Source organism: Theropithecus gelada, chromosome 8 (genome assembly GCF_003255815.1).
Source record: "Theropithecus gelada isolate Dixy chromosome 8, Tgel_1.0, whole genome shotgun sequence".
In the NCBI taxonomy this organism is placed as follows: Eukaryota; Metazoa; Chordata; class Mammalia; order Primates; family Cercopithecidae; genus Theropithecus; species Theropithecus gelada.
This window is the reverse complement of record NC_037676.1, coordinates 146,017,448-146,083,842: the sequence shown is the minus strand read 5'-3', so window position 1 is coordinate 146,083,842 and position 66,395 is coordinate 146,017,448. Positions and strand designations below refer to the sequence as shown.

Sequence of the window (66,395 nt, the reverse complement as noted above, 5' to 3'; positions counted from 1 at the left end):
GGCTTCTTCGACCCCAACACGCATGAGAACCTCACGTACGTGCAGCTGCTGCAGAGGGCCACTCTGGACCCTGAGACGGGGCTCCTGTTTCTTTCTCTCTCTCTGCAGTGACTCCGCTTTCTCTGCAATTTTCTGCAACTCTGGAGAAACTGTGGCGTAATTTTATTTCTGTTTTTTTTTTCTCATTCTTTGGTTTTGTTGTTTTACCCATTCGTTATCTGTGGAAAATATTTTAAGTTATCATGTGACAGTAACTTTTTCTTTGTCCATCAAGGTGTTTCTGGACATCATAATTTTTTTGGTGTGTTTTCTGAGTCCTCTAAGTGTCATATCATTTTCCTTTTCTCTCCTTTTTGATTTTCAGAACATTTTCCTGTCCATTTTGGATTCCCTGCCGGCATTTTACAGAAGGTCACTCTTTAGACTCATTCCATCATGCCATCGGGTGCTCTTTTGTTGCAATGTAATTCTTATTACATGCAGATATTTCCTTTATGATGTGCTCTTCATGTTCATTGTCAAACTCATTTTCCATCCGACGATGTCTACTATTTAGTGCTGTGGCTCAATTTCGGTCCTCCTCCCCGGCTTATCCACCTGCTGCTGTGCCGGCCCAAAGCATGGGCGTTATTCTGCTGGCTGCTCCACCTTAGAGGTCTGACCTCACCAGCACTGACTGAACGAGTCTGTTGTGGAGAAGGACCTTTGGTAGTAATTTATTAGGAAAAATTCTGAACACATAAGACACGAATGAAACTCGTGTTTGATTTCAGGTTTTTGAAGGTTCAGTCCCCAATTTTCATACCCTTAATATAGAGGTAGTAGATTAAACAAGGGAAGTAAGCCGTCCAAAATCCAGGGTTCCTGGAGCCATATCGCAGAATCGTATGCCCATAGGTTGCAGTTAAGCTCAAAGATTCCTGGGAGAACCAAGAAGTTTCGTTGTTCATAGAAGTGTGGCAGGTGAATTCATAGAATTCATAGAATTCTAGCAGGTGACCAAGAACAAGCGCTTGCTAGTCCCCCCTCATTCACTCCACACATGGGTTGCCTGTGGCGTCTGGGCCGCTTGCTCTCCAATGGTAGCAAAACACAGCAAGAATCCATGGGTTCCGCCTGGTGGCTGTGTGTGGCTGGCCTCCTGGGGGCCTGCAGGCTGGGCGTGGACGCCGTGGAGGACACTCCCTGTGCTGGACTGGCTGGAGCGAGGGCAGATAGAGCAGACAGGGCTTGGACATTCGGGATGAAGAGCCAGTGGCCTCAGGGTAGAAATGACACGTGGGTAACTCATCAAAATGTGCCTCCCAAGCTCTAGAGAAAATCCCTGCCAGGGTCTGTGTGGCCTTTGCAGGAGCATCTGGCCCATCTGGAGGTGGGCTTGAGGGGACAGGCGGCCACAAGGAAATAGAAACGGTAGCCGGGCGCGGTGGCTCACGCCTGTAATCCCAGCTCTCGGGGAGGCAGAGGCGGGAGGATAGCTTGAGCCCAGGAGTTCGAGACCTGCCTGGGTAATATAGCGAGACCCCGTTTTCCACAACAAAAAAAAAAAAAAAGAGAGAGAAACAATAGTGAGGTTCACATGTGCTAACATTCACAGATGGCAAAGTAGTCACTCTGCATGATCCACTTAATCGCTCTCATCCAGGTTTTACAGCTGTCTGAGTAAGACCGTGTACAACCGACGATGCAGGCTAGGATGGGCGATGCAGTCAGGGCACTAGCCTTGAAAAGGGGGACAGGGAGAACCTTGAAAAACAAGGCATCGGCAGGGTGCTTTCAACCACATTCTTTCTATTGTTCTTGAGCAAGTCCTGTGTGTGTGCCCGAGGCCTGTGTTGCAGAAGTTCTCACTGTGAACTTTACAGCAATGCTGAAGCAGGAATTAGCATGCCTGATTAGTGGTGATGGGACCCACGTTTTTCTATCCTTTTACCTTCACCTTCTCTGTCATTATATTTGAAGTGAGCCCCTTTAGGCAGCATATTAATGGGTGAGGTTATCTTTATCCAATTTCACAATCTCTATGTTTAAATTGGCATATTTACACCATTACATTTTATGTAATTATGTGTTTGGACTCATTCTTTGTTTTCTTTCCCTCCTCTATTTTTTGTTCATTTCCCCTCCCTTAGCTGCCTTCTTTTGGATATTGGAATACTTTTTAGTATTCCATTTAAATTTATTGGCTTTGGGCTATTCTTTTCTAATTTTTTATTGGTCACCCTGGAGATTACAGTATACTTATGAGTTTTGACACTCTTCTTCGCATCTCTGCTCTGCCACTTCACGGAGGTGTGGTCTCTTTCTCCATTTCCTCCCCCATTCTATCTCTGTCATGTTGTCACATCTACATGCACTGAAAATCTTACCAGGTAATGGGGCAATTTTACTTTCAACAGTATAGATTTTTTTGTTTTTCTTTTTGGAGACAGAGTCTTGCTCTGCCGCCCAGGCTGGAGTGCAGTGGTGCAATCTTGGCTCACTGCAACCTCCGCCTCCCTCCCAGGTTCAAGTGATTTTTGTGCCTCAGCTTGCCAAGCAGCTGGGACTACAGGTGCGCACCACCATGCCCAGCTAATTTTTTGTATTTTGATCTCTACTTAACGGTATTTCATCATGTTTCCCAGGCTGGTCTTAAACTCCTGAGCTCAGGCAATCTGCCCACCTTGGCCTCCCAAAGTGCTGGGATTGTAGTCCACACCCGGCCTTGACAGTAATAGATATTTTTAATGACTTAAAAAGTGAAAACAGCATATTATGCTTGTCTAAATATATACCATTTCCATTGCTCTTTCTGCATTCCTGAAATTCCAGGTTCCCTCTGGTATCATTCCCTTCAGGCTAAATACCTTTCTTTAGCATTTTCTTTTAAAGTTGGCCAGTGAAGCACTTTGGGAGGCCAAGGCGGGCAGATCACTTGAGGTCAGGAGTTCAAGACCAGCATGGCCAACAAGGTAAAACCGTCTCTACTAAAAATACAAAAATTAGCTGGGCGGGCTGTTACCTGTAATCACTTGGGAGGCTGAGGTGGGAGATCACTCAAACCCAAGAGGCGGAGGTTGCAGTGAGCCGAGATCGCACCACTGCACTGCAGCCTGAGCAACAGAGTGAATCTCCATCTCAAAAAAAGTAAATAGAGTCTGCTGGTGAGGAATTTTACACATATAAATACATAAAATATTTGATTTGAGTTTATCCTATCTGGAGTTGACCAAACTTTTTGACTTTCATAAGTTTATATCTTTCACTAAATTGGAGAACTTTTCTGCCATTATTTCTTCAAAATAAATGTTTTATGTACTAATATCTTTCCGTTCTCCTTCTGGAGCTTCAAATACAAAAATTAAAGATGTTTTGATATTGTTCCACAGCTCTCTGAAGCGTTGTTCATTTTTTAAAAAACTTGTTTCTCCTGTTTTCCAGATTAGATAATTTCTATTGATCTCTTTGCAAGTTTACTGACTCCTTCCTCTGTAATCCCCCTTTTGCTGTTGAGACACTCAGTGAGCATTTTTTTTCTTTTTTCTTTTATTTGAGACGGAGTCTCACTCCGTTGCCCAGGCTGGAGTGCAGTGGGGCGTGATCTCAGCTCACTGCAGAGTCCACCTCCTGGGTTCAAGTGATTCTCATGCCTCAGCCTCCTGAGTAGCTGACACTACAGGTGTGCACCACCACGCCTGGCTAATTTTTGTATTTTTAGTAGAGACAAGGTTTCTCCATGTTGCCCAGGCTGGTCTCAAACGCCTAGACTCAAGCGATCTGCCCACCTCGGCCTCCCAAAGTGCTGGGATTACAGGCATGAGCCACTGCACCTGGCCAACTTTTTTACTTCAGATGATTTTTCACTTCAGGTAATATGTTTTTCACTTCTGCCATTTCCACGTGCTGAGAATGTCTGTCTTTTCACTCATTCCTGGGGTGTCCACTCTTGCCTCGGGGAACATCGGGCTGGAATTGCTGCTGTGAAATCTTTTTCTGGTCCCTCCAGCATCTGAGTACTGGGGTCCTGCCAGCAACTGTCTTTTCCCCTGAGACTGGATCCAATTTCCAGTCCTTGGCATGTTGGGTAATTTGGGGTTGTATCTTGGATATTTTAAATAATCAGATGCGAGACTCTGAGCCCTGTGAGAACGCGCTTGAGAACGTTGGTATTTTCACTTTGGCAGGCACTTGCCCTGGCTGGGTCCAGGCCACAAGCCGCGTCCCAGCCTCTGTGTGCAGTGGATCCGCGCTGGCTCCATTCTCAAGGCTTTTGCTGTGCAGCGTGTTCCCCACACATGCTGCTCAGCTCAGGCGAGCACTGAGCTTGTGATGTTTCATGCTCAGCGTGGAGGCCCCTCCTCCAGGTCTCTGCTCCGTGGGGGCCCCACACACTCAGGCTCCTAGGAGTCCTCCATTTAGAAAGCCAGGGTTTCTCTCAGAGTCTTAGTTCCTTGTGCTGTCATCCATTTCAGATGACTTGGGCCCTGCTCAGGGCAGCAAAGCAAGAGAAAAGACAGAGAAAATAAGAGAGGGACCCTGCACACACACGCTCTGGACCACAGAGCCCTGTGCCCAGTTCCTCTGTCAATACAGGTGGAATCTCGTGCAGGATCTCAGGGGCCCAAGATGCCACCAAAGATCAGGCCGGGACAGGATTAGGAGAGAGAGGAGAGGGAAGTGGGGGTTTCTCCTGTGCACTCTGTTTGCAGAGGGAAAGGCGGGTTGGCGTTGGGGTTGTCGGTCTCTGCACCCACGGCACAGTTGTGAGACACCCCCATCCTCAAAACTGCACATACAGCTGGGGAAAAAAAAAGAAACAAAAAACCAAAACAGTAAACCTCTGCGCCAGTTGTTGGTAAGTTCTGAGTTTCCTCCCCAGCCAGCTGCCACTGTTAGCGTTCCACAGTCCTCCAGGAGTCGCTTTTTATATTCTGTCCAAAGGGAGAGAGGAGCTGTAGTGGTTGTGCTCCACCTCTGCCGGCCCAGAAGTGTCCAGAAGTGCTCTTCTGATTTTACAGGTGAAGAACCAGAGTCTTGGGGGTGTAACAAGCCCAGGTTCTCAAGGCAAGGGCAGGAACTCACGAGCGCCCAACTCCAAACTGTCCTCGCCCCACAGGCTTGTGGTGGTCACTGCCGCCCTGTGCACCCTGGATAGAAACACTGCTGGAGGAGAAGGCTTTCTCAGAGCCCTAGGGAAGGGGATGGCCAGGCCACCTACACTCACGGCCCTGTTCCACTGGCTGCACTGGAGTGGCAGATGGATGGACAGCAGCCGGATGGAGGCTGGGAGGCAGCCTGGGGACGGGAGGCTGGGGTGTTGAGCAGCATGCACCATGGGGCAGCAGGACACAGGGCCCTCCCAGCCGGACTCGCATGTGGCACTCTGTGGGGCAGGTGGTGACGGGAGGCAGACACGCTCCAGGGGCATCCCTCAGCCACCATGCTCCAGGTACTTGCACCTCACGTTTAGAACCAGGGTAGATTTGGAGACTCCTGGGATCTTTTGACAAAATTTATCTCCAATCTCTAGGTACAAAGGATGCTCCTATAAAGGGCCAGATGGCAAGCCCTGGGACTGAACCCCTGCCCTCGGTGCCACCACTGCTCTTTCATAACTATGGGCTCTTCTGAAAGTGACTTCATGGCTCAGTGCCTCAGTTTCCCTTTTTGTAAAATCGTCATCATGGCCAGGCGCGGTGGCTCAGGCCTGTAATCCCAGCACTTTGGGAGGCCGAGGTGGGCGGATCACAAGGTCAGGAGTTCGAGACTAACCTGACCAACATGGTGAAACCCTGTCTCTACTAAAAATACAAAAGCTAGCTGGGTGTGGTGGGCACCTGTAATCTTAGCTATTCAGGAGGCTGAGGCAGGAGAATTGCTTGAACCCGGGAGGCGGAGCTTGCAGTGAGCTGAGATCGCGCCACTGCACTCTAGCCTGGGCGACAGAGCAAGACTCCGTCTCAAAATAATAATAATAATAATAATCGTAATAACATTTAACTCACATGGCAGTTGTGAGTACAAATAAAATTCAAACCCTGGAAGTGTTCGAAAAACATCCACAAGAATGACAGAAAGGAGTAGCACGCTATTGCTGCTTTTGTTATTTTTAACTTTCGTGTGGCTTTTTTCTTCCTATCCGAAAAAGATATTTTCTCCCCAGTCAACCCAAGTCATCCTTCTAGTGGCAAGAAAATTAGGTTTGTTAGGCCGGGTGCAGTGGCTCAAGCCTGTAATCCCAGCACTTTGGGAGGCCGAGACGGGCGGATCACGAGGTCAGGAGATCGAGACCATCCTGGCGAACACAGTGAAACTCCGTCTCTACTAAAAAAATACAAAAAATTAGCCGGGCGCGGTGGTGGGCGCCTGTACTCCCAGCTACTCGGGAGGCTGAGGCAGGAGAATGGTGTAAACCCGGGAGGCGGAGCCTGCAGTGAGCTGAGATCTAGCCACTGCACTCCAGCCTGGGCAACAGAGCAAGACTCCGTGTCAAAAAATAAAAATAAAAATAAATAAAAAAAAGAAAAAGAAAATTAGGTTTGTTATGGAAAGAATCCAAAAAGAAAAAAAACTAGTTAATATTCAGATTCAGATTTTTCTTTTTCTTTTTCTTTCTTCTTTTTTTTTTTTTTCCTTTTTTGAGACAGGGTCTTACTCTGTCACGCAGGCTGGAGTGCAGGGGTGCAACAGCTCACTGCAGCCTCGAACTCCTGGGCTCAAGCGATCCTCCCGCTTTAGCCTCCCAAGTAGCTGTGACTACAGGTGTGTGCCACCATGCCCAGCTGATTTTTTTTTAAGGACTAGAAAGTCAAAGACAAATGCCCAGCAGATTTTGTAGAGATGGGGTTTTGCCATGTTGCCTAGGCTGGTCTTGAACTCCTGAGCTCAAGCAATCCACCTGCCTTGGCCTCCCAAAGTGCTGGAATTACAGACATGAGCCGCCACGCCTGGCCTATATTCTGATTTATATTCAAAGTAGACTTTGCAGCAAGACAATAGGCTTGGAAGACAGGCTCGTGATGCAGTTCGTGATGGGGTTCGCAAAGGGGCTGGTGGTGAGGTTCGAGATGGCGTTTGTGATAGGATTGGTGATGGGGTTCATGATGGGGTTAGTGATGTGGTTGGTGATGGCACAATGGGGTTGGCGATGGGGGTTCATGATGGAGTTAGTGATGCGGTTGGTGATGGCACAATGGGGTTGGTGATGGGGTTCACAGTGGAGTTCGCGATGAGGCTGGCCGTGGGGTTGGCGATGGGGTTCGCAACGAGGGTGGTGATGGGTTACCCTGGAGACAGTGAGAAGGCAAGGCAGAGACTGAGGAGGTCAGATGCCTGCCTTGTCTTCCCTTGAGCTCCCTCCAGTGCGGTGGCTCACACCTGCAATCCCAGTACCTTGGGAGGCCAAGGTGGGTAGATCACTTGAGCTCAGGAGACCAGCCTGACCAACATGGTGGAACCCTGTTTCTACTAAAAAAAAAAAAAAATTAGCCAGGCGTAGTGGCAGGCTCCTGTAATCCCAGCTACTCAAGAGACTGAGACAGGAGAATCACTTGAATGCAGGAGGCAGAGGTTGCAGTGAGCCTAGATCACACCACTGCACTCCAGCCTGGGCAACAAGAGCAAAACTCCATCTAAAAAAAAAAAAAAAGACATCCTGACAGGTGGGCAAACACCAAGGGCAGGGCACTCCAGTGCTGACAGGAGGGGCTCCTGTGGTGAGACCTTCATGCTTCCCAGGCAATACAGAGGCTGAGGTTGAGCTTACATCTATGCTGTGGGGCCCACAGTGAGGACAAGTGGTCTCACAGCAGACATGTGGGCAACAACTTGGAGTCAGAATGCACACTAAGCTGTGCCCAGCCCAGGGCACTGACAGGGACTCACATCTGCCCCACCTTCAACCACAGTGGCCTGTGGACACAGCTCTACAATCCAGACAGAGAGGGATGGGACATCAGACCAACCAGGATCCACCAAAGGTGAGAAACTCAAAAGACCCTCCTACTTTACAGAAGCTCCTGAGGGGTCAACCAGTCCTCACACAGACTTCTGCCTACGACGGTGGTCTGAAGATCTTAAAGCCTTGAGTTTGGGATAAGGCAGCTCCAGACAAGCAACACCCAGACCTTGTCACAAGTGGACAAAAGTCTCCGGAAGAGGATGCATCATGCGGTGCCTTCAGCTTATTCCTCCTATAAATACTTCTCAAATGGTCTGCACACAACCGAAGAAACCAGAGCACAGCCGGAATGAAGACGCCATGAGTGAGAACCCACAGAAACGACAGAACACATCCACAAAGACCGTAGAATAGCCCTGGTCAACTGTAAACAGCAATAACTAAAGTTAAGAATTTGGCCGGGCGCGGTGGCTCACACCTGTAATCCCAGCACTTTGGGAGGCCGAGATGGGCGGATCACGAGGTCAGGAGATCGAGACCATCCTGGCGAACACAGTGAAACCCCGTCTCTACTAAAAAATACAAAAAACTAGCCGGGCGAGGTGGCGGACGCCTATAGTCCCAGCTACTCGGGAGGCTGAGGCAGGAGAATGGCGTGAACCCGGGAGGCGGAGCTTGCAGTGAGCTGAGATCCAGCCACTGCACTCCAGCCTGGGTGACAGAGCGAGACTCCGTCTCAAAAAAAAAAAAAGAATTCAATGGGCTGATTTAACCAGCATGTCAGACAAATCACTGAGGGAGGAGGTGAAATGGAAGACAGAGTAGAAGGAATTTTGGAGAACATAGCAAACGGAGATAAAAGCTGGGAAGAGCAGGAGAGAAGCTAAGGTGCAAACAGAACAGTAAGATGGTCCAACAGACATCCAATGGAGTCCTTGAAGGTCAGAAGATAGAGAATGGGGCAGAGGAAACATTGGAAAGGATAAAGATTTTCAAATTTTCCAGATCAAAGACATTAATGTCCAAATTAATGTCCCCAATCCCCCCTCTCTCTCTCTCTCTATATATATATGTGTATATATATATGTGTGTGTGTGTGTATATATATATATGTGTATATATATATTTTTTGAGATGGAGTCTCACTCTGTCACCCAGGCTGGAGTACAGTGGTGCAATCTCGGCTCACTGCAAGCTCCGCCTTCCAGGTTCACGTCATTCTCCTGCCTCAGCCCCCCCAGTAGCTGGGACTACAGGCGCCCGCCACCACGCCCAGCCAATTTTTTGTATTTTTAGTAGGGATGGGGTTTCACTGTGTTAGCCAGGATGGTCTCGATCACCTGACCTTGTGATCTGCCCGCCTCGGCCTCCCAAAGTGCTGGGATTACAGGCATGAGCCACCACACCTGGCCAGCAAGTTTTGTAAGTAACTAGAGATGTCCAAAGGTTAACAAGTCCAAACTTGAGCTCTCCTGTACGACAGCCAATAAGTCAAGACAAGGAGTTAAAGCCAAGAAGGCAACACATTCATTTTGGAGAGCAGCAAGCCCAGCAGATGTGAATGAGCATCCTCGGGAGCCATCTCACGTGGGTATGAGGTTCAGCCCCTTTTCATGTTCAGGGCAGGGGAAAGAGGAGGGCATGTGATCAAGGGGTGATGGATGACAACTGGGTACCAGTGAGGCTCCGAGGAGGTTGGGAACTTCCTCTTCCTTTTCAGGTCACAATGCTCCTGTAAATCTTCAACAAAACATAGCTGTTTACATGCTTCCCCTTCAATCCTCGAATTAGTTTCAAAAACCACATGAAAACTACTGTCCTTGCATTTTATCTCAGTGCTCTACAATTATCCTAACCTATGTGCAAGAGTGGGTAAAGACCCCTTAAACAAAAAAGGAGTGAATGATGTGAGTTGTTTTGTGGTCTCACTGTTACGCAAATAGTCCTTTAAGGCAATTTGGTGCATGTGCTAATCCCGCCAGTGAGAGCCGTTGACACCGAGAAGAGCTCACCATAGGTGTCAATTATCTTCAACTTGGACTTTGCCTTATCTGTATGCTGAATAGATGCCTCTATTCCTCAGGATTGAGTTATTACTAGATATATTGCTATCCTCCTGAAACATTTTTGGAAATAATTATTCCTAATCAGTGCTTCACATACACACACGTGCGCACATACCAGCTTCCAAGCTGGTTGTTGGCCACCACAGGCCTTCGTGGCTGCTCTCTAGAAACGGCTGTTTCTGGCTGTGTGTACACTTCGCAGCCTTGCTCGGAGTGAGCTGGGAAGCCAGCAAGCCACTGTCTCCACCGCCCAATCTGGGAGGCACTAGCCCAGTGCCTCTGCGCCTCTGCTGTGTTCTCGCCCCAGAAGCAAGTCACCCAGTCCAGTCCACACTCCTGGCATGGGACTGCACGTGATGTGGGAGACCAGGAGGCAGGGTGACCAGGACAGACAGTGGGAGGGCTCCTCTGGTGCTCCTCTGACCCCCCAGAGTTGGGACCCCCTGGCTTTCTCCCACCCTAGGATTCCTGGCATCCAGGACAGCAGTCCTGAGCCCCGCAAGCCAAGGGATCGTCCACCTGCCGATGGGAAAGAAATCTGCAGGAATTCTGAGAACAGCTCACCTGCATGCCTCACAGGAGGGAGAGGCTTAGGAAGACTCTAAGGCGACAGACATGGAGCCCCAGTAGATGTGCAAGGCGGAAGAGGAGGAGGCAGTGAGCAGCGAACCTGCAGTTGGCACCACAAGGCATTGCACAGGGGCCAGGCGCAGTGGCTCACACCTGCACTCCCAGCTGCTCAGGAGGCTGAGGCAGGAGGATCCCTGGAGCCTAGCAGTTCAAGACGAGCCTGGGCAATATAGCAAGACTGGCTCTATAAAAAGTTAAAAAAAAAAAAAATAGCTGGGCTCTGTGGCATGTGCCTATAGTCCCAGTTATTCAGGAGGCTGAGGTGGGAGGATCCCTTGAGCCCAGGAATTTGAGGCTGCAGTGAGCTGTGATTGCACCACTGCACTCCAGGGTAACAGAGTGATAATCCATCTCTAAAAAAATAAATTTTAAGAAGCCAATTCACAGATTAGGCTAAGAGGGCGGGTGAATGGCTCAGTGGCCAAGAGCAGCCCTAGAGAACTTCCGATAAATCCAAATGGCCTGGCAGGATCAAGGGGTGGAGAAGCTCATAGGCAGAGCAGAAGGGAGGGTGGGCACCCACCCTGGGGCACAGCCAGATTGAGGCCAGGGAGGGCATGCTGCAGCAGCCACTGCCTCCGTGCGCGGGCGGGCAGCAGTCCGACCCACTCTGTGGAGTCGGAATAAATGCTGGGAAGCATCCCTGCACGCGAACACGTAGCGGTTGTCACGTCACTCTTCTTACCATGCGGGTTGTGCCCGGTGCATGTGCTATTCCCCTCGGGCTGCCAGAGCAGCACCAGAGGTGGAGGAGTGGCTTAAAACAGCACAAACAGATTCGCTCACTGTGCTGGAGGCTGGAAGTGCAAAATTGAGGTATCAGCAGGGCTGATTGCTTCTGGGGCTGGGGCGGGAGAATCCATCCCAGGTCTCTTTCCTCACCACTCATGGCCCTGGCAGTCCCAGACACGCCTTGGCCTGTGGGCACATCCCTCCAATAGTGGCCTCCATGTTCACTTGACGGTCTACCTTATTTCTCTGCACCCCAAGTATCCTTCTTTCTCTGATAAGGACATTTAGGGCGCACTCCAACATCTCAAGATCCTAAACTTATTTACATTTGCAAAAATCTTTTTTTTTTCTTTTTTTTTTTTTTTTTTTTTTGGAGAGGGAGTCTCACTTTGTCTCCCAGGCTGGAGTGCGGTGGCGCGATCTCGGCTCACTGCAAGCTCCGCCTCCCGGGTTCATGCCATTCTCCTGCCTCAGCCTCCCAGTAGCTGGGACTACAGGCACCCGCCACCACGCCCAGCTAATTTTTTGTATTTTTAGTAGAGACGGGGTTTCACCGTGTTAGCCAGGATGGTCTCGATCTCCTGACCTCGTGATCCGCCCGCCTCGGTCTCCCAAAGTGCTGGGATTATAGGCGTGAGCCATTTTTTTTTTCAAATAAGGCTGTGCTCCTAGGTACTGGGGATCAGGATGTAGACTTTTGGGGGATTCTATGTGACCTACCACAGAACATGTGTGTCTGGTTATGGGGGTGGAGAAAGGGGAGGAAATTCATTGAGATTCTTCTGCTCAAGCCTTACCTCTTCAGAGGCTTCTCTGGACCACAGCCCCCAAAACGCACCCCTGCCCACCCAGAGATCCATTCAACAAGTGTTTGCTGAGGGCCTGCTGTGTGCCAGGTACTGTCCTCGCACCAGAGAAAGAGCAGGGACAAAGAGAAGACACTCCTGCCCTGTGGGAGCTCGAATAGCAACAGGGACACAGACAGTGAAGAAGAGAGATGAGAAAAACCCAGATGCAAGTCAGGTGGGGTAAATGCCCCAGGAAAAGTCAAGTCAAGCAGGGGAAAGGGGATGGGGACTGTGATGTCAGGATTCGTGGCCAGGGCAGGCCTCTCAGGAAGTGACCTCAGAGGATGTTTGGGAAGGGCATTCCGGGCAAAGGTATAACCAGGGCAGAGACCCTGAGGGGAAGTGCCTGTCATGTCCAACGGCACAGGGCCATGTACTTGGGGTGGGCTCAGCTGAAGAGGGCAGGGGACATGAGGTAGGGTAATGGGACCAATTACTGGGTCTTCCTGTTTAGGCCCTCGTGCCAAGTGAGAAGGGACCACTGGGGGCTCCCCAAAACCACCCTCAGGTTCAATAGTTCACTGTAAGGACTCACAGAACTCAGAAAGGGTACCATTTATTACAGCAATGGATGCGTTAAAATCAGCAGTGGCAAGGACTCACAGAACAGAACCCAAGAGAGACCAGCACAGGTCTGCAGGTGTCCGCACCCACTGCAGGCATGCGGACAGTGCTCAACCTCCCAGCACGGATGTGGGACAGTGAGCACAGCATGCCACCAGCCAGGGAAGCCCTCTGTACCGCGGTGTCCAGGGTTTTTATTGGGTTGGTCACACAGGTATGGCTGACCTCCCAAGTCACAGACTTTGGCCTCCAGCCCCTGCAGAGGTCAGGCTGATGCCACATGGCCCAAAGTCCCCCTGTAGACCACGTTGTTAGCACAGACCAGGGGTGTCCAATCTTTGGACTTTCCTGGCACACATTGGAAGAATTGTCCTGGGCAATACACTTAAATAAAATACACTTAACACGACAGCTGATGAGCTTTAAAAAAAAATCTCAACAAGAAAGTTTACAAATTTGTGTTGGGCCGAATGCACCCTCTGGGCTGCGGATTGGACAAGCTTAGCATAGACTATGGTGTGGCCTAGGTAAACACAGACATTCAAATCAGGCGGAACATTCCAAGGGCTTAGAGGGTGTCTCTCAGGAGCTGGTCAGGGCCAGTTTCAGGGTGGAGAATTTGAACACCCCAAACCTTTACTGCAGAAGGCCTCAGCAGGATCATCTGGCTTTGGTGGAAGCCACACTCAGGGGACCTGGTGACCAAGGCTGGTCAGGGAAGAGCGACCACAGGGGACGCAGCAGGGCCAGATGCAAATCTGCCAAAGAAAGAAAGAGGCGTCCCAAAGGGACAGCACACGGAGGCGCGCGGAAGGGAGGAGCAGAGTTCCAATTTGGGCTCCAGGGAGAGAAGGTGAAGGATGAGGACCCGCCCTGAGAGAGGGAGAAGGCCACGGGAAGGCTGTGGCAGCTGCGGGCTGAAGGGGGTTTTAGGTGAGAATCGGGGACAGCCCCGGTGGTCAGCGTGGCTGGAGGGTGTGCTCAGAGCGGCCTCCGGAGGGAGCGGCCTTGTGAGCCGGGTGGGCTCCCCCATCATGGTTCCACTGTCCCGAGCCAACCGCGGAAAGGAGGGGCGCGTTTGAGGAGAAAAGAGAAAATCGCCATCCTGGAAGGTGAGAAGATGGGCTTGTGGGAGGGAGGAGGCACCGGCGGGCGGGCCATGGAGAGATTTGTGGCCCCCAGTGAAAGTCAGCCTGGGTCAGCCTGCTGGTGGGCCTTTCCCCCCCCCTCGGTGTCCCACCCACCTGTCCCATGGGGGTCGGCCAGGGAATGAGTGCGTGGCCAAGAGAGCGGGGCCCCGCTTTCGAGCCCGCGGGGACTCCTGCAGCTGGAGGGTGTCGTGGGCTTGGGGGACCCCAGATGCCCCGGGTCTTCCCCCAGATCCTAGGGGAGCAACCGCGAGAGAAGTGGGCTGCTCCAGGCTCCGGGTGGCCGCGGGGCGGGGCCTCCACGGGGGCGGGGATTGGGGGGCGGTTCCCCCGCGCGGGGCGGGACTTCGAGGAGGTGAGGCGGGGCCTGGGGCGGGGCCTCGCGGAGGACCTTGGGAATGGGCGGGGGCGGGGACCAAAACGGGGCGGGGCTTCGCGGAGGTGGGGCGGGGCTTCGCGGAGGAGGCTTGGGGGACGAGGAGGGGACAGGGCCTGGGGCGGGGCTTCGCGGGGCGGGGCCTCCGAAGGGGCGGGGCCTGGGCGCGGCCGGGGTTCGGCAGCTGGCTGGGAAGCGGTGCTCTGGCTCGGGCTGGCACACGCGGCTCGGGAGCGGCGCGCCGGCTCCGCCTCCGGCCCCCATCCGCCCGCCCCTCCCAATTCCCAGAGCCGGGGCTGGGGCTTGCGGCGGCGGCGGCGCATCTAGGCTGGGCTGCTGGGCGCGGGGCCAGGGCGGGCCGGGCGAGGCTGCTCCGGCGGCGGATCGCGCGGAGGGCGGTGGCCTGGGCCGGCTGAACCATGGCGGCCCCGGAACCGGCGCCGAGGCTGGCCCGGGAGCGGGAGCGGGAGGACGAGAGCGAGGACGAGAGCGACATCCTGGAGGAGAGCCCGTGTGGTCGCTGGCAAAAGCGGCGGGAGGAGGTGGGCGCGGGGGTCGGGGGCACGGGGTGACACCGCCCTCCCAGAGCCGGAGGGGCCTGGAGGCTGCGCGGGGCGTGGGGGCGCTGGGAGAGCGCGGCGCGCGGCGCCTGGAAACCTCTCCACGGTCCCTCGCGGCCAGCGAATCAGCCACCCCTGGACCCCTTTGGCCTGGCGCCCGCCCTGGGATTCCCTGAGGGCCAGTCTCCTCCTAGGACCACCTCCCCATGCCTCTGGACTCAGCCGCTTAGGTTCCTGGGGATCCCCCTCGACCCCTTGAAACCTGCTCCAAATCCCCTTAGCCCAGCCCTTGGATAGGAGCCCTTGGCTCCTGGGGGCAGCTACCCTCCAAGCCCCCACCTTCCCGCAGAGTGGCTCAGGTCCTACAGTCCACGCTTGGGCCCACTGGAAAGGTATAGACAGGGACCAAATCCTCACCCGCAACCTGACACACACCAGGGCACACATAACCCCTTATTCACTCCCCAGGTAAACCAGGGGAACATGCCAGGGCTTCAGAGCACCTTCCTAGCCATGGACACGGAGGAGGGGGTAGAGGTGGTGTGGAACGAGCTCCACTTCAGAGACAGGAAGGCCTTCGCGGCGCACGAGGTGAGGCCGCTGCCCCCTCCTCATCCTGCCTGGGTGACCACCTGCTGACCACCTAGAGACCACCCTCCCTCCCCAGGAGAAGATCCAGACTGTGTTTGAGCAGCTGGTGCTGGTGGACCACCCCAACATCGTGAAGTTGCACAAGTATTGGCTGGATACCTCCGAGGCCTGCGCGAGGGTGATTATGGGCGAGGCCCCGGGCAGGCAGAGGCCACAGCCAGGTGGGGTGGGCATGGGGACGAACGCGCAGCTGGTGGAAATCCTGAGCTCGCACCCTGCAGGTCATCTTCATCACAGAGTACGTGTCATCAGGCAGCCTCAAGCAATTCCTCAAAAAAACCAAGAAGAACCACAAGGCCATGAACGCCCGGGTATGGGGAGCGGGCTGGGGCAGCCACGGGGACAGGACGGGGTTGGGGCAGCCTCGGGGACTGGGATGGTGAGGGGGTGCCCAGTGGCCTCGGACAGGGACTGGGCGAGGATGCGGGGCGGGCTCCGCAGGCCCAGCCGCCTCTCCTGCGCCCACCCGACGGAGTCGTGCGTCCGCCGCCAGGCCTGGAAGCGCTGGTGCACGCAGATCCTGTCCGCGCTCAGGTGAGGGCCTGGGCTGGCCCGGGCGCTGCGCTGCTGAGCCCCCGCCTCTCCAGAGCCTCCTGACCGGCTCCTCCTACTCTCCCCTCCCCAACGTCTGCAGCTTCCTGCACGCCTGCAGCCCCCCGATCATTCACGGGAACCTGACCAGCGACACCATCTTCATTCAGCACAACGGCCTCATCAAGATCGGCTCTGGTGCTGGCGGGACAGGGCTGGGCGGGGGACGGGGCAGGGGAAGGTGCCTGCAGCCAAGGGCAGAGGAGTTCTGATGCTCCAGCAGCTAACTCCGCTCTTTCTCCCGCCCCTTGGCAGTGTGGCACCGAATCTTCTCCAATGGTAAGTGCGGACTCTGGGGGATGGGGTCCTGGAGAGGTCCCGCCCGCTCAGCCTTTGCGCCCTCCACAGCGCTGCCGCATGATCTCCGAAGCCCCATCCGTGCTGAGCGAGAGGAACTTCGGAACCTGCACTTCTTCCCCCCAGAGTACGGCGGTGAGTGGCGCTGGGTCTGGGCGCCCCATGCCTGCCCTGTGTGCTTCTCTCCTACCCGTCCTGTGTTCTCTCCTGTTCAGAGGTGGCCGATGGGACCGCTGTGGACATCTTCTCCTTTGGGATGTGTGCGCTGGAGGTACTGCCCCCGCCCTCCACCTTGTGCTCTGCCCTCCTCCTAGCTGTGCCCTGCCTGGCTCACCTGTGTGGTCCCTTCCCCATGCCTGACCTGGCTCTGTGCCCCAGATGGCTGTGCTGGAGATCCAGGCCAACGGGGACACCCGGGTCACAGAGGAGGCCATTGCTCGTGCCAGGCACTCACTGAGTGACCCCAACATGCGGGTAAGCAGCTTGCCCTGCCCCTCCCCAGCTGGCTCACTGTGCTCAGCTAGGCCAGCAAGGTGCTCCAGGCAGGCCTGGGAGAGCATCACAGTTTATGTAGCTGAGGGGTATACCAGCTGGCTGCACCCCCGCAAAGAGGACCTCAGTTGGAGCACATACTGGTTCCAGGCCTGAAGGCCCTAATGGGTCAGCACATTCTAAGGACAAGAAGGCAAGAGAGACCCTCCCTCTGTGGCTGCTATCACCATGCCCGTTTTATAGATAAAGAAACTGAGGGCCGGGCGCGGTGGCTCACGCCTGTAATCCCAGCACTTTGGGAGGCCGAGGCGGACGGATCACAAGGTCAGGAGATCGAGACCACGGTGAAACCCCGTCTCTACTAAAAATACAAAAAATTAGCCGGGCGCGGTTGTGGGCGCCTGTAGTCCCAGCTACTCGGGAGGCTGAGGCAGGAGAATGGTGTGAACCCGGGAGGCGGAGCTTGCAGTGAGCTGAGATCGCGCCACTGCACTCCAGCCTGGGCGACAGAGTGAGACTCCGTCTCAAAAAAAAAAAAAAAAAGAAACTGAGGCTCAGAGGAGATGAGTCCTTTGCCTGAGGCTTTAGAGTAAGTGGTGGAGCCAACATCTGCACCTGGGTCTGCTTCACTCCAAGTCCTTGACTTTAAGCTTCTAGGAGGTGATGAGGCTCCAGCTCATGGACATGGGGCGACAGAGTGAGATTCTGTCTCAAAAAAAAAAAAAAAAAAGACCACAGCTTGCAGGTGTGATTTAAAGATCATGGCTCCTACTCCCCATGATTTTTGGGAGGTTGAGGGAAGCAGAGCATGGTGCTCCAATCCCAGAACCCAGCTGTCCTCAAGCCCAGAGGGCCAGGTCCTGGCCTGGCTGCTGCCAGGACTCCTCCCTACGGGCATCCCTGCATGTCCTGTATGTCCCTGAGGAGGAGGGACGAGGAGACCTCAGGGACCACCTCTCCTCGAACTGTGGGGCCAGAGCAGAGAGCTCTGCACACCACCAGCCTCTCCTCCCCATGCCCCAGGAGTTCATCCTTTGCTGCCTGGCCCGGGACCCTGCCCGCCGGCCCTCTGCCCACAGCCTCCTCTTCCACCGTGTGCTCTTCGAGGTGCACTCGCTGAAGCTCCTAGCAGCCCACTGCTTTATCCAGCACCAGTGTGAGCAGCAGGCCAGCCCAGGGGGTGACCGGGGAGGCTGCGGTTGGGATGTGGAAGGGGCCCTGCAGGACCCACGGCCTTGATGCTCCTGTGGCTGCAGACCTCATGCCTGAGAACGTAGTGGAGGAGAAGACCAAGGCCATGGACCTGCACGCAGTCTTGGCGGAGCTTCCCCGGCCCCGCAGGCCCCCGCTGCAGTGGCGGTGAGCAGTCAGCACCCAGAAACCTCCCCTCCCCGTGCCTCCCCTCCCTGCGCCCCTGACCAGCCCCTCATGTGCCTCCCACCTCCATGCCAGGTACTCGGAAGTCTCCTTCATGGAGCTGGACAAATTCCTGGAGGATGTCAGGTAAGAACTGATGTAAGGTTGGGGGCCAGGCAGCTGTCAGGCCTGAGCCCCCAGCCACCCCGGTGTGTCTCCAGGAATGGGATCTACCCACTGATGAACTTTGCAGCCACTCGGCCCCTGGGGCTGCCCCGGGTGCTAGCCCCACCCCCGGAGGAGGTCCAAAAGGCCAAGACCCCGACACCAGAGCCCTTTGACTCTGAGACCAGAAAGGTGAGTCCCCTCTTGCTGCTCAGTGCCATCCCTCAGACCTTCCAGCAGCCTGATAAGAGATTCCTTCTCCCAGGGCCTGCGTCCCCACAGCCCAGCTCTCCTCCTGGCTGCCAGAGACCAGATCCAGGCTGACCTCCTTGTGGGGATTATGGGGGTTGTAGGACAGGCTGGACACTCTCCTTTTCCGGGAGGCTCCCCGTCCCCTCAGATCCTCCCCTGCATCCTGCTGCCTGCCCTGAACCTACTCCAAGCATCCTTCCTCCAGAACTCGCCCAGGCTCTTCCACCCTGCTAGTACTCTTCCCCCCACCCTCCCATCCCCCACCTTGTGCTGATTCCCGGATATCTATGTCCTGGTGTCTCCCCAGACTTTTCCTGCGGCGCTGCCTCCTGGCCAGTGGCCTCTCTTGGTGCAGTGCAGCCAGAATTTATGTCCTAACAGGCAAACTGCCTGCTCCTGGCTGCCCGCAGAGATCATGGGAGTCCTCAGCTGATGCCCAGGCGCTGGGAGGCCTGGTCCTGCAGGCACCCTGCACTTCGGTGCAGTCGCGTCCCACTCAACCTCCCTTTCCCCATGCTCAAGTTCCCTCTTTGTTTAAGTTGTTCTCTCAGCAGTGAAAGCTCCTATTCAGCCTTCGGTACCCAGCACCTAATGTCGACTCTTCTCGAAGCTTTCCTTAGCTCACTAGGCCACTAGCAGTGAGATGGGCTCCTCTTAGAGATTCCCCCCTTTCCAATCTCTGCTGTCCCTTCCTGGCCCCTCTGGGGCCGCGGCATGTGGTCTCGCTGCTGGGTCTGTGAGTCTCAGCCTTCTGCCACTGCAGGTCATCCAGATGCAGTGCAACCTGGAGAGAAGCGAGGACAAGGCGCACTGGCATGTGAGCGGGGCCTGGGAGGGCAGCGCTGCTGTGGGGAAGGCGGGAGCGTGGCAGACCCCCAAACCTCCAGCCAACCACGCCCCGCCGCCTCCCCAGCTCACTTTGCTTCTGGTGCTGGAGGACCGGCTGCACCGGCAGCTGACCTACGACCTGCTCCCAAGTAGGCTGGGCAAGGGACCTGGGCGGTGGGCGGTGACCCCGGGCAGCGGGTGGCGCAGCGGCCTCATGCCTCGCCTTACACCGTTGCCGCAGCGGACAGCCCTCAGGACCTCGCCTCGGAGCTTGTGCACTACGGCTTCCTCCACGAGGTGCGCTGGGCGGTACAGCGTGGCCTGGCGGAGGGGGCAAGCGGGGCAGGCTGTGCCCCTCCGTCCCCCATGCCTCCCTCCTTCCGCAGGCCGACCGGATGAAGCTGGCCGCCTTCCTGGAGAGCACCTTCCTGAAGTACCGTGGGGCCCAGGCCTGACCCAGTACCCCAGCCCCTGGGGACCATGCGGGGGTGCTGCCCAGGCAGGCCATGTTGGGGAGACCCCAGCACCGCGGGGCTGCTCTCCTCCGTGTGCCTGGGAGCACAAAGGCCCTGGTAGTGAAGAAACCCCCGCCTCCTGAGAGTGGGGCTGACCCTGCCTCGGGCGCCGCGGGGGTGGGGGGTGGGTGTGGGGGAGCCGTTAGGCCTCCCAGGTCCTTAGGTTCAGGGTTGCCCCCAGGACCCCTTCCCATATCCTCCATTCTCCACCCTGAGTTCCTACCCAGGCTGCCTGGCCAGGGCCACTGCCTGCTCAGCAGCCCTGCAGGGAGCCCCAGCTCTGGGGCTTGGGGGTGAGGGTCAGCCCTGGACAGACCTCTGCCCAGGGAACTGCTCCATGGGGTCTGGGAGAGCAGCCATCCCCGGCTGGCACCATAGACCCACACAAGGAGCCTGCACAGCAAGCCAGCAGTGACACACCTGCAGGTGTCAGGCATGGCACTGGGCACAACAGGGACCTGGCAGGAGAAACAGACCACCACAGAGAGGTCTGGAGTTGAGGCTGTCATCAGCAAAGCCCCTGGTCCCACGCAGCTCTGCCCTGGAGCCACCTCTTTGACCCTTTACCCACCCCGAGACCAGAACCTGCAGCCCCTCTACAGATCTCCTGTGGCCACTGCAGCCCCTCCAACGGGCTTTTTCTCTCCTGCATTCCCTGGCCTGGAGGGGTCAGGGCACCCACATCCTCTCTACTCCTCAGATTCACACCCCCTCCATGTTACCTCCCGCACCTCCTCCCTGGGGCAGCTGCTCCCTGGGCCTCTGAGGATGTCAGCTCCTGGCTCCCTGCCTCTCTCCCACTGCACTCCTGGCTCAGTCTTAGAGGTTTATATGCCCCCATGGATTCTACCCCTGCCTTCCTGGCCTCTTGATTCTTGGCTTGCCTCTCCTCCAATTCCAAACTTAGTGAAATGGCCTTAAACATTTTAAATTGTATGTATAAATTTAGCACAATCATGCCTTTTTAAAAGCATTTCAAATGTCAAACCAGGAAGGCACACCACTGTATTAGTTCTATACTGCTGCTGTAAAATTTACCACAAACTTAGTGGCTTAGAACAACACAAATGTATTGCAATTCTGTAGGCTGGAAGTCTGACTACAGGTCTCACTGGACTAGAATCAAGGCTGGCAGGCTGCCTTCCTTCCTGGAGGTTGTAGGGGAGACTCTGTCTCCTGCTTCTTCAGGCTGCTGGCAGAATCCACATCCTTTCAGTGGCAGGGCCAAGGTCCCCACTTTCTTGCTGGCTGTAAACTAAGCCCACTTCCAGCTTGTAGAGGCTGCCTACATTCCTTGGCTCTTGGCCTCCTCCTCCATCTTCAAAGCTAGCAGTTTCAGTCTGTATCACGAAACATTTCTCTGGTTCTCTGCAGACAGGAAAGGTTGTCCCTAAGGACTCATGAGATTAGGTTGGGCCCAGCCAGATAATACAGGATAATCTCCCTCCTCAAGGTTTTTAATATTAAACACATCTGCAGGACACATTTTGCCATGTAAACTAACATTCACTGGTTCCAGGGATTAAGGAAGGAAACTCTTTTGTTGGGGAAGGGTGGCATTCTGCTGACCACAGCACCCCAACCAAAAGCCAAAAACCAAAGCAAGACTTACTAACGCATATCAAATAAATTAAATGTGCAAAATAGTGAATCTCAGTTATCTTAAATATTCCAATACTATTTACAAAATTATTCTAATTCTCACACCTTCCAACTCAAAATTAGTAATCTAAAATAATCTCCATATCCTAGATGGAAACCCTCATGTGAAACTGTCTGATTACGCACGGTCCTAAATGGTTTCAGTGGCAAACACATAACATTGTACTACTGATTAAACTGAACTTAAAAGCATCAATACTACCATTGCTGCACTTAATCATGTCTCTGTTGAATTCTTCCTTTTATCTTTTCAGAATTTTATGTGTATTGTTTTTAAAGTAGAATGGGTTTTTTTTTTGTTTTTTTTTTTTTTTTTTTTAGGCCAATGATAATTTTTTTTTTTTTTTTTTTTTTTTTTTTGAGGCCAATGATAAATAATAAAGGCAGGCTCCTACTCTCATCCTCTCCAAATTCAACTCTCTTAACTGTTTCTTCAGGCATTTGAAATCCATGTTTTTCAAAATCATGAGCTTTTAGTTCTGTTTATTAGTTGTTTCACATTAGGTGTCCCCAGCCAGCATCCTCTGGGAGGAGGGTGGTCACCCGCCTCAGTCTCCTGATGCGACATCGTTCTAGTGTGACGGGCATCACAGCTGCAGGGTGTTATTACAGCTTCATTACCACACGTCACAGGAGAACAGGGTGTTCTAGGATGGCATTTCTTGCACAACTTTTTGTTTTCCCTGGAGTTAATAATTGCCTATTTTTTGTTTGCCTGGTTTTCTATATGTGTTTGTCATCAATTCATCTTTAGACTTTCCTGCAAAAGCATGAGCATCCTCTCACAGCTTAGGACTCATCACATAACTGACTGCTCAGTTTCTTCTTTTCCTGGAGCCCCCACTATGCAAGCCCCCTGCCCAGGCTACTTGTTCTTGGACTTATGGTCCAGTTGTCAGCATGGGTTAACTCTTCACCAGTGTCCTGGAATGCTTTCCTTTTCCTTCATTTGCTCTGTTTGAGAAGGACCATCCTCCAAGTTTCCTGAGAGGGTGCATAGGAAGTTGCGGAGTCTTTACCTGTTTGTCTTTATGCTAACCTCACATATGCTTGACGGTGTGACTAGTTACAAAAAGCTTGGCTTGGTTGAAAATCATTTATTCCCAGGATTTTGAGGGTGTCGTGTCATTTTCTTCTAGTTCTGAGAACTCTTGTGCCTTTCTGAATTCTGACTCTTTACCTATGATCTCTTCTGTTTTATTCTTTGCCCCATTACTTTGGCAATTTTCAATGATGTGTCTTGATATACAACTTGCCTTTCACCCATTGTTCAGGAAACATGACTGTTTGGTTCTAGGAAATTTTCGTGATTTATCTCTTTGTTGATTTCTCTCATTTCCTTATTTTCTGGACAATTTATTTAGATGTTGGGTTTCTGTTTCTTGGGTTTTTATTTTTTGTTTTTGTTTTTTGAGACAGGATTTGGCTCTGTCACCCAGGCTGGAGGGCAGTGGTATGATCACAGGGCACTGCAGCCTCCACCTTCTGGGCTCCAGCAATGCTCTCACCTTAGCCTCCCTACTAGCTAGGACTACAGGCCTGTGCCACCATGCCCAGCTGGTTTTTTTAAATTATTTTTTGTAGAGATGTGGCCTCGCTATATTGCCCAAGCTGGTCTTGAACCCCTGGGTCCAAGCGATCCTCCTGCCTCAGCCTCCTGAAGTGCTGGAAAGGCAGGTATGAGCCACTGTGCCTGACCTGGACTTCTCTTTTGAGATGCAGTCATGGTGGTGGAAACAACACAGGCTCTGGAGCCATTCTACTGCTCCCTGCCTTGTGATGTTGCCCATCAGTAAAAATGGGGATAACAGCTGTACCCATTGCGTAGCACTGGGTTGTGAGGATCCCATGAGTGAATGTGTGTAAGAACAGTGCTGGGCACCATGCACCCTGCGTGCACGTTACTGTCAAGGGAAGCTGTTCCCAGAGGGTGGTGCCTGTGGCTTCCCCTGGTGGTGGTGGTGGACCAGCCCCCCACCACCCATCCACCCCCTCCATTGTGGAGGCCTTGTGTGCCAGGCTGGCCCTAAGGGCACCCACCTGTTATTGCTATTCTGTTTTCCAGCTATCTGGTTCTGTCATTATACATTCTGGAAGACTTCATCTTAAAAAGCCTATTGAATTGCTCTTTCCCCTCATGTTTTATTTCTAAGAGCTCGTTCTCATCCTGAGTGTTCTTTCTCTATAGCCCCCAGTTCCTTTTTATTGCCTGTAATACCTCTAATATCTCTGAGAATGGCATTTTAGTTTTCATTTTTCTTTGGCTTCCTTTATTGTCTCTGTTTCTTCTGAGTCCCTTTGCTTCTTTCTCAGGTGTCTGGTGATCCTGGGCTGTCCAGTTGCTTTTAAGAATGAGATGCTTTTAGTGGCTGGGGCTTATGGCCTGGTGAGCTTCGAGGCCAGGGATCTGGCTGGGCCATTCTACTGGGCAACCCTCTGCCCCTAGCTGCCCTGCCAGTCTTTTCTTTTGAGCTGGGAGCTGCAGCAGAAAGGAGCCCTCCTCTCTGAGGAGGCTGATGGCATGTCGGTGGTCAGACCCAGCCCAGGGGGTGGAGGTAAGGCAAGGACCCAGAGTCTCACTTATTCCCAGGCTTTCAGACAGAGCCTTGCTTGAGCAGGGCCTCAGAGCTCCTCTCCCAGAGTTCACGTCTCAGCCACTGCACTGCCTGCCAGCCCCGGTGGGTATGGACAGAGGTCTGGGGTTTCCTTTCTGTAGCTGTGCTTTCACCCACGACCCTCAGACACCGGCCTCCATGGCCGCGTGGGCTGGAGTAGCTCTCACTGTCCATCTTCCTCCAGCTCTACAATATCCCAGCTCTTTGCCCTTGCAGGGTTTGTCTTTATAAAACCCCTTTCCTATAATTTCAGAGGGTTTCAGGAGGAAGGTGGGGAATATGCTGCCCTATTTAAGTAGAGGTGTCTGCATTAAATTCTAAACGTTCCCAGGGTTGAAAGGAGGCCTGCCCGGGATGCCTTGTGGCCTCAGGCACTGAAGGTGCCTGAGCTTACAGATGTGGCTTCTTCAGATGACCGAGTTGGGGTCTCGGGACTGGGTGCAGCAGATGGCAAATGTCCAGGACGGGCAGCTTTCCCAGCAGTACTGATAAACACTTTGGGTCATGAAAGCCAGTTCAGGTACTAAGGGGGCCTGTAGCCTGCGGGCCTAGTGACTGATGTCAGCCAACCTACGGTCATCTGTTCCCTGGAAGGAGAAAAGGCTGCCAATTGAACGAGGTTTCCCGGCCCCAAGGATGTCGCGACGCGGGGACGAAGCATCTCACGACGTGAGCCTGAAACACACGGGCCTTTCATCACCCGAGACTCCTCCAGTCCAGGAGGGTCCCGCTCTTTCCCCTGCCTCCCGGAGGAGAGCCTCTGGATGACACCCGCGACGGCGTTTTCTCCAAAAAAGGCAGAGAAGAGAAGCTCAGTAGTGGCCGCAAGGGCGAGGGGCAGCGAGGGCCACCACGCGGCGAGAAACGCCCGGCTCGAGTACCGCGACGCGCGCCCCCGGACGCCCATGTTGCACGGACCCCTCCCTTCGCCCGGCCAAGGGCACACCCCTTCCGTCGCCCCTCCCGCGGGCGTTAACCGTCCCTCCCCGCCCCGGAAGCGCGTTCTTACCTCCTTCCTCGCGAGAGTTCCGTGCGCCGGCGCCCAGATCGCGCGAGACCGCGGAAGGAGCAGGAGTGGGTGGTGCGCGCGGCGGCCGCGACGGACGCAAGATGGCGACGGCGACCATAGCTCTCGTAAGTGAGCCCCCCGTGACGCGGGCGGCCCTCAGCTTGCGGGGCCGGGTCGTCGGCCCAGCCTGGGCGCGGAGGGCCTCCCAAGAACGCGGCGGTCTTCCCAGGTCCCGCGCGGACTCCCTTGTGTCCCCGGGTCGCGTGAGGCGGGGGCGGGGCGGGTGCGCGCGGGCGGCCGGCTCGCGGCCTCAGCTTCCGGTCTGCGGACCCCAGCTTCCGGCGGGGCGGGGCGGCGCGGGGGCCCGGGCGCTGCATGTGGCCCGGGCGGGCGAGCCTAGCGGGGTCGCGTTCCTACCCGCTAGGTCCGGCAGGCGGGGGTCGTCGTCCTCCCTTTGCCGACGGGGATGTGCGCCGTGGTCACGACGGAAGCGGGTTCCTGGGGATGATGCGTGGGCCTTCAGGTTGATAGGATCAGAAGGGGACGGGATCTGTAGAAAGGGGTCTGCAGCTCAGAGCATGGGGTGGCCTTGGCTCACTACGCCTGCAGCTGTGAATTCGTTCTCCGGTGCTGTAGAGGGATATGGTTATCTCTATTCTCTTGTCTCCACTTGGGAAAGAAGGACGTGCTTTCTCATCCTACGGTTTTTGAGAAATCGCTCTGTGGGAGGATTTGGGGACACAATGGGGAACCAGACAGGCGGTCGGAGGTCTGGTGCCCACCAGAAGTAAGTTCCCACCCAGGGTACCATTTGCTGGGCTCCCGAGGGAACTGCGTGGGCATCCAGAGGAGTGAGTCGCCCCCTGCTCTGCTCAGTGCCCACCTCCCCGGGCAGGGCAGGCGTTATTAACGTAGGGGGAGAACATCCATGCACACAACACATGCGCGATGGAGTCTGGTCTTTCTTCCTCACCACTTAGCTTATAGGACTTAATCCCGTTTTGGACCTTTCTTAGCCACAGTTTACCCATTTATTACTTGCCACTCTCCCCCCAGCCCACATCCAGCGGGATGGGATGAGGTCTGTTTGAGAAGACAGCTTGAGCAAGTGGCTGAAGGCTGGACTGACAGGACCAGGGAGTGTCCTTAGACTGCCACTTCCAGGCCCCATAATAGGGGGAGAGAGGCATTTGCACAAGATACTAGCTTGCGAGGGCAGTCCGGTGTGTGATTCACAGGGCTGGCTAACTCCACTTTTTCTATCGTGTTTTCTCTTGAAGCCACAGGAGTAAGTGAGCTTTGAGGGGCACTCTAGAGGGAAAGGAAATAAGGGTTAAGAGCCTGGTGACTGTCTCCAGGAAGCAGAGAGTTGATGGTGAAGGAGGAGGAGGCTCAGAGACAAGTACTGGACACCTGGGAAGGTGGAGGAGGAGAATGGATGCCTCACTCCCCAAGCATCCGCAGAACAGCGCCCTGTGGTCATGAGGGTTAAATGGGGGCTCAGGTCTGCTGTGGCATGGTGCCAGATAGTTGGTGTCATTGTTGAGTTGGACGTGGGTCATAACTGACGCCATGAACAGGTTCTCAGTTGGGGTGTTTGTTGCCATCCAAATTCTGTTGGGGTTAATACATGCTTTTTCATTGCATCAGGCTCCAGGAATGAGCTGTAGCCTGTGGTCTAACCCATTCCTCTTTTCATCACTGGGATGGAAAGGCTTCTAGAAGGGTTATCTGTTCCCCACCATCCTGGTTGGGCACAGTGATGAGAGCCTGCCCTCTGTCTCATGCTGTTTCGGCTCTTATGGGAGGTTGAATGGAGCGGCTGAACTTAGTAGACAGTGGCCTGGTGGAGAAGGAAGCCAGAAGATGCCAAAGGGCTTTCCCTCCCATGGGCACGCCTTCTGCCTGGTGGCTGCAGAATGAGGCCGGCTGCCTCTTCGCAGCAAGGGTAGGTCTTCTGGGTGCATCTTTTCACTTTGGCACGTGGCTCCATTATTCACTTCTCTGACAGCCCAAACGGCTTTCATTTGGGGTCATCACCCTTGGGGTCCCAGTTGCTTTCTTCTGTAGGTCCCAGCCTGCAATGTCACCTCGTAGGCCCCCTGGATGCCGTGGCCTGGCACATCTCATAGCCACTTCTTTCTTATCCTGTGCTTTTTTAGCTTTCTTAGTACACACGGAAGTCGTCTTTGATTTCGGCATTCTTTGCTGGCAGCTGACACCAGGCTCCTGAGAGAGACATCCTTCTCTCTTGTCTGGTTTCTGCTGCCTCTGCAGTGCTCAGTGTGGAGCCTGGGCACGCAGTAAGCAGTGTTCATTGTGTGAAGGGAACTGACAGATAGAAAGCAGTGTCCTGCAGCCAGCTCTGTCCTGGGTATCTGACGCTAGATGTTAACAATACTGACGATTGCTGGAACCTGTGGCTTGCTTTGCTGCTTTTCATGTGCAGGGACTGCAGGTTGTGGGGTTACGCGGAGGGGTGGGGGGTGCCAGGATTTCACTAAATCTTCACAGTAGCCCTAGGAGACAGGCTGTCCCCCTTCCCAGCTGAGGAGCCTGAAGCCTTGGGACCTTCGGTCATTCGCTCCACATTACTTTTTGAGACGGAGTTTCGCTTTATCGCCCAGGCTGGAGTGCAGTGGCTGATCCCGGCTCACTGCAACCTCCACCTCCTGGGTTCAGACAATTCATGGTAGCACCTCAGCCTCCCCAGTAGCTGGGATTACAGGTGCCCGCCACCACGCCCAGCTAATTTTTGTATTTTTAGTAGAGATAAGGTTTCACCACGTTGGCCAGGCTGGTCTTCAACTCCTGACCTCAAGCAATCCATCTGCCTTGGCCTCCCAAAGTGTTGGGATTACAGGCGTGAGCCACTGTATCTGGACACATTACTTAAAAAAAAATTTTTTTTCATAGAGATGGCATCTTGCTATGTTACCCAGGCTGGTCTCAAGTGATCCTCCTACGTCAGTCTCCAAAGTGCTGGAGTTACAGGTGTGAGCCACCACGTCCAGCCCCTACATTGCTCTTCTTGTTTTCTGATGGAAATACTCCTCGTTGCTCTGGGCTGAGGAAAGGCGGTCCCAGAGTTGGCACCTCAGAGCCCCTCTGCTGCACCGCCCCTCAAAGGGGCTTCCCATTCCTCCGAGCACTGCTGCCTGGTGCTGGGGGCCATCGTGACCATAAAGCCGCCATTTTCATTGCCTAAAGATGGCAGTATGTGACTAGCTGCGATTATAAACACCACTTTCCTCCAGCCTCTCCCAGCGTCTGGTTAGCACAGAACCCTAAGCTCCATGCAGCTAGGAACTTCCATCTGCCAGGAATGGCGTGGGATGTCCTGTGTAGAATGCACCGGTGGGCCAGCTCTTCCCAAGAAAAAGTTTTTCTGAGCCACATCCCACTGTCAGCACTGTTGTGGTTCACTTGTTGGTTAGTGCAGTGATTTGGGGGAGCAGGAAGTTACGAAAGTGCCCCTCAGTTCACCCTGTTCACGGATATCTGGAGATGACCTGAAGTGATCTCTTCCTGTGGGCAGTGAGAGGCAGCCTTGGCTGGCACAGTGGACCACGCCTGTAGTGCCACCACTTTGGAGGTTGAGATAGGTGGATTGTTTGAGACCAGCTTGGGCAACATGGAGACCCCCATCTCTACCAAAAATACAAAAATTAGCTGCGTGTGGTGGCACATGCCTGTAGTCACAGGAGGTGGAGGTTGCAGTGAGCTGTGGTTGCACCACCCTCACAGCCAGACCCTGTCTCAAAAAAAAGAGGCAGCCTCTCCTCTGGCTGTGCATGCAGTGGGAGGGGCCATTGTTTCCAGGGTACGGTGTCTAGGCAGCGTGGGGCTGAGTTGGGCAGCTAGAGCACACCAGTGCCGGCAGCATCGGGATTAGCTCGCGGCACGGGCTGGGTTGGCCTTCCCCAGTGCAGCTGGGCTTGTGCTGCTGCCCCTCCTCTGGAGGCTGGAGGACCTGGGACGCTCTGGTGGTTCAGCCCAGCCTCTGGCTTTGCGCACATGGCTCCAAGGGTGGGCACACTGATCTCTTCTGTCCTTAGATACTGTGGGTCTCATCCTTGAGCTGGGAGCGGGTTGACTGCATGCTGCCTTGGTTCTTGTTGTGCATCCTCTGAGAAGGTAGAGTAGGTCTCAAGACCCTTCCACCATCTCCTGACCCCCACAACGTTACCCGTCTCCTGCCCGTGGCCTGCCTTTGCCCTGCCATCCCTCAAGACCATTGTGGAGTTGCTACTCCCTTCTGTGCCCCTCTAGGTGTGGGTTTTTCCCAGCGCAGAGGCCAAGCTCTTGGCCGTCCTCCTGGGAGACTGCTCTGGACGGTTCTGTTGCCAGGGAAGGGAGGCCTGCGTGTCCAGACCCCTGCCCACCATGCTGCTTAAAAGTGTCTTCAGGAGAGAACTGGGACCTGGGCTTGGCCAGAGCCTGTGGAAGGCGCTGGGGCTGGGGCTGAGTTGTGGGCTGGCCAAGGTGTGTACGGGTTGCCAGGAAGGTACCCTTGCTGCCTCAGGAGGACATGGGGGACACCCAGCCGGTTCCTTTGACCATCCAGCCTGCTGGCAGGAGAGGATGGCTTTCTTTGCCTGGGCAGGAGCACAGTGCTCTCTATCCTCCTCCCTGCCCCTGCTTGGACTTGCTGGCAGCCCCGGCCCAGCCCAGGCTCCGCTCTGCTTCAGACCAGCTCCCTGGGCGTGCTGACGGGTGTGAAGCGAGGGCAGTTTGGGCTGGGGGGTCGTGTCGGAAATGCATCCTTGCCCGGCCTCCCTTGTTTATCTGTGAGGAGCTCAGCCCTTAGCTCGGGAGGAGAGCAGGCCTGGGCGGTGGGGTGGTGTGCCTGTCCGTTAAAACATCTCCTTCCTGCCTGCAGCAGGTCAATGGCCAGCAAGGAGGGGGGTCCGAGCCGGCGGCGGCGGCGGCAGTGGTGGCAGCGGGAGACAAATGGAAACCGCCACAGGTACTGACCTTAAGCATCCTCTCCCTCAGGCCCGCCCGCCCGCCTGCCTGCCTGTGCGTCCCTGGGCCCAGAGAGGGCTGGCTGGGGGCAGGGCGGGAGGAACCTCGGGAACCCTTCTCTGCCTCTGGGCAGACAACTGCCCGCAGGACCACGGCCCTCGCCCTGCGCCAGTCCTGCACCCTCCCCTCCCAGCCACTGAGCCAGCCTTTGCCCTCTGCATCTGCCCTGCTCCAAGCACCAGGCAGGGCCTGTTGACAGTCTGGCCGGGCGAGGATGCCGGGGCCTGGAGCTCACGTGTTCTTAGGCATCTTGCAGGAAGGGTGGACCAAGGTTTCTAGAACGTGCAGTGCTTTAGGAGCCAGAAATACGGATTTCATTTCAGACCTCTGTGTTTTACTTTAAATAAAACAACGAAGCAACGCGCACATCACAGCATGGGTCTGGCTGGGACTCAGCCCTCCCCATCTTTTTTCGGCCCCAGGCCCCAGAGTGGCTGCGGGTGGGTCTTGGCCTGTTCGATGGCCCAGCCTTGGGAGCGGGTCCTCTCGGAGGTGGAGCTGGGCCTGTGGCTGTGCAGTCGGTTCTTTGTGCTTCTCCATGGTAGTGCCCGCCTCTAGAGCATTCCAGCGGGGCCTCAGCAAGGTGGCCTGGGCGGCCTCTTGGGGCTGGGCCCTCCTCTTGGTCCCCCAGGCACGCTTAGGGGGTGGGACTGGGACATGGTATGCAGCCTGGATCCTGGGAGATGTGGGGGCTGGTGCTCCCTGGCCCTTGGCTGGCGCCCAGCCCACCATTGGTTGGTGGGAGAAGGGCCTTTTGTTTACCAAGACAAAGAGGAGATTGAAAAGTGTCTGGGGGTTGAGGGGATTGGCATTGATTACCATGGTGACAGCCTGTCTCTCAAGTCCCAGCCTCTGGCTCTTGGGCCCTCTTTCCCACTAAGGAGGAATGGGCTTGGGGCCAGCTGTGAGGGTGGCAAGGACAGGTCTAGTGTGAGCCGGACTGGGGCACCTGGTGCCACCCACAGCCAGCCTTTGACCTTCAGGGACTGGCTGGGGCTCCAGTTGCTTGGGGAGGGGTCTCCAGGGCTTTTGCTGTTTGAGCCTGGGCCAGCATCCCAGCACTTGGCAAGCAGGAGGGGGTTCTTGGGGCTTAGGCCAGCCTGTCCCTTCCTGCCTCCTGTGTCCCTCTGTCCTTGCTGGGAACCCTTCTCTCTTTTCTGCTATTCCTCAAGGCTGCATCTGGAAGTCTGGGAGGGCCCAGTTGGTGGGCCAGTGGTCTTTGTGCTTGCCGAGCTGGGGGACAGGCGCAGGCATGCTGTCTGCCCACCCCACACTCTGCTGGGCCTGCTGGCCATGCCTCCCTGCTCACGCAGCTGCATTCTTTCCTCTGCAAAAAGCTTAGAGATGGATTTTGACAGAAGGGATGTAAACATAGTCCTGGTTGGCATCAGCTTGGGTCTGCAGTGGCTGTGATTGCCCAAGGGCCTCCTGGTCCCCAGGCCCACCTGGCTGGGGCGCTGGTGGGTCTGCTCCTGGCTTCTCCCAGTGGGCCAGGCACAGCCCATGCAAGAGTGTGTGTGAGTGAGCTGGAGCCCTCTGCAGAGCTCATGTGGCCCGAGAGAGGCCTGTGTTCTCTGGGAGGTGTGCACAGTGCCTGTGGGGACTGGGGGTGGGCGGGGCGGGAGAACACTGTTGGGAGAGAGGCCCTTGTATTTGCTCCTTGGATGGCCCCTTGAAACTCCGGGGAAGCTGAGCCTGTGTCTGTGGCAGGGACTGTGAGGAATCCCAGAGGAGCCTGGGAGCAAGGAGTCCCAGAATGTCCAGAGAGCCCTGGCCCTTTTCTCCTGCCTTCCTGCCTTGGAGGACAGCTGAGGCTGGCCCTCCTGCAGGGCATGTGATAGCAGCTGTGGAGTCAGACTGACAACAAGGGCCTGGACCCCTTTCCTGCCTCCAGCTGTTTATCTTGGTGGCGCCCAAGGAGGCCACTGTGGCCTGGGCCCCACAACTGCTCAGGTTGGCCCAGGGCTTCCAGGGCACCTTCTTGCCTCTGTTTGTGTTCTACCCCATGGGTCCTGGGGGAGACAGCAGCCTGGGCTGGGGACAGCAATGTCAGAAGGGCAGGCCTGAGTCCAGGCCAGGCAGGGGATAGTCTGTGCTAAGGCCCTGTCTCTCTGGGAAGGGGCTGGGCCAGAGCCCGTGTGCAGTGTTTGGGAGACAGGTGGGGTGGCACTCCTGGGGCCATGTGAAAGAGAACTTGAGCTTGCTGTTGACAGATTCCCCTGCTCCCCTACCAGGGCACAGACTCCATCAAGATGGAGAATGGGCAGAGCACAGCCGCCAAGCTGGGGCTGCCTCCCCTGACGCCTGAGCAGCAGGAGGCCCTTCAGAAGGTGAGCACGGACCTCCCAGGGCACTGCAGGTGTGGGCTAGTCAACTGGGGGCAGGGGCAGGGTACGGGGCAGGCCTGTCTCCCATGGGCCGGGCCCCCAGTGCTCCTCACTGCCACCTCTCTCAGGCCAAGAAGTACGCCATGGAGCAGAGCATCAAGAGCGTGCTGGTGAAGCAGACCATCGCGCACCAGCAGCAGCAGCTCACCAACCTGCAGGTGAGCCCCAGCCGGAGCCTCTACCGCCCTCCCCACCACCACCACCATCTCCTCCTCTTCACGCTCTTCCTCCTCCTGTGCCTGCGGTCATCCCCGCAAGCTGTTACAGTACTCCGATTCTCAGACTCATGCTCGGGACCCCCGGGGTCCTCTCTGAGGCACGAGTGGCCCAGCCTTTCCCACCTGTTGCTCGCTGGAGCCCCTAAAGCGCCGCAGCCCCTTTCTTGGCTGCTTGGCTGCAGCTCTATCCTGTTCCCCTTGCTGGTCTTCACACTGTGGCCTCTGGTCTCCCCTGTGCTTCCCACCCCAGCTGTGCACAGCTGATGGTGGCAGCATGCAGGGCGTGGACCTCCCTGTCCCTGTGGCCTGGATAAGACTGCTCAGGCCCTCACCCCTGCAGTGAGTCCAGACCACCTGGGCTCAGCCCCAGGACTGAGGGGACAGTCTAGAGGCACCTGCCCTGGGGCCCTGCTTTAGGCCTGTGGCCGGAGGCTGCGATACCTTCGTGGGAAGAGGCCGGTGTGAGGCCGACAGGTTCCTGGGCCTCGAGCCTCACGCCCCCTGCCCAGCCCTCAGACATTCACGCTGCCAGGAGTTGTCCTGGCCGTACACTGTGCTCCACTGCCCTCCTCCCTCCCTCCCTCCCTCCCTCCCTCCCTCCCTCCCTTCCTTTCTGCCCCGGCCAGCCCAGCTGCAAGGCTGCAGGGCGGGGCACATGGGGCGCTGCGGCCCCCCTGGGCAGGTGCCGGCGGCCGGCAGTGTGGGAAGGCAGGCGGCCTCCCTGGCAGGGCGGGGACTCCGGGCCTTGCCGCTGTCTGCGTGAGGTGTTGACGAGAGCGGGAGACTGCTCGGCTCCAACAGACTGAACTCTGTCTTTACTGTCTTTCAGATGGCAGCAGTGACAATGGGCTTTGGAGATCCTCTCTCACCTTTGCAATCGGTCAATAGAAATGCTCACTTCTTCCGGGGCTCATGTCCTTAGTCAGGGCTAGAGGGGGGCAGTGCAGCCCACGTGCTGGGGACCTTGCTCCCCTGGCCGGCCCTGCCCGCCAGCTCTGGACGAGCGCAGCAGAGCGCCAGGCGTGGTGGGGCCAGTGGTGTGGGCACCCACCCGGGACCGCCCCTGGGGAGGCCTCCATCTGCTCTGAGGGCCCACCTTAAAACTAATCGGCCAGGTAACTGCGGAGGGCAGCCGGCCAGGGCGGGTAGCTGCCGGCACCAGGCCCGTCTGTGCCCACGCCACCTGCACGCACGGGGTGCGCCTACGGCTTCCAGCCCCGTCAGTCTCCAGGCTGCCTGGCTCTTCGGTTGGGGTCAGGCCCCTGAGGAGAGAGGGGTCCTAACTCATGGCCCCATCAGACCCTGGAGGGAGGATGGATGGATGGGGTGGGGGTGGGGGGACCCAAGCGAGCAAGGGAAGGGCAAGCAGGGCCTTGTGCCTGGCTGTCAGCAAGGGCAGAGACCATGCAGCCAGGGCGGAGGAGGCAGGGGCCACGGCTATGGCCTTCGCTGTGGTGGGCAAAGGAGTCCGGGAAGGAGGTGCCCCTCCCTTCCCCCAGAGGCAGGCTCAGGAGGAGGCCAGGCCCCATCTTGGGGATCCTGAGGGGAAGATGTGGCCCCTTCTCTGGGAGCCTCTATTCAGAGGGGGCATCCCTGTGTGTGTGGCTCCCATGGGGCAACACACGCCTTGTTCTCTCTGGGAAGCATCTGAATGGGAATCTGGGCTGGGGGTCTGGTCAGGGAGAGAGCTCTTGACCTGCCTGGGGGTGGGGCCCCACACTGAAAAGGAGACACAGCCCTGTCTTGGGGGAACATGACCTGAGGGACAAGCCTGGTCTTGTGTCTGGGGAGCCTGCTGACTGAGGGGGATGTGATTCCACCTTTGGGGGGCCTTGCTCTGAGTGGGGAGCCTGAGGTCTGTTAGGGGGCCCAGTTTAAGGAGAACACCGTCTCATTTTCAGGGAATGCCTAGTTTGAAGGAAGATGTCTCACCTTGGGAAGTCCCTTGATGTGGAGAGATGCTTCCAGGCCCCTCTCCATGGGATGGGGAGGTTCAGCCTGTATTAGGCCTGCCGATGTCTAAAGAGGGAAACTGGTCTCTGGCCACAAGGCCTTGTGTGGAGAGGGGCAGGGCCTGGCTCCAGCTGCCTGCTTTGCCTGCCCTGGCCCACAGTCTCCCTGTGGCCCACTGTGTGTGGCTCTGGAAGTCCCCAGCCTGGCACGTCTCCTGTGAGGTGGCAGGGGCGAGAACCCGTCCCTGAGGGTGTGGGGAGGTCCCTCAGCATAATAGCCAAGCTCACAGCCAAGGCCCTGGATCAGCTAGGCCTGTCACCTCACCAGCTCCAAGGAGCCTGAAGGCTTCTCTTAGGGTCTCTGCTACCTCATGGTGCCCCCGGGGGCCAGGCCAGTGGTCTCGCCTGGGCCCGCTCTCGGCTGTGGGCACGGGCTCCAGGCAGCTCCTTTGTGAGGAGTTGCAGGGTACTGGGAAGGCGCAGCATGAGCCCCTACCGGAGTTGGCCCTGCATGAGCAGCTGCTCCTCGTTCTTTCTTCAGGGAGCCCCCATCTGGCTCCTCAGCTCCTCCCCGGGGTCTCTTCTGGGCAGTGGCTGCCCTGTCTTCTGACCTCCTCTCTTCTGGCCACCAAACCAGTGGGTCCCTCCAGCTTGGATGGCTCCTCCTTCCCTCTTCTGTCGTGGTCCTTGGCTGGGACGGTGGGAAGATCTCCCAGCCCAGCCTGGGATACCCAGCCCCCAGACTGGAGGGGTGGTCTGGGTGGGAGGGCGCACAGCCCTGCCTCCTGACCATCTGTCGGCTTTGCTGCCACAATCTGCCTGGGACCTTGGCGGGCTGGGGTGCGTCCTGTCCTGCCGCTGGGCCTGGCCTGCCTTCTTTGGGTGGCGGGGTCCTGCGACCCCCTCACCCTGACTGCAGGGATGGAGCGCGCACCTCCCTGCCATGTGGGGAGCCCTCCCCACAGCAGGGCTGAGTGGGTGGGCCAGGAGGGGAGTGGGCTGCCCAGCCTCCTGCCGCCCCTGACGAGCCAGCGGTTCTCTCCCCTCTGTCCTGCTGCAGATGGCGGCTCAGCGGCAGCGGGCGCTGGCCATCATGTGCCGTGTCTATGTGGGCTCCATCTACTACGAGCTGGGGGAGGACACCATCCGCCAGGCCTTTGCCCCCTTTGGTCCCATCAAGAGCATCGACATGTCCTGGGACTCTGTCACCATGAAGCACAAGGTCAGCAGGCTTGGTCTGCCCTGGCCACTTAGGGCTTGCCCCCACCCCTGGGCTCGCGCAGCCTGACAGGTGTGTCCTTGTGTCTAGGGTTTTGCCTTCGTGGAGTATGAGGTCCCTGAAGCTGCACAGCTGGCCTTGGAGCAGATGAACTCGGTGATGCTGGGGGGCAGGAATATCAAGGTGAGGCGGGGAGCCAAGGCCTTGATCCCACAGGCGTGCAGGGCTGCCCCTCCATAGAAGTCTTTTGTGACCGGGCCTGGGTTGACAGGTCTCTCCATCTCACCCACTCTTCCCCAGGTGGGCAGACCCAGCAACATAGGGCAGGCCCAGCCCATCATAGACCAGCTGGCTGAGGAGGCACGGGCCTTCAACCGCATCTACGTGGCCTCTGTGCACCAGGACCTCTCAGACGATGACATTAAGAGTGTGTTTGAGGCCTTTGGCAAGATCAAGTCTTGCACACTGGCCCGGGACCCCACAACTGGCAAGCACAAGGGCTATGGCTTCATTGGTGAGCTGGGGCGGCTGAGGCGGGATGGGGGCCACCTGAGGCTGGGGCTGGCCCTGCTCACTGCTGCTACTGCCCACAGAGTACGAGAAGGCCCAGTCGTCCCAAGATGCTGTGTCCTCCATGAACCTCTTTGATCTCGGTGGCCAGTACTTGCGGGTGGGCAAGGCCGTCACACCGCCCATGCCCCTACTCACACCGGCCACGCCTGGAGGCCTCCCACCTGCTGCTGCTGTGGCAGCTGCTGCAGCCACTGCCAAGATCACAGCTCAGGTGAGGGCCCACATATCTGTGTCAGCTTGAGGGTGGGCGGGCCGGGCCCTGATTCCTTGGAGACTGATTCAGGGTGGTCTTGAGTAGCCAGACCAGGGACTGAGCATGGTGACCTTTTGGGTTGCAGGAAGCAGTGGCCGGAGCAGCAGTGTTGGGTACCCTGGGCACACCTGGACTGGTGTCCCCAGCACTGACCCTGGCCCAGCCCCTGGGGACTTTGCCCCAGGCTGTCATGGCTGCCCAGGCACCTGGAGTCATCACAGGTGAGTCCAAGTGGTACCAGATCCTTTCCTCTTCTGTCCTGGCATCTCTAGGCTCGCTGCCCTCAGCTGCCTGGCCCTGTTGGTCTGGCCGAAACCCTCTGAGCCCAGGGCAGGCCATGGCTGGTCAGTTCTGTGCCTTTCTGGGAAGGAGGGTGGTAGGGAGTGACTGATGGACCTGAGTGGTTTTCCTGCAGGTGTGACCCCAGCCCGTCCTCCTATTCCGGTCACCATCCCCTCAGTGGGAGTGGTGAACCCCATCCTGGCCAGCCCTCCGACGCTGGGTCTCCTGGAGCCCAAGAAGGAGAAGGAAGAAGAGGAGTTGTTTCCCGAGTCAGAGCGGCCAGAGATGCTGAGCGAGCAGGAGCACATGAGCATCTCGGGCAGCAGCGCCCGCCACATGGTGATGCAGAAGCTGCTCCGCAAACAGGAGGTAGGCAGAGGGGTGGGGTGGTGGCCAGCGGGGAGGTGGGGGAGGTAGGGGGCAGGGCCGCAGCACTCAGCTGTCTCCCCTCGCCCCGGCCCCACAGTCCACAGTGATGGTTCTGCGCAACATGGTGGACCCCAAGGACATCGATGATGACCTGGAAGGGGAGGTGACAGAGGAGTGTGGCAAGTTCGGGGCCGTGAACCGCGTCATCATCTACCAAGAGAAACAAGGCGAGGAGGAAGATGCGGAAATCATTGTCAAGATCTTTGTGGAGTTTTCCATAGCCTCCGAGACTCATAAGGCCATCCAGGCCCTCAATGGGCGCTGGTTTGCTGGCCGCAAGGTGGTGGCTGAAGTGTACGACCAGGAGCGTTTTGATAACAGTGACCTCTCTGCGTGACATTGGCCCCTCTCCCCGGACTTGCACTTGTTCCTTGTTTCCTCTGGGTTTTATAGTGATACAGTGGTGTCCCCGGGGCCAGGCGCACTGTGCCCAGCCCGGCCTATAGTGCGGATAAAGGTGCGGATGCTGCTGGCCCTGAACGTCCGTGTGTCTGCCATCGGTCCTGTCACCCATCCTGGGTGTGTGTCCTTAGGGGGTCTAGGGCGAGGAGGCCGGAGTGGGGGTGGTCTCTGGACCTGCTTCGTGGAAGCAGGCGGGGCCCGCCGTGGGGCGAGACCTGGGCAGGGGGTTGGATCCCTGGGCTCCGTCCCGCGGGTGGCGGCAGCTAGGTGGGCGGGGCTGCCTGGGGCGCCGGGCGCTCGGGCGCGGGCTCGCAGCCGTCCCCGCAGGGTGGTGTTGACAGAAGGACACCGCGACCCGCCGGACAGCGCGCGCTGCCAGTGTGCTTTTGTGCCGTAGAGTCGGTCGTCCAAGGCGAGGGAGCGGGCGGGCGGGCGTGGTCGCTTCCCGGGAGGAGGCCGCGCATTGAGATTCGTGGCCAGGGGTCGGCTGAAAACGGCTGCGGAGGGCGCGGCCTCTCGTGGGCTGTAGCTCCCGCAATCCCACGCGCGGGGCGGGCCTGGTTTCCCGGCAGGCTTTGCGCGGGGCCGCTACGGGTCCTCGGAGGCAACCGCGCGGGGCCTTCTGGGGGCCGCAGTCCGGGCGTACTGGGCGGCGAGGGCCGGACTCGGCTTCCCGACGGGCTGCGCGGCGGCCGGGTGGGTGTCGGCGGGGCAGTCCGGCGGGCAGCGGCGGTTCCGGTGCGGCACAGCGGGCGGACGAGCGAGCGGGACGAGCTGAGCGGGACCAAGCGGGATGCGGAGCCGCCGCCGCCGCTTCCCCCGCCTCCTGAGAGTGTGAGACCCGCCGGGCCGCGCCCCCTGCCCAGGCCCGCAGTCCGAGCATTCCGAGCGCGGGCCGGGCCCAGCGCCGGCCGCGGCCGCGTCCCCGTCCAGTCTCCGGCGGCCCGCCCCCTGCCTGCGCCCCCTCCCCATGCGCGGCGCCCATGCGGACTGAGCCCCGCCCCCCGGCCCCGAGCCCGCCGAGCGCCGCCGCCGGAGCCCGCGCCGCCCACCCGCACCATGCTCAAGTGCATCCCGCTGTGGCGCTGCAACCGGCACGTGGAGTCGGTGGACAAGCGGCACTGCTCGCTGCAGGCCGTACCCGAGGAGATCTACCGCTACAGCCGCAGCCTGGAGGAGCTGCTGCTCGACGCCAATCAGCTGCGCGAGCTGCCCAAGGTGAGCGGCTGCCCGCACCTGCCGCCCAAAGGCGCGTCCCCAGCCCCTGGTTCCGCCGGTGGCAGAATCTGCCCGGGCGAGCCACCGCAGCCTCCAGCCGGCCCTGCTGGTTTGCACTGGCCAGGTCCCCACCCCAGCCAGCCCCACCCTCCTCTCCCAGCCGCCCTGGGTGGCGCAGGTGGCAGCGGTCATCAGGTGCTTGCCTGGGGATAGCGATTGTCACCGCGCCTGGAGGAGGAGCCTCAGAATGAAAACCATAGGGATTCGGGGAGGTCGATGGGATTAGGGTGGAACTTGGATTCAGGTGACTGATGAGTACTACTTGTTGGGCTGTTCTGGAGATGGGGTCCAGGCCTCCTCTCCTTTTCTTCCTGGGTGCAGGGGTGAGTGGGGGAGCCCTCCTGATGTGGCCTTTGCACTCGGATCTGCTCGCTGTCCCTCTCTCTTTGTCCTTGCTTCTCATGGTCAGTTGCTCTCCTAAGGCTCCTCCAAGAAAGGAGGTGGAAACACAGATTAAAAAGTATCTCTTTTCTGGAGATGGGGTGCTGAGTGGCCAATATCTAGGGGTTGGGTGTCCCAAAGAATGTGACCCTGTTCTGGCCCTGGCAGTGACAGCACGGTTCTCCGTGGCCACCTGCAGGCTTTGCACATAGCACCATGCCTGTGGTACTTTGCTGTTTTTGTTAACGTTTTTGGGGGGAGCATTTGCTGAGTTCTTACTGCAGAACCACGCCAGGCTTGTTATTGGGATGCAGTAGCAGAGACCAGTGTGAGCCCCTGGAGGGTGACAGAAGTGGTTCGGGGCCTGGGTAGGCCGAGATAAGACACAGTGCAGGGGATTGGAGTTTTGTCTGGTCACCAGCAGGTGCCTTCTCAGAGCAGAGGCTGGTGTGAAGAGTGGAGGGAGGTGGACACAGTGGGCATGTGCACCGTGTGTTTCTTTGCTTTTCTTGCCACAAACGGGGTGTCATGGTTAGACCCCAAGATCCTGTGTGACCTGGAGCAGGCAGAGGCCTAGGGACCCTTGGCTTGTGATACCCACGTGTCCAGGAGCTCTTCTCTGCTCTGGAGTGGCCTCTGCCACAGAGTCCGTGTCCTCCCTGCCCACAGCCCTTTTTCCGACTGCTGAACTTGCGCAAGCTGGGCCTGAGCGACAACGAGATCCAGCGGTTACCTCCCGAGGTGGCCAACTTCATGCAGCTGGTGGAGCTGGACGTGTCCCGGAATGGTGGGGAGCCTGGGCAGGGGCTGGGTGGAGTCTGGGGAGTGTCTGCTGGGGCTGCAGACGTCCTGCAGGCCATGGCATCTGTCCACTGTGATCCTCTGTAATAGATATCCCTGAGATCCCAGAGAGCATCAAGTTCTGCAAAGCTCTGGAGATCGCGGACTTCAGCGGGAACCCCCTTTCCAGGTGGGTGGCAGCCTGTGGTGGGGTCGGTAGGGGCTGTGGATCCCACAGCCGTGGTCTGGTTGTCCGACAGCTTCTGCTTCCTCCCATCCAGGCTCCCCGATGGCTTCACTCAGCTGCGCAGCCTGGCTCACCTGGCCCTCAATGATGTGTCCTTGCAGGCACTGCCCGGGGACGTGGGCAAGTGAGTGCCCTCGCACGTGGACTCAGGGTGGGATGGGGGGCTTGGATTGGCCCTGCCCCTGCCACCGCTGCCTGCCTTCCTCGTGCCTCAGCCCTTGGTCTCTCTTTTAGCCTCGCCAACCTGGTGACCCTGGAGCTCCGGGAGAACCTGCTCAAGTCCCTGCCAGCGTGAGTGTGACGGGCATTCTCCCAACGGCCAGGGCAGGGCTACAGCCTAGGGACCAGGGCTGCATGGCCCCACCCCCACCTTGCTTTCTCTGCAGGTCCCTGTCTTTTCTGGTCAAGCTGGAACAGCTGGATCTGGGAGGCAACGACCTGGAAGTGCTGGTGCGCAGAGGCCTGACAGGGCGGAGACCGGAGGGCGGGCCACGAGAAGCAAGGGCAAAGAAAGGGGGACAGCGAGCAGATCCAACAGCAAGGGGCACATCAGGAGGGCAGGCGGGGGGAGCTGGGCGTGGGGCCATGTAGTCTCCTGGGCATGGCACAGCAGGAGGCCCTGCCCCACAGTCACTATTCTCTCTGTTCCTTCTTGCAGCCGGACACTCTGGGGGCTCTGCCTAATCTTCGGGAGCTGTGGCTTGACCGGAACCAGCTGTCAGCACTGCCCCCGGTGAGTCAGGGTGGGGCTGGCCCCCTGCTTCGCGCCCATCCGCACTCTGACTCTCCACCTGCCTGCAGGAGCTTGGGAACCTGCGGCGTCTGGTGTGCCTGGACGTGTCGGAAAACCGGCTGGAGGAGCTGCCTGCTGAGCTCGGTGGGCTGGTGCTGCTTACTGACCTGCTGCTGTCCCAGAACCTGCTGCGGCGGCTGCCCGACGGCATCGGTTAGTGTGCCTGGGGGTGCCCGGGTGGGGCGCACAGAGCCTGGCCCTGGGAGGAGCATGAGGCGTCGGGGCCATGTGTGGTATGGAACACAGGAGGATCCTGAGTCTGCCCAGGCTCTGGAAGCTGTGCCTGAGGAGGGGAGGGGAGGTGGGACCCTGGGGCAGCCCCGAAGGCTGAGGAGGCAGCTGGTGGTGCTGGAGGGGGCGGTGGAGCCTGTGAGGGCAGAAGGGTGGGCAGCGTCACTGGGGCCTGGTGTTTTCTCAAAGGAGGTTGGGTCAGGCTGTGGGGGCAAGGTAGGTAGGGTCCTCCTGAAGTATGGCGGCAGCAAGAGGGGCTGGCGGCCTCGCTGTTTGCCTTGAGAGCGCCTTTAGCCAGGTGGGTAAGGCATGTCTGGGGCCTGTGCTCAGCCGTGTCACCCTGTCTCCCCGGTGCCAGGTCAGCTGAAGCAGCTGTCCATCCTAAAGGTAGACCAGAACCGGCTGTGTGAGGTGACCGAGGCCATCGGGGACTGTGAGAACCTCTCAGAGCTGATCCTCACGGAGAACCTGCTGATGGTAGGGTCCGGCTCGGGAGGCAGAAAGGGCGGGGCCGTCGGGCGTGTGGAACAAGGGCGGGGCATCAGCCTGTGTGCGCTGCTGGGGGGTGCTGGTGGCAGCCTGACTCGTGGAGCCACTCGGGAAGGGCCCTTCTGTCAGAGCGGGAGCATGCTGGCCAGAGAGGCGGGGCAGCGAGGCCAGGGCAGGGCCCTTTGCCATTTACTGTGAAGAATCCAGGTCTCGTCTTTTCCGGCACATGTTGTAACACTGGGGAGTGATTGCAGAAGAGGCAGGGGTAGGAACTGATTTGCCTATAGGGAAGACAGGTGGGGAGCAGGCTGCTCCCCCGGGGCATCTCCCTGCCCCTCACGAAGCAAGGCAAACTGAGGCCCCGGGCCGGGGCTCCAGACGATGGTGCTGCCATCCCCAGGTTGGAAAACAGGAGCTAGCTGTGGGTAGAGTGTTCATGGGAGTTTCCATGGGGGCGTTCTCATTGAGGAGAGGGAGAAAGGGATTCTGGGGTTCAGGGCCCTAGGAAGGGGCTGGCCCTGAGCAGGCTGGAACTGGGGCCTGGGGCGCCCTAGGGATGACAGAGCAGACCAGTGAGGCACCAGACAGGCTCACAGGGTGTAGCCTCGCAGGTAGTCCAGGGAACCATGGGAAAGGGCCAGGGATGACTCTGGTGGGATGTTTTGGTGGTGGGGACTGAAGGTTGAGGTCAATGGCCAGAGCTTGGGGAGCAGAGGGCATGGAGTGGGGTGGAGACAGTCTCTGTGGTCGGCTCCCTGTCCAGGTCTCCAAGGGCTGTGAGGGACCCTGGCTGGAGCTGACCTGGAGTGTCTGTGCCCTCCCCCCAGGGGCTGTCATCTCCTTCCCACCCCTAGCGTCCTCTGACCTCCTCTTCCCGGCCAGGCCCTGCCGCGCTCCCTGGGAAAGCTGACGAAGCTGACCAACCTCAACGTGGACCGGAACCACCTGGAGACGCTGCCACCCGAGATCGGGGGCTGCGTGGCACTCAGCGTCCTCTCCTTGAGGGACAACCGCCTGGCCGTCCTGCCGCCGGAGCTGGCCCACACGGCCGAACTGCACGTGCTGGACGTGGCAGGGAACCGGTGAGTGCCAGCCTTGCCCCGCAGGCCAGACTGTGGCCCCAACGCCTGCTGACTGCCTGCCTGGCCTGCAGGCTGCAGAGTCTGCCGTTCGCGCTCACCCACCTCAACCTCAAGGCCCTGTGGCTGGCGGAGAACCAGGCGCAGCCCATGCTGCGGTTCCAGACGGAGGATGATGCCCGGACTGGCGAGAAGGTGCTCACCTGCTACTTGCTGCCCCAGCAGCCTCCATCCAGCCTCGGTAGGTTGTTGGCAACTGGTGTTTAGCGCGGGGTGGCCCTCAGGCAGGGCTCGGGGACCAGCCTGGGTCCTGACACTCACCTGCTGCAGAGGATGCTGGGCAGCAGGGGAGCCTCTCGGAGAGCTGGAGTGATGCCCCCCCGAGCCGCGTCAGCGTCATCCAGTTCTTGGAGGCCCCCACAGGTGATGAGGATGCTGAGGAAGCTGCAGCCGAGAAGCGGGTATGAGGGTGGGGACCTGGGGGGTGAACCTCTGCCTGACCCCTGCCCTGTGGCTGCTGCTCACCCCTGTCCCCACCGCAGGGCCTGCAGCGCCGGGCCACACCTCACCCCAGCGAGCTCAAGGTGATGAAGAGGAGCATCGAGGGGCGGCGGAGCGAGGCCTGCCCTTGCCAGCCAGACCCTGGGTCGCCCTTGCCTGCGGAGGAGGTGGGCGTGGAGCCACGGCAACCTGTGGTGGAGCTGTGGTGGTCCAGTCCGTCCTGGGAGTGGGGCTGTAAGGGCCAGGGCAGCACAGAGAAGGAACAAGAGATGAGGCTGATGACCGGATTTCGGGACATGGAGCTGCAGGGCCAGCTGGGTGAAGGGTGCCAAGGTGGACATGCAGGTTGTGCAGGGCAGGTCTGTGGGGCTGGAGTACGGGGAGAGCCAGAGGTGGGTTTCCCTGGGAGCACAGGGAATGGGGTTTGGTTGTTGGGAAGGGCCTCTGGTGGAACCGGCTAGGGTATCATCAGCACCTGGGAAGGGGTTTGGGGCTGGGACAGAGCAGGCCTGACTCTCCTCTCACAGCTGTGACATGCGTGCTGTGGGTTCCTGGGTGCAGCCAAACCAGTCGTCTGGGCTGGGGTAGGGTGTGTGGGGCCGCGCATGGGAGGGGAGGAGGCTCACATCGGGCTGGGATACTTCTGGGAACTTGTGTGGTCCTTGTTCGTTTTAGGAAAGGCTTTCATTGGGGCTGGGCTGTGGAACCGTGGCTTTGCCCACCCTACGCTTTGGAGGCATGTGGCTTCCTTGCAGGCTGGGCCAGGGAGCAGCTGTGACGGTGTGAGCCTATTAACAGTGCCTGGTCAGGGCAGTGGGAAGCTGAGGGAAGGACTGCCACATGAGGGGCATCCCAGGTGGCCAGCCTGTGAGTCGGGAGCCTGACCCCACTTCCCGCCGCAGGAGAAGCGGCTGAGTGCCGAGTCTGGCCTGAGTGAAGACTCTCGCCCGTCTGCCAGCACAGTCTCTGAGGCTGAGCCCGAGGGCCCGTCGGCTGAGGCACAGGGTGGAAGCCAGCAGGAGGCCACGAGTGCTGGTGGGGAGGAAGACGCCGAAGAGGACTATGAGGAGGTATGGATTGGCAGGAAGGGGGCAGGGGGCTGGGCCTGCTGGGTGGGCGCCGCCTCCCCTGCAGGGCCTCAGCTGGGGTCGGTTTTGGTGCAGGCAGTGACTGGGCCCTGCTGATGCTTGGGGGAGCTGCCCTGTACAGAGTGGCTGCGGGTGGTGCAGGGCTGTGCTGTGGGGGTGCCCTGGAGAGCTGCCACCCTAGGTGGGGTGAGGGTCTGCCCTGACAGCTGGGCTCACAGACCCTACCTCCACCCTGGACTCCCTTCTGAATCCCTGTGGTCTCCCTGGTGTCAGGCCTTGGTGCACCCCTTCGTTTCCACCTGGGGCGCCGTGTGTCTCCAGGATGAGCCCCTGGCCCTCTGCCTTTCTCAGGGCTGAGACACGTGCCCCTCACTGGTCAGTTAATGCTGAGTCCTCATGTGGCAGGGAGCCTTTCAGAGCCCTTGTCTGTGGCCACACTGCTTAGCAGGGCCTTCCTGTGGAAGCACAGCCCCAGAACTGGGGCCACCCTCACCCTTGTGTCTGCACAGCCTGCAGTGCATTTTGCGGAGGACGCACTGTTGCCCGGGGATGACCGGGAGAGCGAGGAGGGGCAGCCTGAGGCCCCCTGGACCCTGCCGGGCGGGAGGCAGCGGCTCATCCGCAAGGACACGCCTCACTACAAAAAGCACTTCAAGATCTCCAAGCTGCCCCAGCCGGAGGCCGTTGTGGCCCTGCTGCAGGGCATGCAGCCCGATGGGGAGGGCCCTGTGGCTCCTGGGGGCTGGCACAATGGCCCCCACGCACCCTGGGCTCCTCGGGCCCAGAAGGAGGAGGAGGAGGAGGAGGAGGAGGAAGAGGGTAGTCCTCGGGAGGAGGAGGAGGAGGAAGAGGAGGAAAGCAGGGCTGAAGAGGAGGCCAGCACTGAGGAGGAGGACAAGGAGGGGGCCGTGGCTTCTGCGCCCTCTGTCAAGGTGGGTGTCAGCCTCACCCCTGCCTGACCCAAATTCCCCTGGCCCTCCTGGGCACCCAAGGCTGCGGTAGGGGCAGGGCTGAGGACTGACCCACTGGCCCCTGGCCACCCGGAGAGGATGGTGGACATGTTGTGAGAGTCGGCATCGCGGCCACTCTCACCAGACCCCAGGCCTGCCCTGGCGTTGGTCTCAGTCCGTGCTTGGGGCCCAGGCCTGCCCTGGCGTTGGTCTCAGTCCGTGCTTGGGGCCCAGGCCTGCCCTGGTGTTGGTTTCAGTGCCAGAGGCTGCTCCGCTGGCCAGTATTTGCCCGACCTGCTGGCGGGCACAGAGTTCACAGAAAACAAGCGTGGCTGCCCACCCTTTGTGGGCCTCCGGGACCTGTCTGCACATGTAGTGGTCCAAGGGCAGGGTCTGTTCGTCTCCCAAGATCCCTGGGCTCTCCTGGGATCCTCCCTGCGTTAGGCACTGGCTGCAGGCCTGAGGCCCTGACGGCTCTGTTCTGCCTTGTCGGGCCCTCCTGAGGTGCCACACGGGCCTTTGGGGCACCAGTGTGTCCCTCCCTGGCCCTCAAGTCTCCTCCATGGCTCACAAAGGGTCTCACCTGCTGTCTGGGCAAACTCGGATGCCAGGGGGAGTCCCTGGGTCCCACTCCCCTTGCCCTTGATGACACCCCGACCCTGAGTGTGGGCCAATGGCATAATAGCTGAGGGGGCCTGGAGGGGCCACAGCAGGGAAAGCCGGGTGGGGCTCGGCTCAGCTCTGGAGCCCCTGGCGAGCCCTGCTTGTCCCCAGGTGTGCGGTGTCACTCACGTTTCCAGGATGGAGGCGCCCATGCCAGGGCAGTCGAGGGAGCTTGGTGTGGTCTCCTCTGTCCTTTCTGCTCGTGGCGGGGGCTGGGTGAGGCGGTGGTGGCGGTCTTGGCGGTGGCTAACCTGCATGCCTCGCTGGTCCTGTCCTAACAGGGGGTGTCGTTTGACCAGGCCAATAACCTGCTGATAGAGCCTGCTCGCATTGAGGAGGAAGAGGTCTGTACCGCTCGCTCTGCGCTCTGGCCGGGCCGCCGCTGGCCTCGCTTCCCGGGCTGGGGCTCGGTCTGTACCGCTCACTCTGCACTCTGGCCGGGCCGCCGCTGGCCTTGCTTCCCGGGCTGGGGCTCACGCCTCTCCCCGCCCCTGTTGCTTGAACGCAGATCCCTCCCAAAAGAGCTCTCAGATCGAGCTGGGCTCCAGGATCAGGACACCTCCTGCCTGGGGCAGCCTGTCTTGGCAGGGGCAAGCGGAGAGGCTGGTCTGACTCCCGTCAGCCGCCTGTGGCACTCTGAGCCTTACCTGCCTGCAGAGGCAGTGCAACCCTCACCCTCTGGAGGGTGGCGGGGGGCCTCGGGCCTCCATCACCCAGAGGTGGGCAAGCCCCGGCCCACCACGCTCTGCAGAGCAGTGCCCTCCTGCTGGGGTCCTGGGGCTTCTCCAGCTGGCATCTGTGCTGGCCCTGGCTAGTGAGTGGTATGAGGCCCCATTCAGCTGCCCAGGGAAAAGCTGGAAATAGCGTCTGCACGCTGGTGGGTTCTCCTGCAGAGAGCATAGGCAGCCGCACTGCGGCCCTTCCTGGACACCCCATTTGTTCTGTTTCCAGCTGACCCTCACCATCCTGCGGCAGACTGGGGGCCTGGGCATCAGCATTGCGGGCGGCAAGGGCTCCACACCCTATAAGGGGGACGACGAGGTGAGCACTGCCCAGGAGGGCCTTTGCACTGCCACCGGCCCATCCCCACCGTAGTTCACACCAGTGGCACACAGGCCCCTTGCCCTGAGAACACTCACACACTCCGCGGACATGGGTTGGGCCCAAGGCACCAACTGTCGTGGGATCCCAAAGTCCAAGGGCAACCTGAAGGTGCCTGGGTCTGTCCTCCCTTCGCAGCCCCTCTTCTCTCACCAGGTGCCTGTGTACCAGGCTTGGGGCCACGAGCCCTTTCTCGGGGTTGACCTGCTCCTTCCCTGGCACTCAGGATCCCACAGTGGCCGGAGCGCAGTCCTCCTGCTGGCCAGGGCTAGGGGCTGCTGGGAGTGGGTCTTCCCCTCCTGGGTCTTCTGCAGGAGGAGCAGGACCACGGGCCCCTCTCCCTGGCTCCTGCCAAGCTCATGTCTGTGCCCTAGGGCATATTCATCTCTCGAGTGTCCGAGGAAGGCCCTGCGGCCCGGGCTGGAGTCCGCGTGGGTGACAAGCTCTTGGAGGTGAGTCGGGAACCTCTCAGCCCCGAGTGGCAGCTGTGCCCTCTGGAGGTACACAGTCCCTGGTATTAGTGTGCTTGGCTGTCTTCTCCTAGCCTCCCCAAGAGTTCCAAGCACAGGACACCAAGACTTCTGGGTGAAGCCACAGAACCTGTAAACCCCAGGAGAGAGCCACCTGGGTAGGAGCCCCCTGGGCCCTCCATTGTCACCCTGGCTCCCATCTAGTGCCCTGGTTGCTCATCTTTGTTCTTTGGGTACAGGTGTGTTTTTCTACCAGTGGGTAGGGTAGCAGCTGCACTGGGCACAGTGGCCTTCACAGGAGGGGCCGCTCCTGGGCTGACCGAGAGGGGTCAGGCTGCTGGCAGGTCTGGTGGGGTTTGGACCCCATATGGGAGCCCTGGAGCCCCCGCCTGGGCACCTGGCTGTCCAGCCTGGGCATGGGCATCAGGGGGCTCTAGAGAGGTGTGCGCCCTTCTTGTAGGGACACAATGAGGACAGGCGAGGGCCCTGGAGCCCAGCCAGGAGGCGTCTGCCCAGGGCTCAGATGCTGCATCTGCTGCCCAGCTCTTCTCCTAACCTTTGCATGGGAACTCCTGTTGCTGGGTGTTGGGGTGGGGTGTGGGTCGGTAACCCAGCGATCTCAGGTGTGTGTGGGACTGCTCAGATGGGCAGGAGGTATCCAGGAGCAGGGCCATGTGTGTCCTGGCCGTGGGGGCATCTGCCTGCCTACCGTGGCCAATCTGTGTCCTGGCCCTTGGGCTGCCCACACGGGGTTTCTGAGGACCTGGTAGGGCAGGGGTTAGTGGTGCCCACGAGGAACCTTGTGGGTGAAGGTATAGGGTGTCAGAGCGTGGGGCCTTTCCCCTTGCCCTGTGCTTCAGTCTCCCCATCCTGAAGGGAGCGTCTGCAGCCCCCAGCGTGTGGCTGTAGGTGGCTGCACTGGGTCCTGACATGCACGTGGCCTCTGGCCCGCAGGTGAATGGCGTGGCTCTGCAGGGCGCCGAGCACCATGAGGCCGTGGAGGCGCTCAGGGGGGCAGGCACTGCCGTGCAGATGCGAGTGTGGCGGGAGCGCATGGTGGAGCCTGAGAACGCGGTCACCATCACACCTCTGCGACCTGAGGACGACTACAGCCCCCGGGAGCGGCGGGGAGGGGGGCTGCGCCTGCCCCTGCTCCCAGCTGAGAGCCCTGGGCCCCTCCGTCAGCGCCACGTGGCCTGCCTGGCACGCAGTGAGAGGGGGCTGGGCTTCAGCATTGCTGGCGGGAAAGGCTCCACGCCATACCGGGCTGGTGATGCGGTGAGGCCAGGGCTCAGGGCCAGGGAGGGCTGCTCCAGAGCTGGCAGCCGCACCCCAGCCTCACCAGCAGCCCTTCTTCCTTCACGCTCCCCTGCAGGGCATCTTCATCTCCCGCATTGCCGAGGGCGGTGCTGCTCACCGTGCGGGTACACTGCAGGTTGGCGACCGTGTCCTCTCTGTGAGTGGGGATAGGGCCCCACCCTGCCCCGCCCTGCGCCCTCTGTCCCATCCTACCCTTGGGCCTCCCTGATTCGGGCATGCTCCCACAGATTAATGGAGTGGACGTGACTGAGGCCAGGCATGACCACGCCGTCTCCCTGCTGACTGCTGCCTCCCCCACCATCGCCTTGCTGTTGGAGCGGGAGGCTGGGGGCCCTCTTCCTCCCAGTCCTCCGCCACATTCCTCCTCACTCCCCACCGCTGCTGTTGCCATCACCAGCACCACCACCACCAGCATAACCACTGCCATCCCCGGGGAGCCTGGGTTGCCAAGCCTGGCCCCCAGCCTGCTGGCCGCCACCTTGGAAGGGCCATACCCAGTGGAGGTGAGACACAAGCCCCCACCCAGGCACCCACCCAGCTTCAGCCGTGGGCACTGGCCCTCCCAGGACCTGCCCTCTTGCGGCCCTGCAGTCTTCTCTGGGTGGGAAGCCGGCCTGCTCGCCCTTTCCCCTGCAGCCCCTCGAGGCGGGGGCTCTGCCCCACAGCCAGATTCCTCAGTGTGGTCCCCTTGACACAGTCTCCCGGCCAGCTGCATGGCCACAGTCAGCAAAGATGTTGTCCTCATGCTGTGTGCCTGCCTGGGCAGCAGAACACTGGTGGCGCAGAAACCCCCGTGGGCACATCAGGGCAGCCCCCGCCCACCGTCCCCACGGACCAGGATGGACTCTTGGGAGCCCTCCCACACCCTTTCCCTGTCCTGACCGAGGCCTGTCCTTGTCTCGCCCCGTATCCCCAGGAGATCCGTCTGCCAAGAGCTGGGGGCCCTCTGGGGCTTAGCATTGTCGGAGGCTCCGACCATTCCAGCCACCCGTTTGGTGTCCAGGAGCCTGGTGTATTCATCTCCAAGGTAGGGCAGCCCATCCGGGCGGTTCTGTGAGAGGCGTACCCATCCCAGGTACCAGCGCAGGTCAGCGTGGCCTCAGCCACCAGCTGCCACCCTTCTCCCTGACAGGTGCTCCCGCGGGGCCTGGCCGCTCGCAGTGGCCTAAGGGTTGGGGACCGCATTCTGGCAGTGAACGGGCAAGACATGCGGGACGCCACGCACCAAGAAGCAGTCAGCGCCCTGCTCCGGCCCTGCCTGGAGCTGTCGCTGCTGGTGCGGAGGGACCCGGCGCCCCCGGGCCTACGGGAGCTGTGCATCCAGAAGGCACCCGGGGAGAGGCTGGGCATCAGCATCCGCGGGGGTGCCAGGGGCCACGCCGGCAACCCCCGCGACCCCACAGATGAGGGCATCTTCATCTCCAAGGTGAGCCACCCCACCCCAGCCCGCCCTGGGTCCCACCCCCCAACAGGTCTCTCCCATTCCACATCTCCCCACAGGTGAGCCCCACAGGGGCGGCTGGGCGTGACGGTCGGCTGCGTGTGGGTTTGCGGCTGCTGGAGGTGAACCAGCAGAGCCTGCTGGGCCTGACGCACGGTGAGGCGGTGCAGCTGCTGCGTGGTGTGGGCGACACGCTCACCGTGCTGGTCTGCGACGGCTTCGATGCCGGCTCCTCGGCAGCCCTGGAGGTTAGCCATCCCGCCCTGGGAACCAGGCCTCCCTCTGGCCTAGCTCAAGGTGGTGTGAACCGCTGACACCTCTCGGGGCGGGCAACGGGTCCTCTGTGCCCCTGGGTCTGGGAGGTGCTCTGCGGCTCTGCATCAGCCGTGAGGGGTAGGGAGCTGGAGGTAGGGCCCTCCTTTCCTTTCTGCTGAGCTCTGGCTAATCAAGCTGTCCAGAGGCCCAGTCCAAGTAGGATGAGGCATGTGAACGGATGGGGGGAGGGGCATGAGTTTGGGGCACACTATGTGGTCTGGTCCTAAAAGCAGCTGAGCCACTGGTGACTCCTGCAGAGTCCCACCAGGCTGCTAAGGGATGTCTCCGAGCCCTGCCCAGAGCCCACCAGCCAGGCAGACTCCTCGGGAGTCTGAGGGTCCCCGCTCCTGTGTCCAGTGGCACCTTTCTCCTCTCAGCCCGTCCTTGGGCCATGCCTGACTCCAGCGAGCCCCTCTGGTGACCCTTCAACAGAGAGCTCCCTCCCCAAGATCTCCTGCCCAACTGCTGGTCCGTCACTCCCTGGACTCCAGAGCAGAAGCCCAGCCTGGGAGTTGGGATGTGAGGTGGGGCCCGGAGTCCTCCCTGGCAGCACGGCCTGAATCCTGGAAAAGCCTGGCCTCTGTCAGGGGGCTCCCATCTCCCTCCCGTCGTCTTCCCCATGCTATCCCAGGGGGTCTGCAGCAGGCCTCAGCAGCTTCCAAGGGCTCTTCACCGGTGCCAGGGTGTGCAGGCTGGCTTCCCACCGGAGTGGGCTGCAGGGCCGCAAGAGGGTGGGTCCTGGGAGGTCCGGCACCCATAGCTGAAGCTGGGTGGATGCCTGGGCGGGGGCATGTGTCTTCACCTGGAGGGGCCACCTGCTCCTCCCAAAGGGTATCCCTGCTTTTCACACAGGTCCACAGGGGGCAGGTGACTGTCACCTCTCCCCACCAGCACACATGGCTTCCTCTCCGTAACAGCCTCTGGGGTGGGGCGGCCCCTCACGTGGTTCTGTCTTGCAAGGGATGTCTGGGATGGTGGCTTTAGGCTGACAGCCACGGAGTGTGTCCTGACCCACAGCCAGCGTGGGGGCCCCTGGTAGGAAGTGCATTCGTAGTTTTCGCTCCACAGCTAGACTTTGGGCTTGGGGCGGGCTTGGGGCGAGCTTGGGGCGAGCTTGGGGCTGGCCCCGGACCAGCCCTCACCCACCTCCCCTCCTGTCCTTGAGGGAGTCCTGGTGGTTTCCGGGGAAGGATTTATCTGAGGACTCAAGCCCTGAACCATCTGGTTCTCAGAAAGGGCCTTGCCTTGTATTTACTTATTTTAAGTAGATGTCTAAACATGTTTTATTTGATACATTTACTCATGAAGTTTTTGTTAGAGAAAGAGAGAGCATGCGCTCCCTTGGGGAAGAGTGAGGTATGCAGAAGGCAGGGCTAGCGCTGTGTCTGTAGCCGGCATGCGTCCACGTGCGGCGCTGCTGTCGCCACCGGTTTCCTTGCATCTGGCCGGGTCCCCCACAAGCCTGCCGTGACACACCAGAGGGGCAGGGGTCTCAGATCTCACACTCTGGCCCGCGACGGACGGAGCCACCACACCCTCCCTGGTGTTGGGGGCAGATACTGTTTCTGCTGTGTTGGGCAGGCCAGGGGCCCCGAGCAGTGGGGCTGAGAGCTGCGTCCAGCTCCCCTTCCCCATCACGGCTGCCTCTTTCCTGCGTCCGTCCGTCTTCCCGGGGGCTCGTCGTCCGCCCCAGCACTGCCCTTGCTCTCTGTTGTTGCCCTGGCTCCTGTCCAGCGCCCTGGTTACTCATCTTGGTTCTGTGGGTACAGATGTGTTTTTCTCCAGCTCTTGCTTATGTTTTTCTTTAAAAAATGGGATCTTTTGAGTTACAAAAATCTCAATTTTTAAATTAAGTCTTACGACTCCTTTATGACTTCCGGATTCTGGTTTTTTCCTTGAGAAGATCTTCCCTACTGCAAGATTACAAAAACATTGTCCCATTTTCTTCTAGTATTTCTGGAAGTTTAAACAACATACAGCTCCGTGGTTCACCTGGAATTGCTTTGGCGAGGTCTCGCTTGTCACCTAGGCTGGAGTGTGGTGGCACAATCACAGCTCACTGCAGCTTCCGCCTCCCGTGCTCAAGCCATGTCCCCACGCCCAGCCGTGGAATTGCTTTGCAAGTAACTGGATGCATAGCTGTTCCCGCAGTATCGATTGAATAGTCTGTCGCTTCCCCAGTGATTTGGGGGAAATGTGGCCTCATTGTGTTCAGTTCCTGTGGGCTCCAAGCTCTGTTTCTGGATGTGGTCCCAGGGAGTTGTGAGCTGCTTCTGGGCCACGCGTTTAAATGCCTCACTTTGTAGCAGGTCTCATACCTAATCCTCATCGGCAAAGTCACCGATTCCTTTTTCTTGTCTTGAAAAGTTTCTATGGTCATGTGTTTTCTCTTACAAATGAACCTGCCGAGTTCCGTGCAAAAACCGACTGGAATTCTAGGGTTTCACATACATGTATGTATATACACATTTTGAGAAAGGGTCTCACTCTGTCACCCAGGCTGGAGTAGTGGCGCAGTCGCTGCTCACTGCAGGCTCAACCTGCCGGGCTCAAGCGATCCTCCCTCCTCAGCTTCCCAAGTAGCTGGGACTACAGCCGCACCACCACACCTGGCTCATTGTTTTCTGTAGAGACGGGCTTTTGCCATGTTACCTAGGCTGGTCTTGAACTCCTGGGCTCAAGTGACCTGCCTACCTGACCCCCCAAAGTGCTGGGGTTCCAGGGATGAGCCCTGCGCCCAGCCTTGGGGTTATCTTTATGTTGAGTTTTTCTCCAGGGTGTCCCCAGGTGGCTCTTGCTTTCCTGGTAATGCTCATCAGTCCTCACCTGGATTTATAAGTCTGCTTCACCTCTTGGCAGAAGCCCGGTCACCCTTCCCACCTTGGGCCTCTCCTGTTTCCCCTCCTGCAGAGCCGCTGGTCCTGTGGAGGTGGGGGCTTGCTCTAAGGGACTTTCATCTTAGAGTGTGACATTTGCTGTAGACTCTTACAACGTTTTTTAAATTGATTGGGGGGGTGCTATTTCTATTTATAACCTGTAAGAATTGTTATCTGAAGCGGGTGTTGAGTTTTCTGAAGTCCTCTTATCTGCTAAGTAGGGTTGGTTTGGCCCATGGAGGTTTCATCAGCAGGCTTGGGGCTTGAGAGAGAGGAGCGGGTTTCACACATCAGGAGTCCACGCCATGTCTAGCTTCTTGGCTTCCCACAGAAAGCTCGGCAGCCGTGGCGCGGCCAGGCCTGTGCTCCCACGGGAACTTCTGTTTCTGACTCCAGAGCATGGGCGTGGGGGGGCTTCAGTTGGTGACCCTTCCCCATTTTGCTTAGGCCACTGGACTCATCTGTGTGTGTCCGCCTGGCCCTGCGGGCATCTGTTTGCCCGTTGAGTTCCGTAACTTTCTTCTCACTATGCAAGCCCCTCTTAGCATTGGCTCAGGAGTGCCTGCACGTCCCCAGCACTCTGGAGCAGTGGCCCATGTTTGTTTGTCAGAGCTTAAGTCTCCTGCATTCTAGTACTGTGCATTTTTGGGGGTCATGCATAGTTCATCTAAGCCTGGCCCTCACTTGCTGTCGGGCCTTGGGTGGGCGCTTGACTTTACTCCTCAGTCTCCTCGTCTGTACAATGGGTCACCCACGGTGCCTGCTTCTCGGGGTCGAGAGGATTGATTCAGTAAAGACCTGCCTCGCCATATGGTCGGCGCCAAGACCCCTGCGCAAACCTCGGTGGCTGTGCGCTGTCTGAGAGGACTTGCCCGCTACCCCGCGTGTTCGGCATGAGGATGCAAGTCCTCTCCCACTGGGCCCCTCCTTTGCAGTCACCTCCCTCTCGGCCCTGCTGTCCGTGTCCTCTTCCTCCTGGTCATGCTGACCAGGGTCCTGTGTGTTGATGGCCTTTTCAGAGCCAGCTTCTGAATACTCATCAGGACCACCTCTCCCTTGTCGTCATCACCATTACAAATAAAACTTCAGAAGAGACTGCCCTTTCTGTTGGCATTTCCTTGATTTCCGCTCTCAGGAAGAATCCTTCAGTCTTTCCCACTGCATCTCCGGCTTTTAACGTTTCTGCAGATCTGTCGATAAAGAAGAGATCACTAGCTCTGTTTCTGTCCTGATGTGAGCTCCCGCAGGAAAGACCTAGGAAGATCAAATGCTTGGTTCTTCCCTTTGTCAGTTTTTAGAATAACAGGCTGGGGCCCTGGAATCTTCCAAAGGTGGTTCCTGAGGTGTCTTTCTGTTTTTAGGGTTTTCGTGAACTCATGAGTCTTTGTTTTCCTGATGGGTTTCAACATAGTGTTCCCTTGATGTCCCTTGATCAGGCAACGAGGCCCTGCATCCCTGTGGCATGACCCTGTCATTCCTCAGCTGCTTTGACAAGGCATTCTTTGTATCGCCTGTCCCAGCCCTGGATTCCACCATTTTTGTGTGGGACCTCGCCCCTCTTGGCGGGAGCTGGGTGTAGAGCTCCTAGCCGTGGGACCTGGCCCCTCTCTGTGGGAGCCGGGTGTTGGGCTGCTAGCCGTGGGACCTGGCCCCTCTCTGTGGGAGCCGGGTGTTGGGCTGCTAGCCGTGGGACCTGGCCCCTCTGGTTGGGAGCTGGGTGTAGGGCTCCTAGCCGTGGGCCGGGTGTGCTCAGGACTCAGGCACTGCCTGTGGCCTCTGCAGCAGATGGAGACTGAGAGGTGGATGTTTTTAGAAAGAGAAAAAATCATGAGTTTGTACTGTTATATTTAACTCATTTAAGATTACAGGGTTTTTACTAACTTTTGTGATTTTCTACTTTTTCTCATGAAATCTTTCCTTAATTTCAGAATTAGCTGAGTGTGGTGGCATGTGCCTGTAGTCCCAGCTACTCAGGAGGCTGAAACAGGAGGATCACTTGAACCCAGGAATTTGAGTCCAGACTGGGCAAGACAGACTCTTAAAAACAAAAGCAGCAACACCAGTGGTACGACTGAGAGCAGGAGCGTGGAGAGGGGCTGAGTTCCTGGCGGCTGCTTCCTGACGGTTCACCCTGCTGGGACGTGCAGTCCGCATCCTGTGTTCTCAGCCACTTGAGATCATTCTGTGGGTTTGCTACCAACTTGATACACAGTTGGGCTGATTCCTTTCAGCTTTTAGGGTGACTTTTTAAAAATCTTTTTTTTTTTTTTTTTTTTTGAGATGGAGTCTTGCTCTGTCGCCCAGGCTGGAGTGCAGTGGCATGATCTCGGCTCATTGCAACCTCCACCTCCCGAGTTCAAGCAATTCTCCTGCCTCAGCCTCCCAAGTAGCTGGGATTACAGGCGTCTGCCACCACAAAAAATGTGTTTCTTAATTGTGTAAATATTCACATGGTTCCAAAGCTTAAATTATATAGAGTCACTTCAGAAGACCAGCCTCCATCTCTGTTCCGAGGCCACCATCTTTATTCATTTTGGTTTATTCTGCCATTTCTTTCTGAAAAATATAAGCACATACATAAATGAATTTTAAACTTAGAGAAAAGTTGCAAAAACAGGACAAAGAACCTGTGACACTCAGCCCTATTCATGACTCAGCCACTGCGCGGGATGCGCTCCGTTGCGGGAGCCTCCCTCTAGTCTCCTTCGGGTGGAGTGTGCCTGTCTCTGCTGATTCCTCTGACCTTGACGCTTCTGGTGGGCATAGGCTCTCCCTGCTTCCGGCGGTGATTGCCCCCACGCTGGGTCTGATGCCCTCACAGGCTTCAGCGTGTGCATCTTGGCCGGGATTATCACAGAGCTACCATGTGTCTCTGTGCCTCCCACCAGGGCTCACTCTGATGCTCTGAACCACGAGGTCAGCCAGGTTTCCCCCTGCAGTTACTCCTGCCCCTTGAAATCAGCAAGTGTGGGAGGTACTTTCAGAGCACATAACAGGCTGTTTCTCATCCAGTTTCACCTGTGAGCCTCAGCACCTTGATGGTTCTGAGCAGGCCACGAGGTGGTTGGCAACAGTCCTAACCCACCACTCCCACACTCATCAGGCAGCTTCCTGCCACCGAGCTTTCCCTTTCTCCCAGTTTACGTGTGTCTGCTTACCTGTTCGTGTGAGCTCACGAGGGAGCCCATTTCATTAACAAGTGAGCTTCCATTTTATTTCATGGGCAACAGCTGTTTACCATCATAATTTATTTTGATGCTTAAATTGTCCCAGACTTGGCCCACAGAGGGGCTTGAGGACCTGAGTCATTCTGATACAACCTCCCCCCTCAGCACCTCCTCACCTTCTGCCTCCAGCCTCCAGGATGTGCTGGGCTTCTCTCCTTGCCCTGCCCAGCCCTAGAGTCGGCCATTTCTCTCAGGAGCGCTGGATCCTTTTAGTGGAGAGTGACACTTAGAAGCTGCGCTCTGGCCCTGGACCTAGCGTTCTTGGGGCATCGTCTCAGGACCTCCCGGGGGCCAGAACTAGGGGGTAAGGGGGCATGCCAGTCATTCCCGAGGTTATTCCTGGAATGATAGAAGAGGATGAGCTCACCCGTGGCTGTCAGAGTCAGCACCCTGGTCTGCCTTTTCTGTGTTTGCGCAGCTCTCTCTGACAAGAGAGGCCGGGCTGCCTGTGACCTTGCTTCCCACTCTGCCAGCCCCCCTGCCTCTCTTGGACCCGTCCAGTGGCTTTTTGACTTAAGTTATTTCAGAAACTGAGAAGACAGGCACCTTGTTTGTTGTTTGTCCTCCTAGTTCTGTGAGAGCCTGAAAGACATAGTTAAGTTTCCCTGTATAACTGTGCTTTTATGACGCGCTCGTGTTTCTACTAGTGTGCTTTCTGTGTTTAGCTGCTTCCTTGTTGAGCGCTTACAGTTGATGATGATTGTATCGTCATTGTAAATGGCATCTTCTGTGGTGACAGCATCCCTCTGCCTGCTTGACAGCTGTGACCTCACATCCTGTCTCCCCTGGCCTGAGCAACCCCTCTCTGTGCCTCCCGTGGGTTTGCCTGCCCTCTCTTTGCCTTCCCCTTACCATTTCAGTTGTGTTTTTAACCAGCAACAGCATGGGGCTGGGTTTGTCCTTCAGGCCACATTGAGAGCGCCTTGATTTCGCAGGGACCCCGTCCACGATGAGCGTGATGAACAATGCCTGTCTCCACTGTGCTGCCTCTGCTGGCTGCTGGTGGCGGTGGGGACTTGAAGCAGTCCCATTGCACCCCTTGGGCTTGGAAGTGAGCTCTTCCCATGGTTCCGTCTGCCCGTGTTAACCCCAGCTCAGGATCCAAGTACATCTTGTGTCCAGCCAGAAGCCCCTGCCTGTCCTGGTCCTGTCTCCTTGGCCCTCCTCTGCCCTGCCTGAGTTCCCTGGGCGCCTTTCCTTTCTAGACTCCCCCTCCGCCCTGCCAGTCACTGGCTTGGGATAGGTCATTGAGCTCTGTAGAGTGCAGAGCTGGCCAGGCCTCCTGCATGGTGTCCTTTGTTTCAGAATCCCTGCCCAGCACTCACGCTGGGGTCTGGAGCCAGCCTTTCCACCTGAGGGGGCCACTCTGTGCCATCAGTTCCAGCATCCACTACTCACGCCCCTCCTTCCCCCATCTTGATGGCTGTCAGTTCTTCCTGGGGGTGACTTTACATAGTCAGCAAAGTGGCAGGCATCTTTGCTGTGAAGAGATTGCTCTTCACAATCTCACCTAGTGCAGACATGACCACGTCCACAGCAGCCCTGTGAGCTGTGATGGGGACGGACCGGGGACAGTACTGCAGCATCCTGGCGGGGGGGTCCAGTAGAATGCCCTCCAAGGCTATCCCGGCCATGCGGTCAGCCCTGCTGAGGGATGCAGCTCCTGTGTTCACTGTTGCTGGCTATTCTGGGCTGGGGCCCCATCCTGCCCCAGAGGTGGGACCCAGGCTGCAGTCCTCACTTCTCAGCCCACACCCCTCTTCTCAGGTGTCCCCAGGTGTCATTGCCAACCCCTTTGCGGCGGGCATCAGCCACCGGAACAGCCTGGAGAGCATCTCTTCCATCGACCGGGAGCTGAGCCCTGAGGGCCCAGGCAAGGTCAGAGGTGCCTGCAGCCGGCAGCCCCAGGGCCAGGGAGCCCAAGGCCGGTGGTGCCTGACGGGTCTGCTCTGCTCACAGGAGAAGGAGCCGCCTGGACAGACCCTGCACTGGGGGCCCGAGGCCACAGAAGCCACGGTGAGTGTGGTTGCCCCGCCCCCTCCCATCAGGGCACTGGAGCGGGGTGCACATTGCCTGTGGGGTGCTGGGTAGTAACCCCCAGGACCCCCTCTCATGCCCTGTGCTGGCCGGGTGCCGCCATGGAGCTGCTCCTGCTAGTGCTGTGTCCACTCTGCCCCCAGGGTCGGGGTCTGCAGCCCCTGAAGCTGGACTACCGTGCCCTGGCTGCCGTGCCCAGCGCTGGTGGCGTGCAGAGGGTCAGTGCCCAGTGTGCAGTGCCCCCCACCTCCATCCTGTTGTCCTGTTCATCGGCCACCGCAGGACGAACGCCAGGGCCGTTGGGGAGGGAAGCTTTGGGCGGGGGCTGGGATGGGAGGAGGCCACGTCTGACCTGCAGGCTACCCCAGCCTGTCACGTGCTTGTCACCCTCATTCTTGACCCAAGCTATGTTGGTGCTGCCCCACCCCCACGCTGAGCTGCAGATGGGTGACATAGGCCGAGGACCTTCTTGTACTCACCGAGCAGGCCGGGGTGGCAGTGTGAGAGCTTCACCTGCTGGCTGGAGGCGGAGGCTCCTGGGGGATTGGGCAGGCACACGGCACCAAGGGGAGGACGGGCTGGAGCAGCTGGAGGGGCAGGTGCTGGGGACAGGCAGGAGGATATGCAGGCCCTTCCCTCCCCTTAAAGATACAAATAACCCTCCCAGAGGGTGTGCCCCGCCAGCCCACCGAATGTGAGTGACTGAGGGATGGGCTCCGCCAGACCCTTGCCCAAGCGGTGGAGTGGTAGTGAGGGGCCAGGCAGGGTCTGGGGCTGAGGCAGGCCATTCAGGGGCTCTTGGGACCTGACCCTGCCTCCTCTGGCGATGGACTACGCTGAGAGGGAGGCTCCCAGGAGGCTCTTCATCCTCATGAACAATAGCACAGCCATGGGGGCAGCGGTCAGGGTGCCACTTGAACCCTGAGGGCCTCACACCACAAGCAGGGGCTCCCCACCGGCATCTCTGTCCCCGGCCCCTCCCCTGAGCCCTCCCTGCTGTCTCCTCCGGCTGTCCTGTCTGCTCCCATCTCTCCTGCAAAGCTCCAGCCAGCACACTGCCGTGGAGACAGCAGCTGCCCAGCCCAGGCCCCCGCATCCTGTGGGGACGGGGACGAGCCCCTCCTTGCTGACCGAGTGTCTGGGGCGTCGCCTGGGCTATAGTCAGGTTGGGGAACTGAAGGGCTTCTGTGCCTTCCAGGCAAGCTCCAGGCCCCCCAGTCCCTCCTGCTGCGGGGCCACAGCCCTGCCCAGCCTCACCCCACCCACTGCCTACTTCTCCAGGTACCGTCTGGAGCAGCTGGAGCGAAGATGGCCGAAGCCCCCTGCTCCCCTAGTGGCCAGCAGGTGAGTGTCCCAGGTTAACGGGCGCACCCCATGGCGGGTGGAGGGCAGAGCAGATGGCTGCTGTGCACAGGGCCCCTCTTCCAGGGATGGGGTCGGGGCTGGCGTGGGGTGCCATTGACTCTGGTCTTCCCTCTGCTACCATGGGGCCTCCTGTGTGAGGACAGCCAGGGACACTTTCCTGGCCAGAGCTGCCTGGCGATGGGGTGGGGGGCCTGAGCGTGCTGTTCTTGGAGGGGCTTAAGCTCCTGAGACCCCGGTCAGTGTCTTGGGCCCAACGCCTCCCAGGGCCCACCTGCCGCACCCCTTCCTGCCTTTTGTCTGGGAGTCCTTGCCCCCCCAACTATTGGCACCTCCCCCAACACACTGCCACGTGAGGGTGGAGGTGGCAGCACCCATGAGACCCAGCTCAGCCCCTCATAGGCAACATGTCAGCCCCACCCAGGTCTCCTCTCTCTCTCTCTCTCTCTCTCTCTCTCTCTCTCCCCGCCCCCCCCCACTCCCTGCCTCCCCCTCCCCCACTGCCCCTCTCTCTCTCCCCCCTCCCCCTCTTTCCCCCTCCCCCCTCCCCCGTCTCCCTCCCCTTGTCTACTCCCATTCCTTGCTTTGTACCCCTGATCCTGCTCCTCTTCCCCCGCCACTGCCACCTGCCTTTTTTAGACAAAACCAGGGGTGATCCAGCCATTGGCTCAGGCGTGGCCAAGGGGCTCCCCAGCCCTCAGGGGCAGAGGTTGTCCCCACTCCGTGAGTGCTCTGTCCCATGGGTGGGGGTGGCAGAGCCTCCTTCCCTAGCAGGATGGTGGGTGGGGATCAAAGGCAGGCAGTGGGGACAGCCAGTGGCGAGTTGAGCACAGCTGCAGCCCTGACAGCTGCCCCAGCATAGCTCACAGGAGCCCCACCCCCCAGCCGCCTTCCCCGCCTTCCCCGGATGAGCTGCCCGCCAATGTGAAGCAGGCCTACAGGGCCTTCGCAGCCGTGCCCACTTCTCACCCTCCTGAGGACGCCCTCGCCCAGGTGTGTGGGAGCAGCACCCCTCCCTGCTGCGCATGGTTGGGGTGGGTGCTCAGGGGCCCCAGTGTCCTGGAGGAATGCCAGCCAAACCTCAAGGTGCGCTCCCCCCAGCCCCCCACGCCTGGACCTGCAGCCTCCCCGGAGCAACTGTCCTTCCGGGAGCGGCAGAAGTACTTTGAGCTGGAGGTGCGCGTGCCCCAAGCTGAGGGCCCTCCTAAGCGTGTGTCCCTGGTGGGTGCTGACGACCTGCGGAAGATGCAGGAGGAGGAAGGTGAGGGGCACAGAAGTAGGGTGGGGGCCGGGTCTAGGCTGGCCCGGCCTGACCCACCCTGCCCTCTGGCAGCCAGAAAACTACAGCAGAAGAGAGCGCAGATGCTGCGGGACGTGGCAGAGGCTGGGGCCGAAGCGGGGCTCGCCCTGGACGGGGAGGCGCTGGGCGAGGAGGAACAGGAGGATGAGGAGCCACCTTGGGCCGGCCTGAGCCCCTCAAGGTGAGCAGCCGCCCACCAGATGCCCCCGACTCACCCCACGTGCCCCCCACACACACACAGCACGTTCTGTCCCTTCCCCAGGCAGAGCCCCGCGTCCCCCCCACCCCTGGGAAGCGGTGCACCGGTGCGGACGGCCAAAGCTGAGCGGCGCCATCAAGAACGGCTTCGCGTGCAGAGTCCGGAGCCACCAGCACCCGAGCGTGCCCTGTCCCCTGCCGAACGCCGGGCCCTGGAGGCTGAGAAGCGTGCACTGTGGAGGGCAGCCAGGTAAGCCCCTGCCTGGGGTTCCCACCCCGCCCTGCGGCCTTTCCCTGCTCCTGCCCCGAGTCACCCCTGCCCACTGTTCTCTGCAGGATGAAGTCACTGGAACAGGACGCTCTCCGAGCACAGATGGTCCTCACCAGGTCCCAGGAGGGCCGGGGCATGCGGGGGCCCCTGGAGCGACTGGCGGAGGCCCCTTCCCCTGCGCCCACCCCGTCGCCCACCCCTTTGGAAGGTCCGTGGGTAAGGGCAGGTGGGGGGGTCAGCCTGCTGCTTGGGCTGCTTCCAACACCCGCTTCTTGTCCCCCTAGACCTCGGCCCCCAGACCAGCACCTCCCCGGGACGCCTGGTGAGGAGCCGGTGGCTATGCCCTCCCTTCACCCCCAAGGCATGGGGGGGGTCTGGCCTGCCCCCACCCCCGTGGCCCTCACCCCCTCTTCCTCTCACTCTCTGCCTCTCCCCTCACGCTGTCCTTTCAAGCCCTTGTCTGGAAAGAAGTTTGACTACAGGGCCTTTGCAGCCCTGCCTTCTTCCAGACCTGTCTATGACATCCAGGTACCTGGCCTCCAGGCCTCTGCATGCCTGCCACCCCGTCCGTGCCTGCCACCGCCTCCATCCGCTCCCGCAGGGCCTCCCCGCGTTCTGCCGTGGCCCTGCTTCTCCATCCCCCTCCCCCCTTCAGCCGGGCTCTGTGGGCCTCAGGGCTGGGAGCCCACATGTGGGTGGTTTGGGGCAGGGCTGGCGCCGGCCTGATCAACACTCTCCCCATCACAGTCGCCGGGCTTTGCTGAGGAGTTGAGGTCCCTGGAACCATCTCCCAGCCCTGGTGAGTTGGGGCCGGGCTGGGGTGAACTCCCAGGAGCCCAGCTGCCCTCAGCTCACTGCCCGCCTGTCCCTGCCCGCCAGGCCCGCAGGAGGAGGATGGAGAAGTGGCTCTGGTGCTTCTGGGCAGGCCCGCTCCTGGCGCCGTGGGCCCTGAAGATGTGGCGCTTTGCAGCAGCCGTCGCCCTGTAAGGCCTGGGCGCCGTGGCCTGGGCCCTGTGCCCTCCTAGAGGAGCAGGCGCCTCCCCCAGACTTGGGGTGGGGGCCCTGCCAGCTCCAGCACCACCCTTGCCCCAAGTCTTTTAACCTGGGTGTTAGCATTTTAAAGAGACCCCGCAGGAATTCTGGCCTCTGACTAACTGCCCCACCCCAGCCGAGACCTCGGCAAGACTGTAACTAGTGATGTTTGTACAACCAAAGACTCTATTTTGTGGTTTAAGGAGAATAAAGTTGACTACATTTTACCTCCCGTCTGCCTGTCCACCCCCCCGCCCACTAGCACAGACCCTTCCTGCCCTCCGAGGCCAGGCTGAGTTCCGAGGGCTGCACCCTCCCCTCCCTCCCACGTCTCCCGTTGCGCCTCACTGCGCACAGGTTGGGCCGGGCGGGCTGCCCATCCCCAGCAGGGCCTCCCCCAAGTGCCTGCAAACCTGTGTCTGCCAGCCGGGGCTCGGGACAGCCAGGGCCCTGGACTGTCACACACCGCCGCTGCCCCTCATGCACAAAGCACAGATGCCACACCGCGCCCTGGGGCACACGCTTTATTGGGGCTAGCACTAGAGGCCTGTGCCTGGCAGCTGCACACGCACTGGGAGCAGCACCTGCAGCTGCTCGGCTGGCGGCCACTGGACCTTGGTGACGAAAAAGAGGCGGAAGTGCTCCAGGCGCTGCTCCTGGAACTGCGTGGGGCTATACTCTGGCCCATCCGTGGGCCGCAGCAGCGACAGGTACTTCTCCTGCTCCAGCAGGCCGCGGCTCAGCAGTGCCTGCGCCAGGCCAGGCTGCACCGCCTCCAGCTGCCGCTGCACGGCTGGGAACAGGTCTACCTCACGCAGGTCGAACACCAGCGGCTTCCCATACCTGCCCCATGAGGCTGGTGAGGCCGGGGTGGGGCTGGGGGGTGGGGGGGGGTGTACCCGACCCTGCCCGCCTCACCGCAGAGCCCCCAGGAGAGCCAGCCGCAGCCTCTCCGGCTTCAGGTGCTCCGGGTTCACTGTGTCCACATAGTTGGTGTCCTGGTAGCGCAGGAAGGTGGCTGCCTGGCCCGAAGGGTCAATGACAAGAGGCCACCTGGGGACACCCGTTGAGTACTGTTGTCTGTCCAAACCCCAAATCGCCCACATCTGGCCTGGAGCACTGACCGGCCATCGGCGCGAATGCGGTTGCCCACATCTTTCATCAGCACGTCGTGCAGCTCGGTGACCTGGCACTTCAGCCCGGGCGCCTCTTCCTCCCCTGTAGGGGTAGCAGAGTGCAGCTGACAGGCAAGCCCAATGCTGGACCCCGCCCTGGGCCATATCTCCCAGCCCCCAGCCAGTGCCCCATGCCAGGCCCACCCTCCTGCGTCTGCTCCCGCAGCTCCAGCCTGGCCATAGCCAGCGCCTCCTCGGCCTTCTGGGCCTCCTGCCGCAGCCTGTCCACCTGGGCCTCTGCGTCCTTGATGGCCTGGAGAAGGGGGCCACACTGACAGTCGCTCGCCCTGCCCCACGCTCTGGCTGGAGAGGGTACCTGCCTGAGCCTCCTCCCCACCCCACCTCGAGGAGGCCACTGTTGACTGGTGACTCCCCATGTTTAAGAGGGAAAAACTCCAGGCCTGGCAGGGGAGGAGGGCCTGGGCTGGTGTGGAACAAGGAGAGGGGGTGAGGGCGCAGGGGCACAGCAAGTCCACCATGGGCTCCCACCTGCAGCGTGAGCTTGGTCTTGTCCATGCACCTCCACTCACACTGGTCGTGCTCTGTGATCCTCCGGCTCAGCTCACAGTATGCCTGTTGCAACTGGGTGGGTGTATGGGCAGGTCCTGGCAAGGCTGGCCCTGGCAAGGCCGGCCAGTACCCTCCGACCAGGTCACTCCTGGCCCAGGGGCCTGAGGGCACCTCCCTTCCTAGCTCTTCCCCCAGCTTCCTGGCCCTCCCTCGGCTCCCCCTCCTCCCCACTCTGCTCTCCCTTCTTTTCTGGCTCCTCCCTGAGGACACACTCACCTCCTTGTGACACTGCTGCTGCTCCCTGGCCAGCTGTTGGACCTTGAGGGTCATGCTAGGGAGCGGGAATGAGCTGGGGCAGAGGCTTCCGCCAGCGCCCCCACCAGCACCCCCTGCCCGCACTCCCTGCCAGTGCCACCAGCCCCCCGACCAGCACACCCTGCCCGCGCTCTCCGCCCACGCTCCCTGCCTGCGCTCCCTGCCAGCGCCCCTTGCCAGCACCCCCTGCCCACGCTCCCTGCCCATGCTCCCTGCCAGCGCCCCTCGCCAGCACCCCTTGCCAGCACCTCCCACACCCCTCCTGCCTGCCACACCGCTTGGCCTCAGCCTCCTTGTGCCTCTGGGCCTCCTGGGCCCGGCGCTGCTGCTCTGCCTCCATGTTCTGGAGCATGGCCTCCGTGAGGCTCAGGTCCCACGAGTGCAGCACGCTCGCCACGGTGTCCAGCGAGGCCACCTAGTGACAGACGACATTTGTCGGACACTCGGTGCTTGTTCTGAGTCTTCTCAGCCTGGAGAGGAACGGTTGCTGTCCCATTTGGGAGAAAGGGTGCCATTGTGCAGAAAGGCCTCAGTGCTCACAGCTGGTGCATGGTGGGCCCCAAAGCATGAGCCACTGTGGTACTGCTGTCCCCAAAGCCCAGACCACCCGGAATTCTCCTGGGCTTCCTGACCAAGTCCAAGCAGGAACCTGCTTCTGTGGCTGGGTTTCCAAAGGCTTCCTTCCCCTTCACTCCCCCAGGACCTGGCCCAGGCTTCCTGCCTCTGCCAGACTCAAGTACACGCCTGAGGCCTCGGCTGCCACTGCTGCTTTCTGAGTAGGAGGCTGGCCCACAGGACATGCACCCTGGATCTCCCTCCTCTGTGGTCTCCCGTAGATCTCTGCCTGCAGGACACAACCCTTGGGACTGCCGCTGCCTCTCACCCTCCTGAGTCCCCATCACTCTAGGAGCAAGGAGTGGGTGCAGAGAGCCGAGCTCAAAGCCCAGCTGCCCTGGGTGAGTCCCTGACGTCCTGTGCCGGGG

At 59.0% G+C, this 66,395-nt stretch overlaps 3 protein-coding genes across 18 annotated transcripts; all 3 read left to right on the top strand.

The window, feature by feature from the left end:
- The first annotated feature begins 13,563 nt into the window (after positions 1-13,563).
- NRBP2 (nuclear receptor binding protein 2) lies at positions 13,564-21,807 on the top strand. Of its 4 annotated transcripts, XM_025393155.1 has the most exons (18): positions 14,469-14,788; positions 15,275-15,397; positions 15,474-15,575; positions 15,679-15,768; positions 15,951-15,991; positions 16,092-16,186; positions 16,304-16,327; positions 16,397-16,480; positions 16,561-16,616; positions 16,724-16,819; positions 17,861-17,993; positions 18,094-18,196; positions 18,290-18,340; positions 18,415-18,550; positions 19,374-19,427; positions 19,524-19,587; positions 19,680-19,735; positions 19,825-21,604. In XM_025393155.1, exons 1-18 carry the CDS (start codon positions 14,666-14,668, stop codon positions 19,891-19,893), a joined length of 1,500 nt encoding a protein of 499 aa, XP_025248940.1. In that variant the 5' UTR covers positions 14,469-14,665; the 3' UTR covers positions 19,894-21,604. The 4 variants fall into 4 exon arrangements, with proteins under 4 accessions (XP_025248941.1, XP_025248940.1, XP_025248939.1 ...); XM_025393156.1 differs by lacking the exon at positions 14,469-14,788 and adding an exon at positions 13,564-13,575 and having other exon boundaries at positions 15,679-15,991; positions 19,825-21,807; XM_025393154.1 differs by having other exon boundaries at positions 19,680-20,088.
- Positions 21,808-24,621: 2,814 nt separating this feature from the next.
- Positions 24,622-38,060, top strand: PUF60 (poly(U) binding splicing factor 60). Of its 10 annotated transcripts, none has more exons than XM_025394017.1 (12): positions 24,622-25,364; positions 30,122-30,208; positions 32,502-32,597; positions 32,723-32,812; positions 33,702-33,752; positions 35,885-36,046; positions 36,134-36,226; positions 36,344-36,557; positions 36,637-36,827; positions 36,955-37,090; positions 37,285-37,520; positions 37,618-38,060. In XM_025394017.1, exons 1-12 carry the CDS (start codon positions 25,341-25,343, stop codon positions 37,915-37,917), a joined length of 1,680 nt encoding a protein of 559 aa, XP_025249802.1. In that variant the 5' UTR covers positions 24,622-25,340; the 3' UTR covers positions 37,918-38,060. The 10 variants fall into 10 exon arrangements, with proteins under 10 accessions (XP_025249802.1, XP_025249804.1, XP_025249803.1 ...); XM_025394018.1 differs by having other exon boundaries at positions 25,264-25,364; positions 30,125-30,208; XM_025394022.1 differs by lacking the exon at positions 24,622-25,364 and adding an exon at positions 25,533-25,663.
- A 926-nt stretch (positions 38,061-38,986) lies between these two features.
- Positions 38,987-63,644, top strand: SCRIB (scribbled planar cell polarity protein). Of its 4 annotated transcripts, XM_025395022.1 has the most exons (37): positions 38,987-39,200; positions 40,311-40,428; positions 40,533-40,611; positions 40,703-40,792; positions 40,903-40,959; positions 41,055-41,118; positions 41,327-41,401; positions 41,470-41,614; positions 42,051-42,169; positions 43,064-43,263; positions 43,335-43,501; positions 43,591-43,721; positions 43,803-43,928; positions 44,664-44,831; positions 45,359-45,781; positions 46,744-46,806; positions 47,414-47,503; positions 47,938-48,015; positions 48,988-49,311; positions 49,409-49,489; positions 49,581-49,856; positions 50,270-50,380; positions 50,486-50,779; positions 50,854-51,042; positions 58,980-59,090; positions 59,172-59,228; positions 59,393-59,467; positions 60,531-60,593; positions 61,497-61,604; positions 61,713-61,872; positions 61,945-62,092; positions 62,174-62,359; positions 62,446-62,588; positions 62,665-62,702; positions 62,834-62,908; positions 63,128-63,179; positions 63,260-63,639. In XM_025395022.1, exons 1-37 carry the CDS (start codon positions 39,042-39,044, stop codon positions 63,403-63,405), a joined length of 4,989 nt encoding a protein of 1,662 aa, XP_025250807.1. In that variant the 5' UTR covers positions 38,987-39,041; the 3' UTR covers positions 63,406-63,639. The 4 variants fall into 4 exon arrangements, with proteins under 4 accessions (XP_025250807.1, XP_025250810.1, XP_025250808.1 ...); XM_025395023.1 differs by lacking the exon at positions 62,834-62,908 and having other exon boundaries at positions 39,040-39,200; positions 63,260-63,644; XM_025395024.1 differs by lacking the exons at positions 38,987-39,200; positions 62,834-62,908 and adding an exon at positions 39,446-39,583.
- Positions 63,645-66,395: the final 2,751 nt, after the last annotated feature.

Excerpts from the sequence above, each read along its gene's own strand:
- NRBP2 (XM_025393153.1), top strand. The coding sequence starts at position 14,666 with ATGGCGGCCCCGGAACCGGCGCCGAGGCTGGCCCGGGAGCGGGAGCGG. Across the intron at positions 16,481-16,560 it reads CTTCCCCCCAGAGTACGGCG|AGGTGGCCGATGGGACCGCT; the intron begins GTGAGTGGCGCT and ends TCTCCTGTTCAG. Across the intron at positions 18,341-18,414 it reads AAATTCCTGGAGGATGTCAG|GAATGGGATCTACCCACTGA; the intron begins GTAAGAACTGAT and ends GTGTGTCTCCAG.
- PUF60 (XM_025394015.1), top strand. The coding sequence starts at position 27,053 with ATGGAGCGGCTGAACTTAGTAGACAGTGGCCTGGTGGAGAAGGAAGCC. Across the intron at positions 27,188-30,121 it reads GCTGCCTCTTCGCAGCAAGG|CAGGTCAATGGCCAGCAAGG; the intron begins GTAGGTCTTCTG and ends TCCTGCCTGCAG. Across the intron at positions 32,813-33,701 it reads AGCAGCTCACCAACCTGCAG|ATGGCAGCAGTGACAATGGG; the intron begins GTGAGCCCCAGC and ends ACTGTCTTTCAG.
- SCRIB (XM_025395022.1), top strand. The coding sequence starts at position 39,042 with ATGCTCAAGTGCATCCCGCTGTGGCGCTGCAACCGGCACGTGGAGTCG. Across the intron at positions 43,264-43,334 it reads CTGGACGTGGCAGGGAACCG|GCTGCAGAGTCTGCCGTTCG; the intron begins GTGAGTGCCAGC and ends CCTGGCCTGCAG. Across the intron at positions 62,093-62,173 it reads GCCGGCCTGAGCCCCTCAAG|GCAGAGCCCCGCGTCCCCCC; the intron begins GTGAGCAGCCGC and ends TCCCTTCCCCAG.